This window comes from Arachis hypogaea, chromosome 15, assembly GCF_003086295.3.
Source record: "Arachis hypogaea cultivar Tifrunner chromosome 15, arahy.Tifrunner.gnm2.J5K5, whole genome shotgun sequence".
NCBI lineage: Eukaryota > Viridiplantae > Streptophyta > Magnoliopsida > Fabales > Fabaceae > Arachis > Arachis hypogaea.
In genome coordinates this window covers 63,470,139-63,542,227 of record NC_092050.1, presented here as the reverse complement: position 1 = coordinate 63,542,227, position 72,089 = coordinate 63,470,139, and the positions used below count along the sequence as shown (strand labels likewise).

The 72,089-nt window shown below is 38.7% G+C and overlaps 2 non-coding genes across 2 annotated transcripts; one reads left to right on the top strand and one right to left on the bottom strand.

Moving 5' to 3' along the window:
- The first annotated feature begins 25,818 nt into the window (after window positions 1-25,818).
- LOC112752489 (small nucleolar RNA R71) lies at window positions 25,819-25,926 on the top strand. Its single transcript, XR_003176924.1, has one exon. It is a non-coding gene; the product is annotated as a small nucleolar RNA R71 (small nucleolar RNA).
- A 37,940-nt stretch (window positions 25,927-63,866) lies between these two features.
- On the bottom strand, window positions 63,867-63,974 carry LOC112752347 (small nucleolar RNA R71). The gene has a single exon (XR_003176787.1). It is a non-coding gene; the product is annotated as a small nucleolar RNA R71 (small nucleolar RNA).
- Window positions 63,975-72,089: the final 8,115 nt, after the last annotated feature.

The window sequence follows — 72,089 nt, the reverse complement described above, 5'->3', positions numbered from 1 at the left end:
TTCATTTAAGAAAGGTGATGGATTCATAGGACATTCATAGCTTTAAGGCATAGACACTTAGACACTAGTGATCATGTAATAAGACACAAACATAAATAAAACATAAAGCATAATTTTCGAAAAACAGAAAAATAAGAATAAGAAAATTGAAGAACGGGTCCACCTTAGTGATGGCGGCTTGTTCTTCCTCTTGAAGATCTTATGGAGTGCTTGAGCTCCTCAATGTCTCTTCCTTGCCTTTGTTGCTCCTCCCTCACGACTCTTTGGTCTCCTCAAATTTTATGGAGGAGGATGGAATGCTCTTGGTGCTCCACCCTTAGTTGTCCCATGTTGGAACTTAATTCTTCTAGGGAGGTGTTAATTTGCTCCCAATAGTTTTGTGGAGGAAAGTGCATTCCTTGAGGTATCTCAGGGATTTCATGATGAGGAATTTCCTCATGCTCTTGTTGAGGTCCATGAGTGGGCTCTCTTGCTTGCTCCATCCTTTTCTTAGTGATGGGCTTCTCCTCATCAATGAGGATGTCTTTCTCTATGTCAATTCCAGCTGAATTGCAGAGGTGACAAATGAGATGAGGGAAGGCTAACCTTGCCAAAGTAGAGGACTTATCCGCCACCTTGTAGAGTTCTAGGGATATAACCTCATGAACTTCTACTTCCTCTCTATTCATGATGCTATGGATTATGATAGCCCGGTCTATAGTAACTTCAGACCAGTTGCTAGTAGGAATGATTGAGCGTTGGATGAACTCCAACCATCCCCTAGCCACGGGCTTGAGGTCAAGCCTTCTTAGTTGAACCGGCTTGCCTCTTGAGTCTCTCTTCCATTGAGTGCCTTCCATACAAATGTCTCTAAGGACTTGGTCCAACCTTTGATTAAAGTTGACCCTTCTAGTGTAGGGGCATGCATCTCCTTGCATCATTGGCAAGTTGAATGCTAACCTTACATTTTTTGGACTGAAATCTAAGTATTTCCCTCGGACCATTGTAAGCCACTTCTTTGGGTCCGGGTTCACACTTTGATCATGGTTTTTGGTGATCGATGCATTGGCATAGAGCTCTTGAACCATTAAGATCCCGACTTGTTGAATGGGATTGGTGAGAATTTCCCAACCTCTTCTTCGAATCTCATGTCGGATCTCCGGATATTCACTCTTTTTGAGCTTGAAAGGGACCTCAGGGATCACCTTCTTCTTGGCCACAACTTCATAAAAGTGGTCTTGATGGACCTTTGAGATGAATCTCTCCATCTCCCATGACTCGGAGGTGGAAGCTTTTGCCTTCCTTTCCTCTTTCTAGAGGTTTCTCCAGCCTTTGGTGCCATAAATGATTATGGAAAAACAAAAACCAACGCTTTTACCACACCAAACTTAGAAGGTTTGCTCATCCTCGAGAAAAAGAAGAAAAAAGAGAGTAGAAGAAGAAGAAATAGAGGAGATAGAAGGGGTTTAGTGGTTCGGCCAAGGGGGAGAAGTAGTGTTTGTGATATGTGAAAATGAAGGAGTGAATAGGGGTTTATATAGGAGTGGAAAGAGAGGGTAGGTTTCGTGTATTAGGGGTTAGGTTTGGGAGGGAAATGGTTTAAATTTGAATTGTAAGGTTGGTGGGGTTTTTAGGGAAGAGTGGGTGGAGCTGATTGGTGAAGAAGTGATAAGAAAGAGAAATAGAGGTAATTAGTGAGGGGTATCTGGGGAAGGGTGTTTATGGGAAGGTGTGAAGAAGAGAGAAAGAGTTGAGGTAGGTGGGGATCCTGTGGGGTCCATAGATCCTGAGGTGTCAAGGACTTCTCATCCCTGCACCATTTTGGCATGTAAACGCCCCCTTGAGTGCCAATCATGGCGTTAAACGTCAGGTTGCAGCCCGTTTCTGGCGTTTAACGCCAGTCTAATGCCCTTTTCTGGTGTTAAATGCCAGCTTTGTGCTCTTTTCTGGCATTAAACGCCAGTCTGGTGCCCTTTTCTGGCGTTAAATGCCCAGAATAGTGCCAGACTTGGCGTTTAACGCCCATTCTGCTACCCTTACTGGCGTTTAAACGCCAGTAAGATCGTCCTCCAGGGTGTGCTGTTTTTAATGCTGTTTTTCATTCTATTTTTGCTTTTTCAGTTTTTTTGTGACTTCACATGATCATCAACCTAAAGAAAACATGAAATAATAATAGAAAATTTAACATAGATAAGTAAAAATTGGGTTGCCTCCCAACAAGTGCTTCTTTAATGTCAATAGCTTGACAGTGGGCTCTCATGGAGCCTCACAGATACTCAGAGCATGATGATGGCCTCCCAACACCAAACTTAGAGTTTGAATGTGGGGGATCTGTTTGACTCTGCATTGAGAGAAGCTTTTCATGCTTCCTCTCCATGGTTACAGAGGGAGATCCTTGAGCCTTAGACACAAGGTAGTCCTCATTCACTTGAATGACTAACTCTCCTCTGTCAACATCAGTCACAGCTTTTGCTGTGGCTAGGGAGGGTCTGCCAAGGATGATAGATTCATCCATATTCTTCCCAATGTCCAGGATTATGAAGTCAGCAGGGATGTAAAGGCCTTCAACCTTTACCAAGACATCCTCTACAAGTCCATAAGCCTGTTTCCTTGAATTGTCTGCCATCTCTAGTGAGATTCTTACAGCTTGCACTTCAAGGATACCTAGTTTCTCCATTACAGAGAGGGGCATGAGGTTTATACTTGACTCTAGGTCACACAGAGCCTTCTCAAAGGTCATGGTTCCTATGGTACAAGGTATTAAGAATTTTCGGGGTCCGGTTTCTTCTGAGGTAATTTCTGCCTAACCAAGGTATTCAGTTCATTGATGAGCAATGGAGGTTCATCCTCCCAAGTCTCATTACAAATAACTTGGCATTCAGCTTCATGATTGCTCCAAGGTACTTAGCAACTTGCTCTTTAGCAATATCTTCATCCTCTTCAGAGGAAGAATACTCATCAGAGCTCATGAATGGCAGAAGGAAGTTTAGTGGAATCTCTATGGTCTCTATATGAGCCTCAGATTCCTCTGGTTCCTCATTAGGGAACTCCTTGGAGGCCAGTGGACATCCATTGTGGTCTTCCTCAGTGGCAATCACTGCCTTTCCCTCCTCCATGCATTCGGCCATGTGGGATGTGTTTATGGCCTTGCACTCTCTCTTGGGATTATCTTCTGTATTGCTTGGGAGAGTACTAGGAGGTAGTTCAATAACTTTCTTACTCAGATGACCCACTTGTGCCTCCAAATTTCTAATGGAGGACTTTGTTTCAGTCATGAAACTTAGTGTGGTTTTAGATAGAGCAGAGACTATGGTTGCTAAGCTAGAGAGACTCTGCTCAAAATTCTCTGTCTGTTGCTGAGAAGATGATGGAATAGGTTTGCTGTTGCTAAACCTATTTCTTCCACCATTATTGTTGTTGAAGCCTTGTTGAGGCTTCTGTTGGTCCTTCCATGAGAGATTTGGATGATTTCTCCATGAAGGATTATAGGTGTTTCCATAGGGTTCTCCTATGTAATTCACCTCTTCCATTGCAGGATTCTCAGGATCATAAGCTTCTTCTTCAGAAGAAGGTTCCTTAGTACTACCGGATGTAGCTTGCATTCTAGACAGACTCTGAGAAATCATATTGACTTGTTTGAGCCAATATTTTATTTTGAGCCAATATGGCATTCAGAGTATCAATCTCAAGAACTCCCTTCTTCTGAGGCGTCTCATTATTCATAGGATTCCTTTCAGCAGTGTACATGAATTGGTTATTTACAACCATTTCAATGAGTTCCTAAGCTTCTTTAGGAGTCTTCTTTAGATGAAGAGATCTACCAGAAGAGTTGTCCAATGACATCTTGGACAGTTTAAATAGACCATCATAGAATATGCATATGATGCTCCATTCTGAAAGCATGCCAGAAGGACACCTTCTGATCAATTGTTTGTATCTTTCCCAAGCTTCATAGAGGGATTCGCCTTCCTTCTGTCTGAAGGTATGGATTTCTACTCTAAGACAGTGTTGAAGTTCCTCCAGAAACATATTTTCAGCAGGTTTGGTCTGCCTAGAGTACTAATCAGTGATGTGGCACTCATTTCTGCAATAAACAGCTTTACTCTGCTATGGTCCGATATAGAATTAGCCACAAAGTGGTAACTCCATATCATCCATAGACAAATGGGCAGGCTAAAGTCTCAAATAGAGAACTAAAACGAATCTTGGACTGGACTGTAAGTACCCGTAGAAAGGATTGGGCAAGCAGTCTGGATGATGCTCTATGGGGATACAGAACTACATTCAAAACTCCTATAGGGACCTCTCCATACCAGCTTGTGTATGGAAAATCCTGTCACCGACCAGTGGAACTGGAACACAAGGCCTACTGGACAACCAGATTCCTAAACCTTGATGCCAAGTTAGCTGGAGAAAAAAGATTGCTTTAGTTGAATGAGCTAGAGGAATTCAGACTCAATGCTTTCGAAAATGCAAAAACCTACAAGGAGAAAGCAAAAAAGTGGCATAACAAGAAGCTGTCATCTAGAGTCTTTGAGCTAGGACAGAAGGTTCTATTGTTCAACTCTAGGCTCAGATTATTCCCCGGGAAATTGAAATCCCGGTGGAGGGGACCATATATGATTACAGGTGTGTCACCATATGGATATGTAGAGCTTCATGATATTTACTCTGACAAAAAGTTCATTGTTAATGGGCAGAGAGTCAAACACTACCTTGAAGGCAATGTTGAGCAAGAATGCTCGAGACTGATACTAGATTAAAGCTCAGTAAAGGTCCAGCTAAAGACAATAAAGAAGCGCTTGCTGGGAGGCAACCCAGCCATTAGCAAAGTTTATTTGTTATTTAAATAATAATTATAGGAGTTTGATATAAATTATCTTCAAGGTTAATTGTCAATTGCAGGAGTTCACAGAGTTATAGAAGGATTCAGAGCATAAAGCAGAGAAAAGGAGCTCATTGGCACGAAAACGCCAGTAAGGGATATTTTGGGCGTTAAACGCCAGAATGGGCACCATTCTGGGCGTTTAATGCCAGAGATGTAGCATCCTGGGTGTTTAGAAAAATGCCCAGTGATAAAAGATTTCTGGCATTTAACGCCAGCCAGGGTACCTGGCTAGGCGTTAAACGCCCACAATGGCCATCAAATGGGCGTTAAACGCCAGAATGGATACCATTCTGGGCGTTTAACGGCAGAAAAGACAGGGGGAGGAGATTTTGTTTCCACTTCAAATTTTTTCAAACTTTCATGTTTTAATTCATAATTTTCTCCATAAACATGTTAAAAATTCTCATCACTCACATTCAATTTTCAAAAATTCAATAATCTTCTAAATCCTTTTCAATTATCTTCTCAATTCCTTTCCAAATCTTTTTCAACTCATCATATCTTCTTCTAATTCTTAGATGCATCAACAAATTTTCAGATTTAACTTCTTTATATCTTTTTCATATCTTTTGAATTTTAAAATCTCATCTTTTTCATATCATGATTCATTTTTTTACCAATCATATCTTTCTATCATATCTTTTTCAAAATTTTTGAAACCCCACCCCTCCACTCTTAAATACACGTTCGGCCATCCCCATCTCTCCACCATTCGAACTTGACTCTCCTCCTATTCCTCTCCTTTCCTTTCTTTTGCTTGAGGACAAGTAAACCTCTGAGTTTGGTGTGTTTTTCTGTGACCACTGAGCTAAGACTCATTAAGATCATGGCTCCTAAGGGAAAACAAACCACTTCAAGAGGCAAGAAAGAGAATACTCCAAAGCCACTTTGGAATCAAAAGAGGTTCTTAACCAAAGAACATGCAGACCATTACCACAAAATAATGGGTCTGAGGTCAGTGATCCCGGAAGTTAAATTCGATCTGAAAGAAGACGAATATCCGGAGATCCAAAAGCATATTCGAAACAGAGGCTGGGAAATTCTAGCTAATCCTAAAATAAAGGTGGGAAGAAACATGATTCAGGAATTCTACTCAAATCTGTGGCTGACTGTAAGTAGAGAATGACTGGAACCACCTTCCATACCTTTCGAACTATGGTTAGAGGGAGGATTATTTACTTCCACCTTGACAAAATAAGAGAGGTCTTCAAGCTATCTCAACTACAAGATGATCCAGAATCCTTTAATAGGAGAATGGTGAGAGTAGATAAAGGGTTGGACCAAGTTCTAGAGGACATATGCCTCCCTGGAACTAAGTGGATAACCAACACAAAAGGTGTCCCAAACCAACTCAAGAGAGGAGATCTCAAACCAGTCGCTAGGGGCTGGTTGGACTTTATTGGGCATTCTATACTGCCCACTAGCAACCGCTCTGAGGTCACTGTCAAAAGAGAAGTGATGATTCATTGCATTATGCTAGGGAATGAAATGGAGATTCATCATCTGATTTCTTGTGAGATCTACACAATTGCAGATAAGAACTCCACTGAAGCCAAATTGGCTTACCCAAGCTTAATCTCTCTGCTATGTAAAGATGCTGGGGTGAAGATGGTAGTAGATGAGTACATCCCAGTTGAGCACCCAATCACCAAGAAGTCAATGGAAGGACAACAAGTGCAAGATAACCCCATTAAAAGGAGGGCGCAAGAGTTCCTCCCAGAAATTCCTCAGATTGACTACTAGACCCGCCAAGAAGCATCTGTCACCAAGCTGCAAGAAGCTATGTATCAACTTAAGGAAGAACAGCAAAATCAAAATAGCATGCTCTGCAAACTGCTTAAGGAGCAAGAAAAGCAGGGGCGTGAGCTACAAGAGCTGAAGCGCCAGAAGCTCTCCCCTGAAGAGCCAGGCACCTCACAACTTGAAGGAATACTTGCCTCCCCCAATGCAGGTTGTTGAGTCCTAACTCTGTGATAACTTTTGTTATTAGAGATCTATTTTAAGAGTCATCTATTTTTATGTTTTTTTATTTTCTGTCTTCTATTATTATTGGTCTGCTTTTATGTTTATTTTAAGTCTTAATTTTAATTCATGATTAATAAAATTTAGAGTCTATGCCTTAAAGCTATGAATGTCCTATGAATCCTTCACCTTTTTTAAATGAAAAAATGGTTTTAATTACAAAAGAACAAGAAGTACATGATTTCGAATTATATCTTGAAATTAGTTTAATTATTTTGATGTGGTGACAATACCTTTTGTTTTCTGAATGAATGCTTAAACAGTGCATATTTTTGAATTTATTGTTTATGAATGTTAAAAATTATTGTCTCTTAAAAGAATAATGAAAAAGGAGAAATGTGATTGATAATCTGAAAAATCATAAAATTGATTTTTGAAGCAAGAAAAGGCAGTGAAAAAAAAGAAAGAGAGAAGAAAAAGAAAAAGCAAGCAGAAAAAGCCAATATCCCTTAAAACCAAAAGGCAAGGGTAAAAAGGATCCAAGGCTTTGAGCATTAATGGATAGGAGGGCCCAAGGAAACAAAATCCAGGCCTAAGCGGCTAAATCAAGTTGTCACTAACCATGTGCTTGTGTCATGAAGGTCCAAGTAAAAAGCTTGAGACTGAGTGGTTAAAGTCATGATCCATAGCAAAAAGAGTGTGCTTAAGAACTCTGGACACCTCTAACTGGGGACTTTAGCAAAGCTAAGTCACAATCTGAAAAGGTTTATCCAGTTATGTGTCTGTGGCATTTATGTATCCGGTGGTAATACTTGAAAACAAAGTGCTTAGGGTCACAGCCAAGACTCATAAAGTAACTGTGTTCAAGAATCAACATACTAAACTAAGATGATCAATAACACTATCTGAATTCTGAGTCCCTATAGATGCCAATCATTCTGAGCTTCAAAGGATAAAGTGAGATGCCAAAACTGTTCAGAAGCAAAAAGCTACTAGTCCCGCTCATCTAATTGGAACTAAGTTTCATTGATATTTTGGAATTTATAGTATATTCTCTTCTTTTTATCCTATTTGATTTTTAGTTGCTTGGGGACAAGCAACAATTTAAGTTTGGTGTTGTGATGAGCGGATAATTTATACGCTTTTTGGCATCGTTTTTAGGTAATTTTAATACGATTTAGCCACTTTTTAGTATATTTTTATTAGTTTTTAAGAAAAATTCACATTTCTAGACTTTACTATGAGTTTGTGTGTTTTTCTGTGATTTTAGGTATTTTCTGGCTGAAATTGAGAGACATGAGCAAAAATCTAATTCAGAGGCTGAAAAAGGACGGCAGATGCTGTTGGATTCTGACCTCCCTGCACTCGAAATGGATTTTCTGGAGTTACAGAAGCCAAATTGGCGCGCTCTCAAATGCGTTGGAAAGTTGACATCCTGGGATTTCCAGAAATATATAATAGTCCAAACTTTGCTCAAGATTTGGTAGCGCAAACTGGCGTTTAAACGCCAGCTCCTTACCCTTTTCTGGCGTTAAACGCCAGAACTGGCATAAAAGTTGGAGTTAAACGCCCAAACTGGCACAAAAGGTAGAGTTCAATGCCAGGAATAGCCTATGCACATGGAAGCTTCAGTGCTCAGCCCAAACACACACCAAGTAGGCCCCAGAAGTGGATTTCTGCACCATCTATCTTAGCTTACTCATTTTTTGTAAACCTAGGTCACTTGTTCATTATAAAAACTGCTTTTTGAGATTCATTTTGTACCTCATGACATTTTTTACATCTGAATTTTGTATCTTTTATGGCATGAGTCTCTAAACTCCATGGCTGGGGGTGAGGAGCTCTGTTGTGTCTTGACGGATTAATGCAATTACTACTGTTTTCCATTAAATCACGCTTGTTTCTATTCTAAGATATTCACTCGCACTTCAACATGATAAATGTGATGATCCGTGACACTCATCACCATTCTCAACTTATGAACGCGTGCCTGACAACCACTTCCATTCTACCTTAGATTGAGTGTGTATCTCTTGGGTTCCTGGTTCATGAGTTCGATTGCATCTCCTGACAACAGAGCATGTGAATCCATTAGACTAGAGTCTTTGTGGTATAAGCTAGAATCAATTGGCAGCATTCTTGAGATCCGGAAAGTCTAAACCTTGTCTGTGGTATTCCGAGTAGGATCCGGGAAGGGATGACTGTGACGAGCTTCAAACTCACAAATGTTGGGCGTAGTGACAGACGCAAAAGGATCAATGGATCCTATTCTGACATAAGTGAGAACCGACAGATGATTAGCCATGCGGTGACAGCGCATTTGGACCATTTTTACTGAGAGGATGGATGGTAGCCATTGACAACAGTGATCCACCAACATACAGCTTGCCATGGAAGGAGCCTTGCGTGCGTGAAGAAGAAGACAGTAGGAAAGTAGAGACTCAGAAGACTGAGCATCTCCAAAACCTCAACCTATTCTCCATTACTGCATAACAAGTATTATTTAATCCATGTTCTTTTACTCATTCCAATTGAAACTGAGAATTATTATTAGCATCCTGACTAAGTTTTACAAAATAACCATAGCCTGTTTCAAACCGACAATCTCCGTGGGATCGACCCTTACTCACGTAAGGTATTACTTAGACGACCCAGTGCACTTGCTGGTTAGTTGTGCGGAATTGCATAAGTGTGATTGTGATTTCGTGCACCAAGTTTTTGGCGCCGTTTCCGGGGATTGTTCGATTTTGGACAACTGACGGTTTATTTTGTTGCTTAGATTAGGAAAAATTTTTCTTTTTGGTTTAGAGTCTTCCGTTTGAGTTTAGCTTTATATTTTAAGTTTGGTGTCAATTGCATAAGTTTATTTTTATTTCATTTTTTGAATTATTAGTATTCAAAGTATAAAAATTTTTAAGTTTGGTGTCCTCTGTGTTTTAGTTTTCTTAAAAATTTTTCAAAAGTTGCTTTTGGTGTTCATCTTAATATTCAAAGTTTTCCTGATTTTTTTCCTTGTTTTGATCTAAAAATTCTATGTTTGGTGTCATTTTATTGTTTTTCTCTTGCCTCATTAAATTCAAAAATATTTTTTCTCTTTATTTTAATTGATTTTCGAATTCTACCTTTAAAAATTCAGATTTTAATTTTAAAACTTCTTATTTTATCTTATCTTAGTTTTGGAATTTCAAAATTCAAATCTTTTTCAAAAATCATATCCAAGGTTTTTCAAATTTTCTTAATTAATCAATTATTCTAGTTGTCGAAATTTTTATTTTCCATTTATTTTATTTTATTTTATTCGGTTTCTTTTAATTAAATAAAATAAAAATATAAATATAATCTATTTTCAATTCATATCAATTCCCTTTTCTCCATCATGGACATAAGTGGAAATGAATAGTCCAGAAGGACTCTGGGGTCATATGCTAACCCCATTACCGCTGCATATGGGAGTAGTATCTGTATACCTCCCGTCAAAGCTAGCAGTTTTGAGCTAAATCCTCAGCTCATTGTCATGGTGCAGCAAAATTGCCAGTATTCCGGTCTTCCACAGGAAGAACCTACTGAGTTTCTGGCACAGTTCTTGTAAATTGCTGACACAGTACGTGACAAGAAAGTAGATCAGGATGTCTACAGATTATTACTGTTTCCATTTGCTGTAAAAGATCAAGCTAAGAGGTGGTTAAAAAACTAACCCACAGCAAGCATAAGAACATGGAAACAGTTATCAGACAAATTCCTGAAATAATATTTCCCTCCAAAAAAGGATGACACAGCTAAGGCTGGACATCCAAGGCTTTAAACAAGAGGATGATGAATCCCTTTATAATGCCTGGGAGAGGTACAGAGGGATGCTAAGGAAATGCCCCTCTGAAATATTTTCAGAGTGGGTGCAGTTAGACATCTTCTACTACGGGCTTATAGAAAAAGCTCAAATATCTCTAGATCACTCAGCTGGTAGATCTATACATATGAGAAAAACAATTGAAGAGACTCAAGAGCTCATTGATACAGTTGCTAGAAATCAGTATCGGTACTTAAGCAGTGAGTCCTCCCCGAAAGAAGAGGCTAAAACAGTATCCACTGAACTTAGTCCTCAAGAACAAGTTGCTGAACTCAATCAGCAATTGCTTTTTATAACAAAACAGTTCGCAAAATTCAAGGAGATGCTCCAAGATACTAAAAATGCTAACCACAATATGGAAGCACAATTGGATCAGGCAAGACAACATCTATCTAAATTGATAACAGAAGAATGCCAAGCTGTTCAATTAAGGAGTAGGAAGACATTGAATAATTCAACTCAAGGTAGCAGAAAGCCAAGAAAGGAACAACTAACAGAGGATGACCAAACCACTGCTCAAAATCCCTCTGAGGACAGTAAGAGCCCAGAGAGGAATACTTCTGGTGTTCAAACGCCAGAAAAGGGTGAAAAATTAGCGTCAAACGCCCAGTGGATACCCACTACTGGCGTTCAAATGCCAGAAAGGGGGTGAAAAACTGGCGTTAAACGCCTATTCCATGCCCAGTTTTGGCGTTCAAACACCAAAAAAGGGTGGAAATTTGCCTTTAAACGCCCATCCAACCCCTAATCCTGGTGTTCAAACGAAAATGAGGGATCAGACACCTGCAAGTGCTGATTGTAACCCTCCTAAGAAGGCTTCTCTAACCACCTCTGTAGGAAATAAACCTGCAACAACTAAGGGTGAGGAATACAAAGCCAATATGCCTTATCCTCAGAAACTCCGCCAAGCGGAATAGGATAAACAATTTGCCCGCTTTGTAGACTATCTCAGGACTCTTGAAATAAAGATCCCATTTGCAGAGGCACTTGAGCAAATACCCTCTTATGCTAAGTTCATGAAAGAGATCTTAAGTCATAAGAAGGATTGGAGAGAAACTGCAAAAGTTTTTCTCACTGAAGAATGCAGTGCAGTCATTCTAAAAAGCTTACCAGAGAAGGTTAAAGATCCCGAAAGCTTTATGATACCATGCACATTAGATGGTGCTTGTACTAAGACAGCTCTATGTGACCTTGGGGCAAGTATCAATCTAATACCTGCATCCACTATCAGAAAGCTTGGCTTGACTGAAGAAGTCAAACCAACCCGAATATGCCTCCAACTTGCTAATGGCTCAATTAAATATCCATCAGGCATAATTGAGGACATGATCTCAAACCAGTCGCTAGGGGCTGGTTGGACTTTATTGGGTATTCTATACTGCCCACTAGCAACCGCTCTGAGGTCACTGTCAAAAGAGAAGTGATGATTCATTGCATTATGCTAGGGAATGAAATGGAGATTCATCATCTGATTTCTTGTGAGATCTACACAATTGCAGATAAGAACTCCACTGAAGCCAAATTGGCTTACCCAAGCTTAATCTCTCTGCTATGTAAAGATGCTGGGGTGAAGATGGTAGTAGATGAGTACATCCCAGTTGAGCACCCAATCACCAAGAAGTCAATGGAAGGACAACAAGTGCAAGATAACCCCATTAAAAGGAGGGCACAAGAGTTCCTCCCAGAAACTCCTCAGATTGACTACTAGACCCGCCTAGAAGCATCTGTCACCAAGCTGCAAGAAGCTATGTATCAACTTAAGGAAGAACAGCAAAATCAAAATAGCATGCTCTGCAAACAGCTTAAGGAGCAAGAAAAGCAAGGGCGTGAGCTACAAGAGCTGAAGCGCCAGAAGCTCTCCCCTGAAGAGCCAGGCACCTCAGAACTTGAAGGAATACTTGCCTCCCCCAATGCAGGTTGTTGAGTCCTAACTCTGTGATAACTTTTGTTATTAGAGATCTATTTTAAGAGTCATCTATTTTTATGTTTTTTTATTTTCTGTCTTCTATTATTATTGGTCTGCTTTTATGTTTATTTTAAGTCTTAATTTTAATTCATGATTAATAAAATTTAGAGTCTATGCCTTAAAGCTATGAATGTCCTATGAATCCTTCACCTTTCTTAAATGAAAAAATGGTTTTAATTACAAAAGAACAAGAAGTACATGATTTCGAATTATATCTTGAAATTAGTTTAATTATTTTGATGTGGTGACAATACCTTTTGTTTTCTGAATGAATGCTTAAACAGTGCATATTTTTGAATTTATTGTTTATGAATGTTAAAAATTATTGTCTCTTAAAAGAATAATGAAAAAGGAGAAATGTTATTGATAATATGAAAAATCATAAAATTGATTTTTGAAGCAAGAAAAGGCAGTGAAAAAAAAGAGAGAGAGAAGAAAAAGAAAAAGCAAGCAGAAAAAGCCAATATCCCTTAAAACCAAAAGGCAAGGGTAAAAAGGATCCAAGGCTTTGAGCATTAATGGATAGGAGGGCCCAAGGAAACAAAATCCAGGCCTAAGCGGCTAAATCAAGTTGTCACTAACCATGTGCTTGTGTCATGAAGGTCCAAGTAAAAAGCTTGAGACTGAGTGGTTAAAGTCATGATCCATAGCAAAAAGAGTGTGCTTAAGAACTCTGGACACCTCTAACTGGGGACTTTAGCAAAGCTAAGTCACAAATTGAAAAGGTTTATCCAGTTATGTGTCTGTGGCATTTATGTATCCGGTGGTAATACTGGAAAACAAAGTGCTTAGGGTCACGGCTAAGACTCATAAAGTAACTGTGTTCAAGAATCAACATTCTAAACTAAGATAATCAATAACACTATCTGAATTCTGAGTCCCTATAGATGCCAATCATTCTGAGCTTCAAAGGATAAAGTGAGATGCCAAAACTGTTCAGAAGCAAAAAGCTACTAGTCCCGCTCATCTAATTGGAACTAAGTTTCATTGATATTTTGGAATTTATAGTATATTCTCTTCTTTTTATCCTATTTGATTTTTAGTTGCTTGGGGACAAGCAACAATTTAAGTTTGGTGTTGTGATGAGCGGATAATTTATACGCTTTTTGGCATCGTTTTTAGGTAGTTTTAATACGATTTAGCCACTTTTTAGTATATTTTTATTAGTTTTTAAGAAAAATTCACATTTCTGGACTTTACTATGAGTTTGTGTGTTTTTCTGTGATTTTAGGTATTTTCTGGATGAAATTGAGAGACATGAGCAAAAATCTAATTCAGAGGCTGAAAAAGGACGGCAGATGCTGTTGGATTCTGACCTCCCTGCACTCGAAATGGATTTTCTGGAGTTACAGAAGCCAAATTGGCGCGCTCTCAAATGCGTTGGAAAGTTGACATCCTGGGATTTCCAGCAATATATAATAGTCCAAACTTTGCTCAAGATTTGGTAGCGCAAACTGGCGTTTAAACGCCAGCTCCTTACCCTTTTCTGGCGTTAAACGCCAGAACTGGCATAAAAGTTGGAGTTAAACGCCCAAACTGGCACAAAAGGTAGAGTTCAATGCCAGGAATAGCCTATGCACATGGAAGCTTCAGTGCTCAGCCCAAACACACACCAAGTAGGCCCCAGAAGTGGATTTCTGCACCATCTATCTTAGCTTACTCATTTTTTGTAAACCTAGGTCACTTGTTCATTATAAAAACTGCTTTTTGAGATTCATTTTGTACCTCATGACATTTTTTACATCTGAATTTTGTATCTTTTATGGCATGAGTCTCTAAACTCCATGGTTGGGGGTGAGGAGCTCTGTTGTGTCTTGACGGATTAATGCAATTACTACTGTTTTCCATTAAATCACGCTTGTTTCTATTCTAAGATATTCACTCGCACTTCAACATGATAAATGTGATGATCCGTGACACTCATCACCATTCTCAACCTATGAACGCGTGCCTGACAACCACTTCCATTCTACCTTAGATTGAGTGTGTATCTCTTGGGTTCCTGGTTCATGAGTTCGATTGCATCTCCTGACAACAGAGCATGTGAATCCATTAGACTAGAGTCTTTGTGGTATAAGCTAGAATCAATTGGCAGCATTCTTGAGATCCGGAAAGTCTAAACCTTGTCTGTGGTATTCCGAGTAGGATCCGGGAAGGGATGACTGTGACGAGCTTCAAACTCACAAATGTTGGGCGTAGTGACAGACGGAAAAGGATCAATGGATCCTATTCTGACATAAGTGAGAACCGACAGATGATTAGCCATGCGGTGACAGCGCATTTGGACCATTTTCACTGAGAGGATGGATGGTAGCCATTGACAACAGTGATCCACCAACATACAGCTTGCCATGGAAGGAGCCTTGCGTGCGTGAAGAAGAAGACAGTAGGAAAGTAGAGACTCAGAAGACTGAGCATCTCCAAAACCTCAACCTATTCTCCATTACTGCATAACAAGTATTATTTAATCCATGTTCTTTTACTCATTCCAATTGAAACTGAGAATTATTATTAGCATCCTGACTAAGTTTTACAAAATAACCATAGCCTGTTTCAAACCGACAATCTCCGTGGGATCGACCCTTACTTACGTAAGGTATTACTTAGACGACCCAGTGCACTTGCTGGTTAGTTGTGCGGAATTGCATAAGTGTGATTGTGATTTCGTGCACCAAGTTTTTGGCGCCGTTGCCGGGGATTGTTCGAGTTTGGACAACTGACGGTTTATTTTGTTGCTTAGATTAGGAAAAATTTTTCTTTTTGGTTTAGAGTCTTCCGTTTGAGTTTAGCTTTATATTTTAAGTTTGGTGTCAATTGCATAAGTTTATTTTTATTTCATTTTTTTGAATTATTAGTGTTCAAAGTATAAAAATTTTTAAGTTTGGTGTCCTCTGTGTTTTAGTTTTCTTAAAAATTTTTCAAAAGTTGCTTTTGGTGTTCATCTTAATATTCAAAGTTTTCCTGATTGTTTTCTTTGTTTTGATCTAAAAATTCTATGTTTGGTGTCATTTTATTGTTTTTCTCTTGCCTCATTAAATTCAAAAATATTTTTTCTCTTTATTTTAATTGATTTTCGAATTCTACCTTTAAAAATTCAGATTTTAATTTTAAAACTTCTTATTTTATCTTATCTTAGTTTTGGAATTTCAAAATTCAAATCTTTTTCAAAAATCATATCCAAGGTTTTTCAAATTTTCTTAATTAATCAATTATTCTAGTTGTCGAAATTTTTATTTTCCATTTATTTTATTTTTTTTATTCGGTTTCTTTTAATTAAATAAAATAAAAATATAAATATAATATATTTTCAATTCATATCAATTCCCTTTTCTCCATCATGGACATAAGTGGAAATGAACAGTCCAGAAGGACTCTGGGGTCATATGCTAACCCCATTACCGCTGCATATGGGAGTAGTATCTGTATACCTCCCGTCAAAGCTAGCAGTTTTGAGCTAAATCCTCAGCTCATTGTCATGGTGCAGCAAAATTGCCAGTATTCCGGTCTTCCACAGGAAGAACCTACTGAGTTTCTGGCACAGTTCTTGTAAATTGCTGACACAGTACGTGACAAGAAAGTAGATCAGGATGTCTACAGATTATTACTGTTTCCATTTGCTGTAAAAGATCAAGCTAAGAGGTGGTTAAAAAACTAACCCACAGCAAGCATAAGAACATGGAAACAGTTATCAGACAAATTCCTGAAATAATATTTCCCTCCAAAAAAGGATGACACAGCTAAGGCTGGACATCCAAGGCTTTAAACAAGAGGATGATGAATCCCTTTATAACGCCTGGGAGAGGTACAGAGGGATGCTAAGGAAATGCCCCTCTGAAATATTTTCAGAGTGGGTGCAGTTAGACATCTTCTACTACGGGCTTATAGAAAAAGCTCAAATATCTCTAGATCACTCAGCTGGTAGATCTATACATATGAGAAAAACAATTAAAGAGACTCAAGAGCTCATTGATACAGTTGCTAGAAATCAGCATCGGTACTTAAGCAGTGAGTCCTCCCCGAAAGAAGAGGCTAAAACAGTATCCACTGAACTTAGTCCTCAAGAACAAGTTGCTGAACTCAATCAGCAATTGCTTATTATAACAAAACAGTTCGCAAAATTCAAGGAGATGCTCCAAGATACTAAAATGCTAACCACAATATGGAAGCACAATTGGATCAGGCAAGACAACAGCTATCTAAATTGATAACTGAAGAATGCCAAGCTGTTCAATTAAGGAGTAGGAAGACATTGAATAATTCAACTCAAGGTAGCAGAAAGCCAAGAAAGGAACAACTAACAGAGGATGACCAAACCACTGCTCAAAATCCCTCTGAGGACAGTAAGAGCCCAGAGAGGAATACTTCTGGTGTTCAAACGCTAGAAAAGGGTGAAAAATTAGCGTCAAACGCCCAGTGGATACTCACTACTGGCGTTCAAATGCCGAAAAGGGGGTGAAAAACTGGCGTTAAACGCCTATTCCATGCCCAGTTTTGGCGTTCAAACGCCAAAAATGGGTGGAAATTTGGCTTTAAACGCCCATCCAACCCCTAATCCTGGTGTTCAAACGAAAATGAGGGATCAGACACCTGCAAGTGCTGATTGTAACCCTCCTAAGAAGGCTTCTCTAACCACCTCTGTAGGAAATAAACCTGCAGCAACTAAGGGTGAGGAATACAAAGCCAATATGCCTTATCCTCAGAAACTCCGCCAAGCGAAATAGGATAAACAATTTGCCCGCTTTGTAGACTATCTCAGGACTCTTGAAATAAAGATCCCATTTGCAGAGGCACTTGAGCAAATACCCTCTTATGCTAAGTTCATGAAAGAGATCTTAAGTCATAAGAAGGATTGGAGAGAAACTGCAAAAGTTTTTCTCACTGAAGAATGCAGTGCAGTCATTCTGAAAAGCTTACCAGAGAAGGTTAAAGATCCCGAAAGCTTTATGATACCATGCACATTAGATGGTGCTTGTACTAAGACAGCTCTATGTGACCTTGGGGCAAGTATCAATCTAATACCTGCATCCACTATCAGAAAGCTTGGCTTGACTGAAGAAGTCAAACCAACCCGAATATGCCTCCAACTTACTAATGGCTCAATTAAATATCCATCAGGCATAATTGAGGACATGATTGTCAAGGTTGGGCCATTTGCCTTTTCCACTGACTTTGTAGTGCTAGAAATAGAGTCGCACAAGAGTGCAACTCTCATTCTAGGAAGACCCTTCCTAGCAACTGGACGAACTCTCATTGATGTACAAAAAGGAAAAGTGACCCTGAGAGTCAATGAGGATGAGTTCAAGTTAAATGCTGTCAAAGCTATGCAACATCCAGACACATCAAATGACTGCATGAGCATTGATATTATGGACTCCTTGGTGGAAGAGATCAATATGACTGAGAGTCTTGAATCAGAGCTAGAGGACATCTTTAAAGATGTTCAGCCTGATCTGGAGGAACCAGAGGAAACAGAAGAACCTCTGAAAATTCCTCAGGAAGAGGAGAGACCTCCTAAACCCGAGCTCAAACCACTACCACCATCCCTGAAATATGCATTTCTGGGAGAGGATGACACTTTTCCTGTGATCATAAGCTCTGCCTTAGAGCCACAGGAAGAGAAAGCACTACTTCAGGTGCTAAGGACACACAAGACAACTCTTGGGTGGTCTATAAGTGACCTTAAGGGCATTAGCCCAGCCAGATGCATGCACAAGATCCTATTGGAGGATGATGCCAAGCCAGTGGTTCAACCACAGAGGTAGTTAAATCCGGGCATGAAGGAAGTGGTGTAGAAAGAGGTTACTCAATTACTAGAGGCTGGGATTATCTATCCTATTTCTGATAGCCCCTGGGTGACCCCTGTCCAAGTCGTCCCAAAGAAGGGAGGAATGACAGTGATTCATAATGAAAAAAATGAACTGGTTCCTACAAGAATAGTTACAGGGTGGCGTATGTGTATTGACTACAAAAGGCTCAATACAGCTACCAGAAAGGATCATTTTCCTTTACCATTCATAGACCAGATGCTAGAGCGACTAGCAGGTCATGAATACTAATGCTTTTTGGATGGCTATTCAGGTTACAACCAAATTGCAGTAGATCCTCAAGACCAAGAGAAAACAGCATTCACGTGTCCATCTGGAGTATTTGCCTATAGAAGGATGCCATTTGGTCTGTGCAATGCACCTGCAACATTTCAGAGATGCATGCTCTCTATCTTCCCTGATATGGTGGAGAAATTTCTGAAAGTCTTCATGGATGACTTCTCAGTTTTTGGAGATTCATTCAGCTCCTGTCTTGATCATCTAGCACTTGTTCTGAAAAGGTGCCAAGAGACTAACCTAGTTTTAAACTAGGAAAAATGCCACTTTATGGTGACTGAAGGAATTGTCCTTGGGCATAAAATTTCAAACAAGGGAATAGAGGTGGATCAAGCTAAGGTCGAGGTAATTGAAAAATTACCACCACCTACCAATGTTAAGGCAATCAGAAGCTTTCTAGGACATGCAGGATTCTACAGGAGGTTTATAAAGGATTTTTAAAAAACCGCAAAACCTCTGAGTAATCTGCTAACTGCTAATGCACCATTTGTCTTTGACACAGAGTTTTTGCAGGCCTTCGAGACTCTGAAGGCTAAGCTGGTCACATCACCTGTTATTTCTGCACCAAACTGGACATTACCATTCGAGTTAATGTGTGATGCCAGTGATCATGCTATTGGTATAGTATTAGGACAAAGGCATAACAAGCTTCTACACGTCATATACTATGCCAGCCATGTTCTAAATGACGCGCAGAAGAATTACACAACCACAGAAGAAGAGCTGCTTGCAGTGGTCTATGCCATTGACAAGTTTAGATCCTATTTAGTAGGATCAAAAGTGATTGTGTACACTGACCACGCTGCTCTTAAATATCTACTCATGAGGCAGGATTCAAAACCCGGGCTCATAAGATGGGTGTTGCTTCTACAAGAGTTTGATATAGAAATAAGAGACAGAAAAGGGACAGAGAACCAGGTAGCTGATCACCTGTTCCGGATAGAACCAGTAGCAGGGGCATCCTTCCCTCCTACTGAGATCTCTGAGACCTTTCCGGATGAGCAACTCTTTGCCATTCAGGAAGTACCATGGTTTGCAGACATTGCAAACTATAAAGCTGTGAGATTCATACCCAAGGAGTACAGCAGGCAGCAAACGAAAAAATCAATTTCTGACGCAAAGTACTACTTGTGGGATGAGCCATATCTATTTAAAGATGTGCAGACGGAGTAATCTATAGATGTGTACCTAAAGAAGAGGCACAGAAGATCCTATGGCACTACCATGGATCATAATATGGAGGACATTTCGGAGGTAAGCGAACAGCCACTAAAGTCCTCCAATGTGGCTTCTACTGGCCTACTCTCTATAGAGATTCTCGAGAGTTTGTGCGTAACTGTGACAGTTGCCAGAGAGCTGATAACCTGCCTCATGGTTATGCCATGCCTCAACAAGAGATCTTAGAGATTGAGTTGTTTGATGTATGGGGTATTGACTTTATGGGGCCTTTCCCACCATCATACTCAAACACTTATATTCTGGTGGCAGTAGACTATGTATCTAAATGGGTAGAGGCAATTGTAACACCCACTAATGATACTAAGACAGTGCTGAAGTTCCTCCATAAGCATATCTTCAGTAGGTGGTGCAAGAAATTGTGATCTCCAGGCTCGAACAAATCCTGGTAATGGCTCCAAAGCTTGGTGCTCTGATCTTAATTCATAATTGTCACAACTTCGATACAACTAACCAGCAAGTGCACTGGGTCGTCCAAGTAATACCTTACGTGAGTAAGGGTCGAATCCCACGGAGATTGTTGGTATGAAGCAAGCTATGGTCACCTTGTAAATCTCAGTTAGGTAGATATAAATTGATAATGGAGTTTTTGAATAATAATTAATAAAATAGGGATAGAGGCACTTATGTAATTCATTGGTGAGAATTTCAGATAAGCGAATGGAGATGCTTTTCGTTCCTCTGAACCTCTGCTTTCCTGCTATCTTCATCCAGTCAGTCTTACTCCTTTCCATGGCTGGCTTTATGCAAGGGCATCACCGTTGTTAGTGGCTACATCCCCTCCTCTCAGTGAAAGATATGCTCACATGCTCTGTCACAGCACGGCCAATCATCTGTCGGTTCTCGATCATGCTGGAATAGGATTCACCCTCCTTTTGCGTCTGTCACTAACGCCCAGCACTCGCGAGTTTGAAGCTCGTCACAGTCATTCAATCATTGAATCCTACTCAGAATACCACAGACAAGGTTTAGACCTTCCGGATTCTCTTGAATGCCGCCATCATTCTAGCTTACGCCACGAAGATTCTGGTTAGGAGATCTAAGAGATATTCATTCTAGCTTTATTCATGTAGAACGGAAGTGTTTGTCAGGCACGCGTTCATAAGGGAGAAGGATGATGAGCGTCACACATAATCATCACCTTCATCACGTTCTTGGGTGCGAATGGATATCTTAGAAGAGAAATAAGAAGAATTGAATAGAAAACAGTAGTACTTTGCATTAATCTTTGAGGAACAGCAGAGCTCCACACCTTAATCTATGGAGTGTAGAAACTCTACCGTTGAAAATACATAAGTGAAAGGTCCAGGCATGGCCGAGATGGCCAGCCCCCTAAAACGTGATCAAAGGATCATAAGGTAATCCAAAGATGCCTAATACAATAGTAAGAGGTCCTATTTATAATAAACTAGCTACTAGGGTTTACATGAGTAAGTATTTGATGTATAAATCCACTTCCGGGGCCCACTTGGTGTGTGTTTGGGCTGAGCTTAAGTGTTGCACGTGCAGAGGCCATTTGTGGAGTTGAACGCCAGTTTTTGTGCCAGTTTGGGCGTTCAACTCTGGTTTTGGATCCTTTTCTGGCGCTGGACGCCAGATTTGGGTAGAAAGCTGGCGTTGAACGCCAGTTTACGTCGTCTATTCTTGGCCAAAGTATGGACTATTATATATTTCTGGAAAGCCCTAGATGTCTACTTTCCAACGCAATTGGAAGCGCGCCATTTCGAGTTCTGTAGCTCCAGAAAATCCACTTTGAGTGCAGGGAGGTCAGAATCCAACAGCATCAGCAGTCCTTTTTCAACCTCTGAATCTGATTTTTGCTCAAGTCCCTCAATTTCAGCCAGAAAATACCTGAAATCACAGAAAAACACACAAACTCATAGTAAAGTCCAGAAATGTGAATTTAACACAAAATCTATTAAAAACATCCCTAAAAGTAACTAGATCCTACTAAAAACATACTAAAAACAATGTCAAAAAGCGTATAAATTATCCGCTCATCACAACACCAAACTTAAATTGTTGCTTGTCCCCAAGCAACTGAAAATCAAAATAGGATAAAAAGAATAGAATATACTATAAATTCCAAACTATCAATGAAACAGAGCTTCAATCATATGAGCGGGACTTATAGCTTTTTGCCTCTTGAATAGTTTTGGCATCTCACTTTATCCATTGAGGTTCAGAATGATTGGCATCTATAGGAACTCAGAGTTCAGATAGTGTTATTGATTCTCCTAGTTCAGTATGATGATTCTTGAACACAGCTATTTTATGAGTCTTGGCCGTGGCCCTAAGCACTTTGTTTTCCAGTATTACCACCGGATACATAAATGCCACAGACACATAATTGGGTGAACCTTTTCAGATTGTGACTCAGCTTTGCTAAAGTCCCCAATTAGAGGTGTCCAAGGTTCTTAAGCACACTCTTTTTTTTGCTTTGGACCTTGACTTTAACCGCTCAGTCTCAAGTTTTCACTTGACACCTACACGCCACAAGCACATGGTTAGGGACAACTTGGTTTAGCCGCTTAGACCAGGATTTTATTCCTTTAGGCCCTCCTATCCACTGATGCTCAAAGCCTTGGGATCCTTTTTATTTGCCCTTGCCTTTTGGTTTTAAGGGTTATTGGCTTTTTGCTCTTGCCTCTTGGTTTTTAGAGCTTTTGGCTTTTTCTGCTTGCTTTTTCTTTCTATTTTTTTTTTCGCCTATTTTTTTTTTCTGCAAGCTTTGCTCTTTGCTGCTTTTTCTTGCTTCAAGAATCATTTTTATGATTTTTCAGATTATCAAATAACATGTCTCCTAGTCATCATTCTTTCAAGAGCCAACATATTTAACATTCTTAAACAACAACTTCAAAAGACATATGCACTGTTCAAGCATACATTCAGAAAACAAGAAGCATTATCACCACATCAATACAATTAAACTAAGTTCAAGGATAAATTCAAAACTCATGTACTTCTTGTTCTTTTGAATTAAAACAGTTTTTATTTTAAGAGAGGTGATGGATTCATAGGACATTCATAACTTTAAGACAGAGTTACTAACTACTAATGATCATGTAATGAAGACACAAACATAGATAAGCACATAACATAGAAAATGAAAAACAGAGAAAGTAAGAACAAGGAATGAGTCCACCTTAGTGATGTCCTTGAGCTCTTCTATGTCTCTTCCTTGCCTTGGCTGCTCCTCCTTCATTGCTTTTAGATCTTCTCTGATTTCATGAAGGATGATGGAGTGCTCTTGATGTTCCACCCTTAGTTGCTTCCAATAATTGTGTGGAAGAAAATGTATCCCCTGAGGTATCTCAGGGATCTCTTGATTTGCAGTCAAATGTTCTACCACTGAGCTATAGACCCTTGATGGAAGCTTTTGTCTTCCCTTTCCTCTTTCTAGAGGTTTCTCTGGCCTTAGGTGCCATCAATGGTTATGGAAAAAACAAAAGAGCTATGCTTTTACCACACCAAACTTAGAATGTTGCTCGCCCTCGAGCAAAAGAAGAAAGAATAGAAGAAGAAGAAGAGGATATGGAGGAGATGGATGGAGGTGTGTATTCGGCCATATGGGTGGGATTGGGTGGGAGAGAGATGTTGAATTTTGAAGGTAGTGGTTGTATGGATGTGAGTGGTAAATGGAAAAAAAGAAGGGATGATCATGAATGGAAAGAGAGATGATGAGGTAGGTGGGGATTCTGTGGGGTCCACAGATCTTGAGGTGTCAAGGCATTTACATCCCTGCACCAATTTAGGCATGCAAAATGCCCTTGCACACAACTCTGGGCGTTCAGCGCCAGGTTGGTGCCCATTTTGGGCGTTCAACGCCCCTTTGCTGCCATTTCTGGCGTTGAACGCCAGAACCATGCTTGTTCTGGGCGTTCAGCGCCAGGATGCTCCCATTTTGGGCGTTCAGCGCCAGAACTATGCTCTGTTCTGGCGTTTGAACGCCAGACAGATGCTCCTCCAGGGTGTGATTTTTCTTCTGCTGTTTTTGATTCCGTTTTCAATTTTTATATTTATTTTGTGACTCCACATGATCATGAACCTAAGAAAACATGAAAAACAATAAAAATAAGAATTAGATAAACATTGGGTTGCCTCCCAACAAGCGCTTCTTTAATGTCAATAGCTTGAAGTGAGCTCTCATGGAGCCTCACAGATGTGCAGAGCTTTGTTGAGACTCTCCAACACCAAACTTAGAGTTTGGATATGGGAGTTCAACACCAAACTTAGAGTTTGGTTGTGGCCTCCCAACACCAAACTTAGAGTTTGACTGTGGGGGCTCTAGTTGACTCTGCTTGGAGAGAAGCTTTTTCTGCTTCCTCCCCATGGTTGCAGAGGGAGATCCTTGAGTTTCAAACACAAGGGAGTTCTCATTCCATTGAAGGAATATTTCACCTCTGTCAACATCAATCACAGCTCTTGCTGTGGCCAGGAAAGGTCTTCCTAGGATGATGGATTCATCCTCTTCCTTTCCAGTATCCAGGACTATGAAATCAGCAGGGATGTAAAGGCCTTCAACCTTTACTAACACGTCCTCTACTTGTCCATAAGCCTGTTTTCTAGAGCTGTCTGCCATCTCTAATGAGATTTTAGCAGCTTGCACCCCATAGATTCCCAGTTTCTCTATTACAGAGAGGGGCATGAGGTTTATTCCTGAACCAAGGTCACACAGAGCCTTAAAGATCATGGTGCCTATGGTACAGGGTATTATGAACTTTCCAGGATCCTGTCTCTTCTGAGGCAATGTCAGTTGATCCAGATCACTTAGTTCATTGATGAACAAGGGAGGTTCAACTTCCCAAGTATCAATGCCAAATAATTTGGCATTTAGCTTCATGATTGCACCAAGAAACTTGGCAGTTTTCTCTTCAGTAACATCCTCATTCTCTTCAGAAGAGGAATACTCATCAGAGCTCATGAAGGGCATAAGGAGGTTCAATGGGATCTCTATGGTCTCTAGATGGGCCCCAGAGTCCTTTGGTTCCTCAGAAGGAAGCTCCTTATTGATCACTGGACGTCCCAGGAGGTCTTCCTCCTTGGGATTCACGTCCTCTCCTCTCCTCACAGGTTTGGCCATGGCGCTTATGTCAATGGCCTTGCACTCTCCTTTTGGGTTCTCTTCTGTATTGCTTGGGAGAGTACTAGGAGGGATTTCAGTGATCCTTTTACTCAACTGGCCCACTTGTGCTTCCAGATTTCTAATGGAAGATCTTGTTTCATTCATGAAACTTACAGTGGCCTTAGATAGATCAGAGACTAGATTTGCTAAATTAGAAGCATTTTGTTCAGAGTTCTCTGTCTGTTGCTGAGTGGATGATGGAAAAGGCTTGCTATTGCTAAACCTGTTTCTTCCACCATTATTAAAGCCTTGTTGGGGCTTTTGATCCTTCCATGAGAAATTTGGATGATTTCTCCATGTTGAGTTATAGGTGTTTCCATAAGGTTCACCTAAGTAATTTAACTCTGCTATTGCAGGGTTCTCAGGATCATAGGCTTCTTCTTCAGAAGATGCCTCTTGAGTACTGTTGGATGCAGCTTGCATTCCATGCAGACTCTGAGAAATCATATTGACTTGCTGAGTCAATATTTTGTTCTGAGCCAATATGGCATTCAGAGTATCAACTTCAAGAACTCCCTTCTTCATAGGCGTCCCATTGTTCACAGGATTCTTTTCAGAAGTATACATGAACTGGTTATTTGCAACCATGTCAATGAGTTCTTGAGCTTCTGCAGGCGTTTTCTTTAGGTGAATGGATCCACCTGCAGAAGTGTCCAATGACATCTTTGATAGCTCAGATAAACCATCATAGAATATATCCAGGATGGTCCATTCTGAAAGCATGTCAGAAGGACACTTTTTGGTCAACTGTTTGTATCTTTCCCAAGCTTCATAGAGGGATTCACCTTCTTTCTGTCTGAAGGTTTGAACATCAGCTCTAAGCTTGCTCAGCTTTTGAGGAGGAAAGTACTTGGCTAAGAAAGCTGTGACCAGCTTATCCCAAGAGTTCAGGCTGTCTTTGGGTTGAGAATCCAACCATAATCTAGCTCTGTCTCTTACAGCAAAAGGGAAAAGCATGAGCCTGTAGACTTCAGGATCTACTCCATTAGTCTTAACAGTATCACATATCTGCAAGAATTCAGTTAAGAACTGAAAAGGATCTTCAGATGGAAGTCCATGAAACTTGCAGTTCTGCTGCATCAGAGAAACTAACTGAGGTTTCAGCTCAAATTGTTTGCTCCAATGGCAGGAATGGAGATGCTTCTTCCATGTAAATTGGAATTAGGTGCAGTAAAGTCACCAAGCATCTTCCTTACATTATTATTATTTTCGGCTGCCATCTCCTTTTCCTGTTTGAAAATTTCTGAAAGGTTATCTCTGGATTGTTGTATTTTGGCTTCTCTTAATTTTCTCTTCAGAGTCCTTTCAGGTTTTGGATCTGCTTCCACAAGAATGTTCTTATCCTTGCTCCTGCTCATATGACAAAGAAGAAGGCACAGAAAAGTAATAATAATAATGGAGATCCTTTATACCACAGTATAGGGATTCCTGTGTGAGTGGAAGAAGAGGGGGAGACAAAGAATGTAATATAATGGAAGAAACACAACTGTGAGGATGGAGGAGAGGTGAGATGAGATGTTAGGATATGAATGAATAAATAGAATTAGATGGGGGAGGGATAATTTTCGAAAATTATTTTGAAAAAGAGTTAGTGATTTTCGAAAATGATTTTTGAAAAATGTTAGTAATTTTTCGAAAATTTTTGAAATCAAAAATGAAAAATAGAAATAATTAGTTAATTAAAAAGAAATTTTTGAAAAAGAGGGAAGATATTTTCGAAAATGAGAGAGAGAGAGTTAGTTAGGTGGTTTTGAAAAAGTTAAGAAACAAACAAAAAGTTAGTTAGTTAGTTGAAACAAATTTTGAAAAGATAAGAAGTTAGGAAGTTAGAAAAGATATTTGAAAAGATATTTTTGAAAAAGATAAGATAAGAAGATATTTTTGAAAAGATATGATTGAAATTAGTTTTTGAAAAAAGAGTTGATTTTTAAAATCACAATTAATGACTTGATTCACAAGAAATCACAAGATATGATTCTAGAACTCAAAGTTTGAATCTTTCTTAACAAGCAAGTAACAAACTTCAAATTTTTGAATCAAAACATTAATTGATTATGTTATTTTCGAAAATTTGATTTAAAAATAAGAAAAAGATTTTTGAAAAATATTTTTAGAATTTTCGAAAATAACTAAGAAATTTGAAAAAGATTTGATTTTTGAAAAAGATTTTCAAAAAGATAAGATTTTCAAATTGAAAATTTGATTTGACTCATGAGAAACAACTTGATTTTAAAAATTTTTTAAAAAGTCAACTCAAATTTTCGAATTTGATGAGAGAAAAAGGGAAAGATATTTCTTTGATTTTTTGAATTTTTATGAAAACATGAAAAATATGCAATGCATGAAATTTTTAGATCAAAACAATGAATGCATGCAAGAATGCTATGAATGTCAAGATGAACACCAAGAACACTTTGAATGTCATGATGAACATCAAGAACATATTTTTGAAAAATTTTTAATGCAAAGAAAACATGCAAGACACCAAACTTAGAATTCTTTAATGCTTAGACACTAAGAATTCAAGAATGCATATGATAAACATGAAAAGACACAAAACAAAAATTCATCAAGATCAAACGAGAAGACTTACCAAGAACAACTTGAAGATCATGAAGAACACTATGAATGCATGATATTTTCGAAAAAATGCAAGATGCATATGCAAGTGACACCAAACTTATGATATGACTCAAGACTCAAACAAGAAACAGAAAATATTTTTGATTTTTATGATTTTCTAAATTTTTTGTATTTTTATTTATTATTTTTTTTTTCGAAAATTATTGTGAAAAATAAAAATAAGGATTTCAAAATTTTTAATATGAGTTCCAGGAATCTTGCCATGTTAGTTTTAAAGCTCCAATCAAAGGGTCAGGCATGGCTTAATAGCCAGCCAAGCTTTAGCATATAATTACATGGACTGGAGTGATTAGTTGGATGCCAATCCCAAAGTAGTTTGGGTATGGCTTTACAGCCAGATAGGCTTCAACATGCTTCATGAAACACTAGAATTCATTCTTAAAAATTCTGAAGAAAAATAATATTTTTGAAAACATTTTTTTTTTTTAAAAACAAGTGAGAAAATTTTGAAATATTTTTGAAAAATTTTTGAAAAGAAAACAAAAAGAAAATTACCTAATCTGAGCAACAAGATGAACCGTCAGTTGTCCAAACTCAAACAATCCCCGGCAACGGCGCCAAAAACTTGGTGCACGAAATTGTGATCTCCAGGCTCGAACAAATCCTGGTAATGGCTCCAAAGCTTGGTGCTCTGATCTTAATTCATAATTGTCACAACTTCGATACAACTAACCAGCAAGTGCACTGGGTCGTCCAAGTAATACCTTACGTGAGTAAGGGTCGAATCCCACGGAGATTGTTGGTATGAAGCAAGTTATGGTCACCTTGTAAATCTCAGTTAGGCAGATATAAATTGATAATGGAGTTTTTGAATAATAATTAATAAAATAGGGATAGAGGCACTTATGTAATTCATTGGTGAGAATTTTAGATAAGCGAATGGAGATGCTTTTCGTTCCTCTGAACCTCTGCTTTCCTGCTATCTTCATCCAGTCAGTCTTACTCCTTTCCATGGCTGGCTTTATGCAAGGGCATCACCGTTGTCAGTGGCTACATCCCCTCCTCTCAGTGAAAGATATGCTCACATGCTCTGTCACAGCACGGCCAATCATCTGTCGGTTCTCGATCATGCTGGAATAGGATTCACCCTCCTTTTGCGTCTGTCACTAACGCCCAGCACTCGCGAGTTTGAAGCTCGTCACAGTCATTCAATCATTGAATCCTACTCAGAATACCACAGACAAGGTTTAGACCTTCCGGATTCTCTTGAATGCCGCCATCATTCTAGCTTACGCCACGAAGATTCTGGTTAGGAGATCTAAGAGATATTCATTCTAGCTTTATTCATGTAGAACGGAAGTGTTTGTCAGGCACGCGTTCATAAGGGAGAAGGATGATGAGCGTCACACATAATCATCACCTTCATCACGTTCTTGGGTGCGAATGGATATCTTAGAAGAGAAATAAGAAGAATTGAATAGAAAACAGTAGTACTTTGCATTAATCTTTGAGGAACAGCAGAGCTCCACACCTTAATCTATGGAGTGTAGAAACTCTACCGTTGAAAATACATAAGTGAAAGGTCCAGGCATGGCCGAGATGGCCAGCCCCCTAAAACGTGATCAAAGGATCATAAGGTAATCCAAAGATGCCTAATACAATAGTAAGATGTCCTATTTATAATAAACTAGCTACTAGGGTTTACATGAGTAAGTATTTGATGTATAAATCCACTTCCGGGGCCCACTTGGTGTGTGTTTGGGCTGAGCTTAAGTGTTGCACGTGCAGAGGCCATTTGTGGAGTTGAACGCCAGTTTTTGTGCCAGTTTGGGCGTTCAACTCTGGTTTTGGATCCTTTTCTGGCGCTGGACGCCAGATTTGGGTAGAAAGCTGGCGTTGAACGCCAGTTTACGTCGTCTATTCTTGGCCAAAGTATGGACTATTATATATTGCTGGAAAGCCCTGGATGTCTACTTTCCAACGCAATTGGAAGCGCGCCATTTCGAGTTCTGTAGCTCCAGAAAATCCACTTTGAGTGCAGGAAGGTCAGAATCCAACAGCATCAGCAGTCCTTTTTCAACCTCTGAATCTGATTTTTGCTCAAGTCCCTCAATTTCAGCCAGAAAATACCTGAAATCACAGAAAAACACACAAACTCATAGTAAAGTCCAGAAATGTGAATTTAACACAAAATCTATTAAAAACATCCCTAAAAATAACTAGATCCTACTAAAAACATACTAAAAACAATGTCAAAAAGCGTATAAATTATCCGCTCATCAGTAGGTTTGGTGTGCCTAGAGTACTAATTAGTGATGGGGGCACTCATTTCTGCAATAAACAGCTTTACTCTGCTTTGGTCCGATATGGAATTAGCCACAAAGTGGCAACTCCATATCATCCACAAACAAATGGACAGGCTGAAGTCTCAAATAGAGAACTAAAATGAATCCTGGAACGGACTGTAAGTACCCATAGAAAGGATTGGGCAAGGAGTCTGGATGATGCTCTATGGGCATACAGAACTGCATTCATAATTCCTATAGAGACCTCTCCATACTAGCTTGTGTATGGAAAAGCATGTCACCTGCCAGTGGAACTGGAACACAAGGCCTACTGGGCAACCAGATTCCTAAACCTTGATACCAAGTTAGCTGGAGAAGAAAGATTGCTCTAGTTGAATGAGCTAGAGGAAAAGACTATGGGAGACGACCTAGGATTTATACTCCCAGTATTTTATTCTTAAATCTATGATAACTCTTCTAAATTGATAAGCGGATTTTTGCTGGTTAAGAACTGTACTTGCAACGTATTTCTTATATTAATTTCTTAATCGGCCAATTTTTGCCACGTCAGCTGTGTTCTTCTATGAAGATGATTCACCTCCCTTTGGTGCTATTGATAATACTATACACCTAGAGCTTGCTCTACATCCCCAAACCTAAAAAGTTTGCTTGTCCCCAAGCAAAGAAAACTTGGTCCCCTCTTGGCGTTGAACGCCAGAACTGCTTCCCTTACGGCGTTGAACGCCCAAGCTTTCTTCTCCCTTTTGGCGTTGAACGCCAGTAAGGGGCATCCTCCAGGGTGTTTTGTTTCTCTCCTATGTGTTCCTATTTCTGTTCTAATGGCTACATATGATCACAAACGTTAGAAAAACTAAGAGAATTATGAAAAATAAGAGAAAATAAAATAATATGAAATCAAACTAAAATAACTGAAAGAAAGAAGAAAAGACTATGGGATACTTATGGTTGGGTTGCCTCCCAAAAAGTGTTTCTTTAATGTCATTAGCTTGACACTTGATTGTTGAATTTCTTCCTCTTCTTCCAGTTGGTTAAAAGACATGACTCTATGGGAGAAGAGGAGAAGATTAATCCCTTCAGATTTGAATTCCTCCTAACAAGGTTTCTGGTATTGTTATCAGCTTGATTCTCTTTGTGTGTTAGGGTAGGGGTTGTATTGTTTCTCCATCTCCTATGCAACTTTCTCTTGGGACCTTCCTCCTTGGTGGGTAGTGATTTCCCAATACCAAACGTAGGGTTGATGTCTGGGGAAACTGTATGAGTTTCCACCAAGGGAGGAGGATTCAGTATTGTACTCTGCATGCAAGTACCTCCTTTGTCAGGGGGTCTTGGAGATTTAAAGACCTTGAAAACCATGTGATCCTTATGTAACCTCAGCACCAATTCGCCTCTCTCAGCATCAATGAGATTTCGTCTAATAGAGAGAGACGTTTGCTCCAAAACCTCAGTAAAAGGAACACTGATTTGTAGCTTTTGAAAGACTTCCAAGATATGTGAACAGTGCTCGTCCTTGGTCTCCTTTTAGGGCTTCTGAGGGTGTGGTGCTTCAAGCTCTTGAATAGGTGTCATAGAGAAGGCATGTGACAGTGTAACCTCGGGCTTTTCTGGAGCTTTTCTCTCTTCTGACACTTTAGTAGCTTGTACTTCCTCTATTATGATGGCCTTGCATTCTATGCTTGGGGTAGGCACTGTGTCACTAGGAAGAGTGAGAGGTCTCTTAAGTTTCTTGGGAAGGTTCCTCTGAATAACTACACTGCACTCCTTAGTAAGCACCACTGTATCTACTTCTTTCCAATCCCTCTTGTTATTCAGTATTTCCTTCATGAACATAGCATATGAAGGCATTATTCAGAGCCTCTACAAAGGAGATTTTGATCTCCAGCTTCTTGAAAACTTCTAAGAACTTGGCGAATTAATTAGCTTTTTCTGCTTTTTGGAGTCTTTGAGGGCGTGGTAACTTGGCCTTGTACTCAAGGGCCATGAGTGGTGCAGGGTAAGCACCCCTAGGGACTGAGGAAGGGTGGTCAAACTATCTAGGGGAGGTGTCTCCCGAATTGATGTGTCTGTTGTCCCCCCTTTCTGGGCGTTGAACGCCCTTAGTGATTCCTTATTGGCATTCAACGCCAGGGTTTCTCCCTTCTGGGCGTTGGACACCCTTGTTATCCCTATATGGTGTTCAGGGCCCTTAATGGTGCTTTGAGTTGTAGCTTGTTCATCTTCTGCCATTTCCTCTTCCCCCTGCTTCCCACTGTTCTGGGGCTGGTTGTTCAGGTTCCTTCCACTCCTCAATTGGATGGCTTAGCACTCTTCTCTTATCTATTCAAACAAATGCTATTTAGTCTGGTTTAATCGTGCTTCTATATTCTTGTTGGAGGTTTGGGTCTCCTGCAACACTTCTTGCAAACTTAGTAACTATTGTGTGAGGGAATGTTGCTGTTGGGTTAATGATTCACTTTGTTCCGGAGGGTTAGATTCATTAGACACTGTCTTGACCTCTCCTTTCATTGAAGTCTCACCAGATGAGTATAGATGCTGGTTGTTAGCGACTGTCTCAATGAGTTCTTGAGCTTCTTCAATTGTCTTCTTCATGTGTTTTGAACCACCAGCAAAGTTATCCAGGGACATCTTGGCATGTCTGTGAGTCCATAATAGAAAATATCCAACTTAACCCAATCTAAAAACATTTCCGTCGGGCATTTTCTAAGCATCAGCTTGTACCTCTCCTAAGCATCATAGAGGGACTCGCTTTCTCCTTGCTTAAAGGTCTGGATATCTATCCCAAGTGTTCAAACTCCCCTTGGACTGGTTGCAAAGCCAATTCTTTGCTTGGTCCCTTACAGCAAATGGGAAAAGCATCAGCCAGTAGACTTCAAGATTTACTCCATTGGTCTTTACAGTATCACAGATCTACAGGAAGTTAGAGACGAATTTATTGGGGTCTTCCTGTGGGAGTCCATGAAACTGACAATTTTGTTGCACTAGGAAGATCAGCTCTGGGTTGAGCTCAAAAGGATATACTCCAATAGGAGGTATACTAATGCTGCTTCCATAGAGATCAGGGTTGAGAGTTGAGAAAAATCCTAGGGTTCTTCTGAGTTGCGCACCTCCATCTAGATACATAGTGATTCTAGTGTTCCTGCACAGTCAAGAAACAAAGAAAGGTGGGGAGTCTCTATGTCAAAATCTAGAGAACTCCCAGTGAGATACCCAAAAGATAATTTTTTTTAAAAGAAATTCTGAATATAAATAAATAAGAAAAAATAGAAAAATAATAATTAGAAATTTCGAAAATTAAAAAGAAAAAGTCAATTAAAGATTTTGAATTTCAAAATTAAAGAAGGAAAAACTAACAAAATGCTAAACTTTTAAAATTTGAATTTTAAAATAAAGATAGGATATAAAAATTTAAGAATCAAGGGAAAAAGATAAGATAAAGATCAAAGATTAAGATAAGATATGATTTAAAAAAATTTTAGAAAGAAAATTAATTAAAAAGAAAAAGAGAAAATTTGAAACTTTTATAATTTAAAAAGAAGAACGAAATATTAAAAGACATTAGACTTTTAAAATTGAAATAAGATAAAGTAAGATTTGATTTTGAAAATTTTTGAAAATTAAAAAGAAAGAGTCAATCAAAGATTTTAAAATTTAAATTCGGAAAGAAAAAGTCAAACAAGATAAGATTAGATTTTAAAAATTTAAGACAGAATATTTGATTTGAAAAATTTTGAAATTAATAAGAGAAAGTCAAAGAAAGATTTTGAAATTCAAATTTTAAAGAAAGAAAAATTGTAACACCCTACCATAGAGAGTCTTATACTTAAGTCATAATTCAGAGACGATAAGGTATTACGACCTCTAAAAATTAAAATTTAGTACATATAGTAGTGTGAATAAAGATTATAACTAGGAGACTTTGAAGAGAAGAGGTAAAACAAAATCGCAACTCGAAAGCGCAACACTCCGATCGAAAACGTGATGAACAAGGATAAACCAACGCAAGATTATATATACAAAGGAGTGCCAAAAATAGGAATATCAAAACTCAAAATCTGGTTGCAAAGTTAACCAGTCCGAGCATAGCAATATATACAAGTAAATAAAATAGGAAACCCCAAAGGAAACCCAAAGGGACATAAATACAAGAAAACCTATCCTCCAAAATTCCCTCTAAGAGGAGTCATCACAGTTTGTATTATTTAATGAAGATAAAAGTATCCAAGCAAAACATATAAACCAAAATAGAGTCCGAAGAACAAAGGATCTTTGCTAATCCAGAAGTCTCCAGTATGCCTCAGTGAGAAACCTCACGTCCTACATCTGAAAACCACAAAATCCGCTTGGGTGAGAACCAGAGGTTCTTAGCATGGTAACAGTTCCCACATATTTAACATGTAATATCAGAGGAAAGCCGAAGGCAATCCTAGAACTTCCATCAGATAAATCAGAGCTTATAAACAAACTAAACCAAAAATGGCAACTGACTAAAGATTCTTCAATCTAACTAATACTTCCCGTTCCAAATCCTTCAAACCTCCCAACCACCAACAGGAGTATAATATGGCAAACACAGTTATATCAGACAAGAGATATACAAATAGGAACAGATAAGGCATTTAGACAATTCGCAGGTAATATACAGTCAAATAGGCAATCTCAAACAATTCACATAATATCCATATGATGAATGTCTGTCCCTAATGGCTGATGATATCATCTGTCGGTTATATAGCCAACCCGACAAGTCCTGGTAGCTAACCATTGGACTGTCCCTCTATCGCGCATCCCCAACTCGAGTTATACTTGATCATCATCGTGATCATAAACATAATCCATATCCAACACCCTCACTGGTGTATATTCACGGGGGAGAGCTCATCCGGAACTTTCACAGTGTCCGGCCACCCTTACGACATAGGGTCAATAGAGTATCGAGTCTCCACCTGGAGCACATGGTGGCTAGCCACTACTTTCTTCCAGAAAAACTCGTGTCTCAAATAGTGGAATTGCAACATTCACATTTCATTCAATAGCATATATGCATTTCATACTCAGCCATAATTCAATAATGGCACCGCCATAACACGGCAATAACTCAGCCATCCGGCTCATGGTTAAATCCATAACCAGCCAATTCATAACAATTACAGCCCTTAGGCTCATGGCACATACAACACTTCTACTGCCATCCTCCGCATCTCATATAGTCATCTTTAATCCTCATTAATCATTCATTTTTCCTTTGCTTCACTCGTAAGTTATCACATTCCATACCTCCTTTTCTTATTGCTAGGCATATCATAATGATTTAAGACATAAGTGGTGAGATCGGAGGCTTAGAAGTATGAAATTTGGCTTTGCAAACTCAAAAATAAACTTTGGGATGAAAACAGGGCCACGCGTACGCGTCCTCCACGCCCACGTGTGGGTGGCCAAAAAGTTCATCGACGCGTATGTGTCCCCCACGCGTACACGTGCATGGGAAAACAGTCACGGGATGCCTACGCATCAGCCACGCATACGCGTGGGTGCATTTGTGCCCCACGCACAAATATGGCGCACTGTTCACGCAACTCTCGGGAATTTTGGCTGGGCAATCATTTTAGCACATCGATGTGTACGCGTGAGCCACGTGCACGCGTAGATGGCGTTTTTCTGAAAAATGACACATACGCGTCAAGCACGCCTACGCGTAGGGGGTCATTCTACCAAAAATTTTTCAAAGTTAAAAGCTGCAGAATTCACACATTAAACCCCCAATCTTCCAAGGTACATAACTCCTCCATTTTAAATCATTTTTCGCCCGTTCTTTGAACGGTATAACCACCCCGAATCCAATTTTAGTTTTAAATAGATTTGGCACAAAACGGATATTCAGAGTTCAAGTTACATCCCATCAAAGTATGCCCAAAAACCACATTTGTATTCGAAACCACAGTGCCATTTTCAAAACATCCCAATTCCAACCCTTTTCAAAATCAAGGAAAGTATGCCAAAAATCAACTCAAGCCTCTTCAACTCATACATTAGCATATTTGACACATTACAAGCCAACCTCTCACCATTTCATTCCATCTCAAATAATTAGCCTAATATTAAATACATTAACATGACATATACCCTTCCTCATCACAATTTCTAATCACATCATTACCAATTAACCAACATTACACATAATCACTACCATGCTCACTCTCACATGGTTCCATCCATAATTCAACCTCAATCATTCATCAAGCATATATCATAACATGCATTTTTCTCATATATCACACCATCAAGGCATCAATATTCATAATCACATATATGACTACATCATATATCTCAAGCATTCAACAACATCAACAATTCAATGCCTATCTTAGGGCCTCTAGCCTAAGTTTTTCCTACCACATTACATTTTAGATACGAGAAACCGAGACAATACCTTAGCCGATTTCCCAAGCTCAACCGGAGCACTTCCAAATCACTTGTCTACAAGCTCTCAAGGTCTCAACACCTCCAAGAACAAATTTTTACACACCAAGCCCTTTCTTAAGCTTTCCAAAAATCTCAATGAAGCTCCAATATTCACAAACACACTACCTAAGCCACGATATCACACCAAAATACAATAGCTCAATACCCACAACCACAAATTCAATATTTTCACTAGAGTTTGGAATTTCTTACCTTATCCAAGGACCAAGGGAGCTAGAACAAGCCTTCCCCTCAATCTAATGTGATCCTATAACACAAAGGAGCTCAAAACCTCAACATTTTTGCCCATGAAACTCGAAAATAGGGGCTGAGATTCGAAGGAGAAAACTTGACTTACCTCAAGATTGATTGTATGAGTTTTGTAGAGCTCTCTGCGATGAACGCGTGGCCGCAAACAGTGCGGCAATCGGCTCTAGATCAAAAGTTATGGTGGTTTGAAGATCAACCAAGGGAGAGAACTTGAGAGAGTGTTCTTCCCCCCTCTACCACCATTTTCAGCGTGAGAGTGTTGTGAGGAGAGAGAGTGCTGAAAATTAGGATTTTGGTTTAGTTAGGCTGGGCCAAGGGCCCACTATGATTTTGGTTGGCCCGGTTTGGCCCGTTCGGTCTAATCTTGGTCCGATTTCTGCAAAATTGGTACCGAAATTCTCGTCTTAATCTCCTCTATCATGTTTAGCCATAAAAATCACATTTTTGGCTTTCTAGAATAAATTCTCATTTACGGGTTCATTAGCTGTTAATTAACCGGGTTTTCATTCTACCCACCTAATTAGGAATTTTGCCCACAAAATTCAAATTCAATTACCTGAGAATAAGTGCGGATAATCCATTTGCATCTCTGACTCAAGCTCCCAAGTGTGTTCCTCAACACCACCTCGACTCCATGCCACTTTGACTAATGAAACCTCTTTTCCACGCAACCGTTTGATACTAGTGTCATCAATTCTGACTGGAGTCACTGGAAGCGTCAAATCTTCTCTTAACTGAACCAATCCAGGTTCTAACACATGGCAAGTATCAGGAGTGTACTTTCGAAGCTGCGACACGTGAAACACGTCGTGCATGTTCGAAAGATGAGGTGGTAGAGTCACCCGATACGCCACCGGTCCAACACTCTTCAGGATCTGAAATGGGCCAATGTATCGAGGATTCAACTTCTTTGCTTTAATCACCCTACCTACTCCCTTGGTTGGAGTAACTTTAAGGAAAACATGGTCTCCTTCCTCAAATTCCAAGGGCTTTCGCCTCTGATCGGCGTAACTCTTTCGGCGACTCTGCTCCGTAAGCATCCTATCTTGGAGTTTCTTGACTTGTTCAGTAGTCTCAGCTATCATCTTCGGTCCCAACAAGCCTTTCTCTCCCGCTTCATACCAGCACAGCGGAGATTGACATTTCCTCCCATATAAAGCCTCATACGGAGCCATTCCGATGCTCGCATGGTAGCTATTATTGAATGCAAATTCCACTAACGGCATATACCGATCCCAACTTGCCGGTTGGTCCAAAACACAAGCCCTCAACATATTCTCCAGTATTTGGATCGTCCTCTCAGATTGACCATCTGTCTGAGGATGGTAAGCCGTACTCAAGCTTAGTCGGGTTCCGAAAGCTTTCTGAAATGCACCCCAAAACCTCGAAGTGAAGCGAGGATCTCTATCAGAGATTATAGTAGCCGGTACACCATGAAGTCTCACAATCTCTTTTTATGTACAACCGTGCGAGCTCCTCAAGGGTGTAAGTCATCCGAATGGGTAAAAAGTGAGCTGACTTCGTTAGTCGGTCCACAATTACCCAGACAGCATCAAAACCGGCCCTAGTCCTTGGCAATCCCGACATAAAGTCCATCGCAATGCTTTCCCATTTCCATTGTGGAACCTCTAAAGGTTGCAACGTCCCGGAAGGTCTTTGATGTTCAATCTTTACCTTTTGACAAGTTAAGCACTTCGAGACATACTCCGCCACGTCATTCTTCATACCCGGCCACCAAAACATTACCTTTAAATCATGGTACATCTTAGTACTTCCCGGGTGAAAAGAAAATCCGCTCTTGTGTGCTTCTTTTAGGATATCTTGCCTCAAAGTGCCAACATCCGGTACAATGATCCTATCCTTGAATCTCCATAGTCCATCCTTATCCTTCGACACTCTCCACCGTTTCCCTTGCTCAATAGCTGGTAACACCTTCCATAACGCATCATCATCTTCATGAGCCTTTAGGAGTTCGGATTTAAAGTCACTTGAGATCTCTAATCGACTCAAACATAGGGTTCCAGATACTTCCTGAGCACCAATTTTTAGGCTCGAGAATCCCTTGAGTAACTTCTCTTCTTGAAGCATCATCCAAGCCGCATACAACGACTTCCGACTTAACGCATCCGCCACTACATTCGCTTTTCCCGGATGGTAATTCAACTCAAATTCGTAGTCCTTCAATAATTCCATCCACCTTCTCTGTCGCATATTGAGCTCTTTCTGATCAAAGAGGTATTTCAAGCTCTTGTGATCAGAGAAAACTTGGAACTTAACCCCATAGAGATAATGCCTCCACACCTTCAAGGCAAATACAACCGCAGCAAGTTCCAAATCGTGCGTAGGGTAGTTAACTTCGTGTGGTCTCAACTGCCGTGAGGCATATGCCACTACATTATGATGCTGCATTAGCATGCACCCCAGACCCTTTAGTGAGGCATCACAGTACACCTCAAATGGTTCGTTCGTCTCAGGTAACACCAACACAGATGCGGTGGTCAACTTTTTCTTCAACGCCTGAAAGCTTTCCTCACACTCAGGAGTCCAAACAAATTGCGCATCCTTGCGGGTTAACTTTGTCAATGGCAAAGCTATTTGCGAAAAGCCCTTGATAAATCTCTGGTAGTAGCCAGCTAAGCCTAGAAAACTCCTCATCTCAGTTACCGTGGTTGGTTGCTTCTATTCCATCACTGCCTCCACCTTGGATGGATCAACTATTATCCCCTGTTTACTCACTACATGCCCCAAAAACTTCACCTCACTCTTCCAGAATTCATATTTAGACAGTTTCGCATAAAGTTTCTTTTCTTCAATATCTACAACACGGTCCTCAAGTGTTCCGCATGCTCCTCTTTGGTCTTGGAATAAATTGGTATGTCATCAATGAAGACAACAACGAATTTATCCAGAAATGGACGGAAGACTCTATTCATATAATCCATAAACACCGCAGGAGTGTTTGTCAACCCAAAAGACATTACAGTGTACTCGTAATGACCATAACGTGTCCTAAAAGAGGTCTTAGGGATATCCTCTCCCCTCACCCTTATCTGGTGATAACCGGATCGTAAATCGATCTTGGAAAAAACCCCAGCTCCTTGTAACTGATCCATGAGATCATCAATTCTCGGCAACGGGTACTTATTCTTTATTATGACCTTATTCAGCTGCTTGTAATCCACACAGAGTTGCATACTCCCCTCATTCTTCTTTACCAGTAGCATTGGTGCACCCCACGGAGAAACACTTGGTCGGATAAAGTTATTACATAGCAGATCCTCCAACTGAGACTTTAGCCCGGCCATTTCCAGTGGTGACATCCTATAAGGAGCACTCGAGATTGGTCCAGCCCCAGGCACCAACTCGATAGCAAACTCAACCTCTCGGTTAGGTGGAAATTCATCAATATCATCGGGAAACACTTCTGGAAACTCACACACCACTGGAATTTGTTCCAATCTTTTATCATCACCCGAAACACCCGCGGTCAACAACAGAATACCCTAACATTCGGTCCCAGAGCAATTCACCATCATAGAATTCAAGTAGTAACTATTCGCCACAACCGGCCCTTCCGTATCTTCTGGCACGAAACACACTATTTTTGTAGAACAGTCGAGCAGGACATGGTTCTTAGATAACCAGTCCAATCCTAAGATGAGATCAAGACTGATCATCGGCAAGCAGATTAAATTATGGACAAAATCACGCTGCTTGAACCGAAAGAAAACTTGCGGGCATCCTAGCCTAGTTATCATGGCTTCATGAGTGGCATTGTACACTTTTAGGTCATAACCTAAGACTATAATCTTCAATCCTAACTCATAAGCTTTTTCAAATGCAATGAATGAGTGCGATGGTCCCAAATCAAATAAAGCATTTAAAGTTTGACCAGCCATTTTACAGTTACCTCGAATAAGTGCCTCAGATCCCTCAGCACCTATAGCTGAAGTGGTGAACACCCAACCAGTCTGCTGTGCTTTTCCTGCACCTTGCTTTTGCTTCTCTAGGCAGTTTGGGGCCTTATGTCCTGCCTTGCCACAAGAATAGCACAAACCCCACCCGGCCTTTCACGGGGCTCCCAGAGGGTGACTTCTGCACTTAGCACATGCTTGCTCACTCTGAGGCTGCTTCCCAAATCTCTTTCCTTGGGAGTTGTTGTTGTTGGACTTCGTGAATGAGCCTCCCCGCTTGAAAAGCGGACCTCTAGGTGCAAGGTTCTTCCTTCGGTTCTGTGGGAATGATCCCTTGTGACTTCCTCTCTCAGCAGCCGCCTTCTTAACACACTCTTCATCAACCCTACACTTGTTCACCAACTCGGAGAAAGTTCGGATCTCCACTGGTCCCCGAACTCCATTTCCGTTGTTGCCATGGTTGTTCATCTGTTGCCCAAGAGCTTGGGCAGTGGCCTGCATAGCAGCAGCTATATTCTCCAATGCCGCCATAAAGTTCACCGGGTTATTAGGGTTAACCTTCGGCACACGAGCATTAGTACGACCACTCCCACGGCCTCTACCGCGTCCACGAGGTGCCATCTGGTTCCTATACACACCAAACAATCGATATTAAGTTGATCAATCTCAATATCGGAAGTCTAGTGCTTCAAAGTCCCAAATGCATGCTCATGAATGTTTATGCCAGTTATATCAAGCAGATATACTAATAGCACATAACACACATACAGAAAATGCACAGAAGCATAGTCAGTCAATCCCTCAGACTCTATAGGAACGAACTGCTCTGATACCATAATGTAACAACCTACCATACAGAGTCTTATGCTTAAGTCATAATTCAGAGATGACAAGGTATTACGACCTCTAAAAATTAAAATTTAGTACATATAGTAGTGTGAATAAAGATTATAACTAGGAGCCTTTGAAGAAAAGGCGTAAAACAAAATCGCAACTCGAAAGCGCAACACTCCGATCGAAAACGTGACGAACAAGGATAAAGCAACGCGAGATTATATATACAAAGGAGTGCCAAAAACAGGAATATCAAAACTCAAAATCTGGTTGCAAAGTTAACCAGTCCAAGCATAGGAATATATACAAGTAAATAAAATAGAAAACCCTAAAGGAAACCCAAAGGGACATAAATACAAGAAAACCTATCCTCCAAAATCCCCTCTAAGAGGAGTAATCATAGTTTGTATTATTTAATGGAGATAAAAGTATCTAAGCAAAACATATAAACCAAAATAGAGTCCCAAGAACAAAGGATCTTCGCTAATCCAGAAGTCTCCAGCATGCCTCAGCGAGAAACCTCACGTCCTGTATCTAAAAACCACAAAATCCGCATGGGTGAGAACCAGAGGTTCCCAGCATGGTAACAGTTCCCACATATTTAACATGTAATATAAGAGGAAAGCCGAAGGCAATCCTAGAACTTCCACCAGATAAATCAAAGCTTATAAACAAACTAAACCAAAAATGGCAACTGACTAAAGATTCTTCAGTCTAACTAATACGTCCCGTTCCGAATCCTTCAAACCTCCCAACCACCAACAGGAGTATAATATGGCGAACACAGTTATATCAGACAAGAGATATACAAATAGGAACAGATAAGGCATCTAGACAATTAGCAGGTAATATGCAGTCAAATAGGCAATCTCAAACAATTCACATAATATGCATATGATGAATGCCTGTCCCTAATGGCTGATGATATCATCTGTCGGTTATATAGCCAACCCGACAAGTCCTGGTAGCTAACCATTGGAATGTCCCTCTGTCGCGCATCCCCAACTCGAGTTATACTTGATCATCATCGTGACCATAAACATAATCCATATCCAACACCCTCACTGGTGTAAATTCATGGGGGCGAGCTCATCCGGAACTTTCACAGTGTCCGGCTACCCTTATTATATAGGGTCAACAGAGTCTCGAGTCTCCACCTGGAGCACGTGGTGGCTAGCCACTGCTTTCTTCCAGGAAAACTCGTGTCTCAGATAGTGGAAGTACAACATTCACATTTCATTCAATAGCATATATGCATTTCATACTCAGCCATAATTCAATAATGGCACCACCGTAACACGGCAATAACTCTGCCATCCGGCTCATGGTTAAATCCATAACCAGTCAATTCATAACAATTACAGCCCTTAGGCTCATGGCACATAGCACTTCCACCGCCATCCTCCGCATCTCATATAGTCATCTCTGATCCTCATTGATCATTCATTTTTCCCTTGCTTCACTCGCAAGTTACCACATCCCCTAGCTCCTTTTCTCATTGCTAGGCATATCATAATGATTTAAGACATAAGTGGTGATATCGGAGGCTTAGAAGTATGAAATTTGGCTTTTAAAACTCAAAAATCAACTTTGGGATGAAAACAAGGCCACAGGTACGCGTCCTCCACGCGCACGCGTGGGTGGCCAAAAAGTTCATCGACGCGTATGCGTCGCCCACGTGCACGCGTGCATGGGAAAGTAGTCAAGGGACGCCTACGCGTCAGCCATGCGTACGCGTGGGTGCATTGGTGCCCCACTGATAAACCACTAATTTATGGTTTATCTTGTGTTTAATTGAATGGTTTTATTAAGTCTTTGCCCACTTATTCAAACTAATTGCATGGTTTTACATTTTCCTTCCTAATCTTGTTTTATAATTGGAAACTTGCTTCTCAAGCCTCTAAATTACCAAATATTAATCCTCTCTTATTACCATTCGATGCCTTGATATGTGTGTTAAGTGTTTTCAGAGATTACAGGGCAGGAATGGCTTAGAGGATGGAAAGAAAGCATGCAAAAGTGGAAGGAATACAAGAAATTGAAGGAACTGCTAAGCTGTCCAGCCTGACCTCTTCACACTCAAACGGTCATAACTTGAGCTACAGAGGTCCAAATGAGGTGGTTCTAGTTGCATTGGAAAGCTAACATCTGGGGCTTCGAAATGATATATAACTCGTTATAGTTTCCGTACATAAAAATGACACGCACGCGTGAATCACGTGGATGCATCGTTCTGCAGAAAATTCAGCGTGGCAGATTTCGTCCCCATCGATTTCTGGGCTGTTTTTAACCCAGTTCTCAGCCTAGAAAACACAGATTAGAGGCTATAAAGTGGGGGAATACATTCATTCATTCATACAACATTCATAATTCATAATTTTAGGTTTTAGATGTAGTTTTAGAGAGAGAGAGAGGCTCTCTCCTCTCTCTTAGGATTTAGGATTTAGGATTTCTCTTAATTTTAGGATTGCTTCTTCTCAATTCCAGGTTCAATGTTCCTTTAATTTAGAATTCTTATATTTTCATTTATTCCATAGTACTTTTTCATTTAAATCTATTATTTGTTTAATTGTTTCCAATTGAATTTTAATTACCATGTTCCCTTTTATTGTCTTCAAGGCATTTTTATTCTAGTAGATTTTCCCCTTTTGGCTTTAGTTGAGTAATTGGTGACACTTGAGTTGTCAAACTCAGCTGTTGATTGATTATTAGAAATTACTGATTGATTTGGATCCCTCTAAAGCTAGTCTTTCCATAGGAGTTGACAAGGACTTGAGGAATCAGATTGATTAGTCCACTTGACTTTCCTTTATTTAGTAAGGGTTAACTAAGTGGGAGCAATAACAATTCTCATTACACCTGATAAGGATAACTGGGATAGGATTTCCAGTTCTCATACCTTGCCAAGAGTTTTTATAATTATTTTGTTTCCATTTCCATTTACTATTGTTGCTTTTTATCTTATACATTAAAAACCCCAAAAATATACCTTTCCATAACCAATAATAAATACACCTCCCTATAATTCCTTGAGAGACGACCTGAGGTTTAAATACTTCAGTTATAAATTTTATTGGGTTTGCTTAAGTGACAAACAAAATTTTTGTACGAAAGGATTCTCTGTTGGTTTAGAAACTATACTTACAACGCGATTATATTTGTGAATTTCTTTACTGGTAGAAATCCGATCGTCACCCACGCACAAAACTGGAACAATGCTCACGTAACTCTCAGGAATTTTGGTTGGGCAACCATTTTAGCACATCGACACGTACGAGTGAGCCACGCGCACGCGTGGATGGCATTTTTCTGAAAAACGACGCATACGCGTCAAGCACACCTACGTGTGGGGGGTTATTCTACCAAAAATTTTTCTAAGTTAAAAGCTACAGAATTCACACATTAAACCCCCAATCTTCTAAGGGATATAACTCCTCCATTTTAAATCATTTTTAACCCGTTCTTCGAACGGTATAACCACCCTGGATCCAATTTCAGTTTTAAACAGATTTTGCACAAAACGGAGATCCGGAGTTCAAGTTACGTCCCATCAAAGTATGCCCAAAAATCACATTTTCATTCAAAATCACAAAGTGCCATTTTCAAAACATCCCAATTCCAACCCTTTTCAAAATCAAGGAAAGTATGTCAAAAATCAACTCAAGCCTCTTCAACTCATACATTAGCATATTTGACACATTACAAGCCAATCTCTCACCATTTCATTCCATCTCAAACAATTAGCCTAATATTAAATACATTAACATGGCATATACCCTTCCTCATCACAATTTCCAATCACATCATTACCAATTAACCAACATTACACATAATCACTACCATGCTCACTTTCACATGGTTCCATCCACAATTCAACCTCAATCATTCATCAAGCATATATCATAACATGCATTTTTCTCATATATCACACCATCAAGGCATCAATATTCATAATCACATATATGACCACATCATTTATCTCAACCATTCAACAACATCAACAATTCAATGTCTATCTTAAGGCCTCTAGCCTAAGTATTTCCTACCACATTACATTTTAGATACGAGAAACCGAGACAATACCTTAGCCGATTTTCTAAGCTCAACCGGAGCACTTCCAAATCACTTATCCACAAGCTCTAAAGGTCTCAACACCTTCCTGAACAGATTTTTACACACCAAGCTATTTCTCAAGCTTTCCAAAAATCTCAATCAAGCTCCAATATTCACAAACAGACTACCTAAGCCACAATATCACACCAAAATACAATAGCTCAATACCCACAACCACAAATTCAACATTTTCACTAGGGTTTGGGATATCTTACCTTATCCAAGGACCAAGATAGCTAGAACAAGCCTTCCCCTCAAGCTAATATGATCCTATAACACAAAGGAGCTCAAAACCTCAATATTTTTGCCCATGAAACTCGAAAATAGGGGCTGAGATTCGAAGGAGAAAATGTAGCTTACCTCAAGATTGATTGTATGGGTTTTGTAGAGCTCTCTACGGTGAATGCGTAGCTACAAACGGTGCGGCAATCGGAACTCTAGATCAAAAGTTATGGTTGTTTGAAGATCAACCAAGGGAGAGAACTTGAGAGATTGTTCTTCCCCCCTCTACCACCATTTTTAGCGTGAATTAGGGTGTTGTGAGGAGAGAGAGTACTGAAAATTAGGGTTTTGGTTTAGTTAGGTTGGGCCAAGGGCCCACTATGGGTCCGGTTGGCCCAGTTTGGCCCGTTCGATCCAATCTTGGTCCGATTTCTACAAAATTGGTACCGAAATTCTCATCTCAATCTCCTCTATCATGTTTAGCCATAAAAATCACATTTTTTACTTTATAGAATAAATTCTCATTTATGGGTTAATTAGCCGTTAATTAACCGGGTTTTACAAAAACTAACCAAATACTAAATTTTTAAAATTTGAATTTAATAAGAAAGATAAGATAACAAAATTTTAAAAATCAAATAAAAAAGATAAGATAAAGATTTTAAAGATATAAAAGTTAAACAAGAAAAACAAGATTACTAATTAAGACACCAAACTTAAAATTTTTGAATCAAGAAAGAAAAAGATTACAAGATTTTCGAATATTTAAAGAAAAAGGGTTTTAAAAAAATTTTTGAAGTTCAAAAAGATAGAAAAAGATAACACCAAACTTAAAATTTGAAATTAAATCTTAAAGATTTTCGAATATATATATATATATATATAATTTTTTGAAATTAAAAAGAAAAGAAAAATACTAAACAGACACTAAACTTAAAGATTTTGATATCAAACAACATAAATTTCGAAAAAAATAGAGAGAGAAACACTAAAAGACACCAAACTTAAAAGTTTTGAAATCAAACAAGGGAAAGCAACCAAAAAGTTCGAACACACAGAGAAAGAAATAAGAGGTAAAACAAGATGGAAATAAAAAATTCAAGAAAGCAAATATGAAATTTTCGAAAATTAATATAAAGAAAAATAATTGACCAAGACTACCAAGGAACACCAAACTTAAAAATTACAAATAAGAGAAAATTAATAATGAAATTTTTTGAAAAAATAGAGAAATAAGTAGGACTCGAAATAAGAAAATCAAAAGGAAATAAATGGTCAAAAGCTAATAAAAGTACCTAAACCGGTAGCTTGTCAATCTTGAACAATCCCCGGCAACGGCACCAAAAACTTGGTGCGCGAATTTTTGAGTCGCACAACTGAACCGGCAAGTGCACCGGGTCGTCCAAGTAATATCTCAGGTGAGTGAGGGTCGAATCCCACAAGGATTGCTGAATTGAGCAAGCTGTTGTTGTCCTGCAGATCTTAGTCAGGCTAATAGAAAATATGGTTGTTATTGAATGCGCATAAAATAAATAAAGAAAGCAATAAAGAAATAACAAAGAAATAATGATGAGAAACCAGTTAAGGCTTCAGAGATGCTTTATCTTTCTTGATTAACTTTTCTTACTGTTTACTTCAATAATGAATGATTCGTTCAATGGCAAAGCTGTAAGTGATTAACTCATGTCCTCTCATCAAGTTAATCTCCCCTAAACCATAGCTTGACACCGTATTTGAGTAACTCATGTCCTCTCATCAAGTTAGCTCGTAGTGCTTCACTATAGCCGAAGATAAAGCCTGTGCAATCTACTCTCCTTTTGTTGATCGTACTCAAAATGCCACATACAAGGTTGGATCTTCCGGATCGGAGAATGATGCTTTATGGTTCTAGCCTTAGCGCCACAGAGACCTCATTTACCCATGACTAATGGGATTATATGTCACGTATCCCAATTAGCCTAGATACTCTCTTGGAACCTGTGATGCACTCTCAAATTGTAGCTCAATACTATCCAGGTCAGGACTCACATGAGGTCTTGTAGAATAAGGGGCCATACTTCTGTTTCACCCTAGATTCATAAGGATGAAGGACGAAAATGCATCATAGAATATAATTAAATGTATATTGAAATAAAACAGTAATATCATTAATCCATAGGAATCAGCAGAGCTCCTAACCTTAACCTAGGAGGTTTAGTTGCTCATGCTTTACAAAGAAAGTGCAAGGTAATATGTCTGTGCTTCTCCCCTCCTGGGAGGCATAATCCTCATGAGGAAGGAAGTCCTTTATTTATAATAAAAACTCTAAGACTAAACCTAAAAGATATTATTTTTAATTAAAAATTACAAAAAGAGAAATAAAATAAGCTAAGAAGAGCTAAAATCCACTTTGGGGCCCACTTGATGAGTGTTTGAGCTGATGCCTAGCACTCAAATCAAGTTCTGGGCGTTTTCTGCTCCTTGGCTGGCGTTGAACGCCAGTTTGGGCGTTCAACTTGGGAGGTTGGTCCTGTTTGGGCGTTGAACGCCAGAAAGGGAGTAAGTTGGGCGTTCAACGCCCATTTTGGACAGTCCTTTCCAAAGAGAAGTATAGACGATTATATATTGCTCGAAAGATCTAGAAGTTAGCTTTTCAACGCCATTGAGAGAGCATCAATTAGACCTCTATAGCACCAGATATGCTCATTGAATTGCACGGAGGTCAGGATCTGACAACATCTGTTATCCTTTCTTCGCCTCTGAATCAGACTTTGCCAAAATTTGCCAAATTCACAAAAAAATCACCTAAATCATAGGAAAACCACAAAAACTCAAAGTAGCATCCAAAAAGTGATTTTTGCACTAAAATCTACTAACACATAATAAAACTTAACAAAATATACTAAAAACACTAAGAAAATACTACCAAAAAGTGTATAAAATATCCGCTCATCAATACTCCTTAGCATGGACATCTGGATTCTGAGAACCCTCCGCACCCTCTACATCCTCCTTACTAATTGTACTATCTAAACTACCTATATGACAACAATAACAACAACGACAAGAATAAATCTACTATGAACAAGTAGCTACAACTATTATAAATTTGAACTAGTTCAGCAACACCAATAACAACAATAATAAATCCACTATTAGGAGTGGCAAATAAGCTGAACTCGCTGGGCTCTCCTGCCTAACTCGCCAAAAAAGATGGGTTGAGTTGGAAATTTGAAACCGTCAAACATAAAAAGCCTGCCTAAGCCGCCTATCCTAATCTGTGGGCTTTGGCGTGACGGGGCAGACTTTTTCGGCGGGCTAGGCATTTTTATGGTCAGGGCTATTTTTTTAAAAAATTTCTATGATGTTATTGATCAACAAGAGGATGAAGATGATAATTGAAGATGTTCTAAGTTATATTTTGAATTATGTTTTATGTTTGATTGATTATAAACTTGAAGATGTTGAATTATATGTTTTGGACAATGTTTGTTTTGTTTTGGACAATGTTAGTTTTATTATTTTGTTTCAGAAAACTTAGTTTATGATTATGTTTATTACATATTTATAATTGTAAAGACTTTAATGTTTGTGAGTTTAGAAATTAAAATTTTTTTATGTCTTTAGAAATTATTAATTTATTTAAATAGTTGTGAAATTATATATATTGTTTAACATTAAATTATTTATAAAAAAATGGTGGGCTTGGCCTGCAAACATGCCAGATGGCGGACTTTTGGCGGGTGGGGCGGGGCAGGCTTCCCCGTTTTCCATCCCTATCCAATATAAACAAGTATCTAAAACAGTAAATTGACATAAATAGATTACTTGCAGTGGGGGCAATGTCATCATCATTGCTCTCATGATTATCATTCCCTTGAGTTATTGACGCTTAAAATTAAGGGGAACCAACAACATCATGTTAACCAATCCCTCTACCATGATCACTTCGGATAAAATCACTTTGTCTTGAATCAAAAAACACTATTTTCCTAGAGTGCTTAGAAGTGCTACGATGTGGTTATCTCTATCCATAGACAACAGGCCTGAAACAACTTGAGGTGGTTATTGACTAGTTTATAGCATGTGCTTCGTAGCTTCAAGTCATTGTTGTTAGGCTTGTTGATGCAGATTTTACAAACCACAAAACACTGGCAAGTACACCGGGTCGTACCAAGTAATAAACTCACAGTGAGTGAGTGTCGATCCTACGAGGATTAATGGATTAAGCAAGCAATAGTCAACCGATTAATCTAGTTATACAATCAAATTAGGGTTTCAGAGCTTTAAACATAAACAACAATTAAACAAAAGCAAACAGTGAATGTTGAAAGGTAATATGATTAAAAGAATTAAGGTTTTAGATATGTTAAATCTTCCGAATCAATACTTTTTGCTTTCCACCTTGATCACACAAAGACACTCCTATGGAAAATCATTAGAAATTAAACCCCAATCCCTTGGTGATTCAATTTCTCTTTAACCTAATTAATCACTAATTTCTTAGTCAATTACTTAAGAAAAGAGTTGAAGAACGTTCACTGATTTATAAAGCCACACAATTCATAAGAATCTCCCCTAATTGATTTTATGTCACTGATCAAGTCTAATTTCAAAACTTAAGAGTTATGAGAATCGGTTTTCAAGCTTAATTCAATTAATCAACTTTTCCAAGAAGTTAAGGGAATTCAAGTAAGAGAATAATTGTTTCCCAATAGATTCAAACACCTTAAGATGAAGAATGAAAACCTTTTCTTGAGAAGAAATCTGTGCATAAATCAAAGGTAGCAAAGCTAATGTATTAATCCATAGAATTAACAGAGCTCTTAACCTTAACCAGGGAGAATTAGTTGCTCATGTTCTTCAGAGAAATCCTTATAAAACCAAAACTGCCGAAGGAGAAGAGAGGTTAGTGCCCTCTTCCCCTATATATTAACCCTAAACAAACATAGAATTCAAAAATCAAGCAGAATCTAAATTCAAAATAAAATCAAATCATCTTCATAACTGGTTTTTTTCTCTGCTAAGATATCTTCCTTATCTGCTTGCAATCCTCAAATAATTCCATCGTTGTTGGGCTTTTTGATTAACCCACAAATGTTGAAGAATTGGATATGGGATGGCTTTGTTTGAAGCTCTGGAAGGTGAACTTGATTCTACGTCCCACGTGAAGAGTGCTGCGTGCCATGTGAAGTCCAACCTTGAGTTGATTTGCTCTTTGTGAAGCCCACACACCACGTGAAGGAGCCCATGTTGTACGTGGCTTAAACTTGTTCAATTGTTTCCTTTCACGTTGTATGTGGTGAGATCTACGTCCCACGTGATCTAAGGGTCTTGCGTACGCATCCACCATGCATACATACGATAGGCCAAATGTCCACTTATTGTGCGTACGAATGCTACATGCGTACGCACGGGTCCTTTTTATTCCTAATGTGATACGTGGTGAACCCCACGTTGCACTTCCATTGCTTTATGTTTCTAGAGAGATTTCTGTTTATCATAGAGAGTATTCTGTATGGTACAAAGGCATTCTTCTTGATGATTTTTATCCTCTTTTCTTCTCTATTTCTTGCTGCTTTCCCTCTAAAGTTTTCTGTAATCAATGTAATTCAACTAATCAAAGTAATGTTTCTTTTAACCTTAGAAAATCAATTCAAATTGAGGAAGAAAAATACGAAAAATGCAGATGCATCACTTGTTGCATTTACGTATGATGGTCTAGGGTGAAAAACAAATCATTCACCTACTGCGATGTGTAGGCACCCACTGATACAACTGGCAATTTGAGGATTGCTCAGTTTGTCCCTCTATTGTGACTTAGAAGGTTGGTAATATGGTTGGTACTGTAGTATGTATAGTGAGTGTGAGTCAAGGAATAACTATGTAAAGAATGATTGACCTAGCTTAGTATATGCTTGTGTGTGCATGGGTGTGATTATGGTTATGGGTGCTAGAAGGGTTCTGATTGTGAGTATGATTTTGGAAAGGGATGTGGCAGTTGGTATAGGTGCAAGAAAGGCTACGACTGTAGGTATGGATCCAAGAAGGACTATAATTATGGATATAGGTCCAGGATGGACTATGCCAGTGGTTGCAATTATGCTGTGGATGTGGCTATGACTGTAGCTGTGGAACATGACCAGTCAACCAGTAGGTCAACACCATATGTATCACTGTATCATTGCATTTATGTACATATCACAATTTGTCCACATCATAATATATATAGAATACTTAGCTCTCTAATCTTTATTCTTTGGTCTAGTTAAGACCATGTTGTGAGAACCTTTAAGACGAGTAAATTGTCCATGACTTCCTACTATAGACTAAATTATCTCTTTACCCTATCAGATGCATGCCACTCAATACACTTAAAAGATATGAGTGGCATGGTTGCACTCCATGTTGTGTGACGCTGTAGGATTCATGTGAAATTACAATGGGCCTAAAATGATCATGACTGTCTAGGTTCCACATAAGCTACGCAAACATAACAAAACAAAAATGTACAAATATAATTTAAAAATAGTGCATAGTAATATAAACCTGGTTAATATAAAATAATCCTACCCCGTCCATAGGAATATCATCCAATAATTCCCTAGCATTAGAGATGCTCCACTTTTTGTATCCAATAATTCTTTGTCACAAAATAAATTTATCCCAAATAGCAACAATATGTGAAGCATCACATACATCTGTTAGATGAAAGTGGTATCCAATGACATGCATCACTTTAGGGTGAAAAGTCATGTAGGCTTGATATTGCTTTCTTTATGATCACCTATCGTAGGTACAGTGTCAAACCATAACATACATTCATTTTTTAGGCTGGCAGTGCTGCTGTCTATTTTTTCAAACACTGATAGACCATATGTTGTGAGTCCAAAAATCATTGCAACATCCTCTAAGGTGATGATACATTCACCGTGTGAAATATGGAATGTGGAATCCCTGACACGCTATAATTATAATAGAGTCTAGATAATAAATTATTATTATTATCAAACCCGATATTTGCCTATATAAGTAATTATTGGTATTTCCTGATGAACTTAGAGTTGCTAATATTTCATCAAATATCTTTCATCCTTAAGTTACTAATGTCATTTAAATTAATAGCTCATATATATTAAACCATATATATATATATATATATATATATATATATATATATATATATATATATATATATATGGCCTTCACAACCCTCTCCCTTCTGTCCTTATGTTGTAGTAAGGTAGGGTGGTTTGCTTGAGTAGCTTTGGTTGCCGCTAAAATCGGATGTGATTTTTGTAGTGGTGAATTCCAGAACCACGAGTTTTGAAAGGAGAGGACCTTTGGAAGCAAGTTGGGAGAGGGTTGTGAAGGTGGCCTCGTTATCCACACCTCCGGTCAGATGAATGGAGGCCCTTAGAAAAATGGTTGGTGCCACCAAGTCTCTTGCTCCTATTAAGCTCAGTGCTAAGTGGTAACACGATGTATAGAGTCTGACACCTGCCCGGAGCAACCTGTTCTTCTTCGATCACGAGTGAACCATAGCCTTTTCTCCTTCTTGGCTAAAAGAGATTCCTATTACTCCGGTTGGGTTCTAGTGGCGGGCTCTTGGGTTTTCCGGACCCATATCAGTCTTCCGCACTGCTCAAGTAAGTGTGCATGTGTGGTAAGCTTGAAAACAAACTAGACTATCCAGCCGAGCCAGCCCCGCCGGAAACGTTTGTTCAGTTCATTCAGCTCATCCCGGGAATACCCGTCAGAGAGCAGAGCTTTCTCAATCAGCCTGAGTTCAATTAGTCCCAGCGTTATATATATTACTTGTGTTTTAATATATTCAATTTTCATAATTATTCGTTTAGAGATATTTATAACTTGAACTGCTGACTCAGTAGCTCCAGAACTTGACACCTAGCCACAAAATTACCAATAATCTTTATTATTACCATTAGTTCCATTCACTATCATTACCATTAATCATATTTATTGCTTAGTTATTTTCCCATTGGGCCGAAGCCATTAAGGGAACAAAGAAAGAAATGAAACATGGCTTGAGGAAGATCATGAGCGGATAATTTATATTTTACCATTAGTTACTTTTTATTATATTTTTATTAGTTTTTATGCAAAAATCATATTTCTCGACTTTACTATGAGTTTGTGTATTTTTCTGTGATTTCAGGTATTTTCTGACCGAAATTGAGGGACCTGAGCAAAAATCTGATTCAGAGGCTGAAAAAGGACTACAGATGTTGTTAGATTCTGAACCTCCTGCACTCGAAGTAGATTTTCTGGAGCTACAGAAGCCCAATTGGTGCGCTCTCAATTGCGTTGGAAAGTAGAAATCTTGGGCTTTCCAGAAATATATAATAGTTCATACTTTTCCTGAGATTTGATGGCCCAAACTGGCGTTCAAACGCCCACTAGAGACCCTTTTCTGGAGTAAAACGCCAGAACTGGCTCCAGAACTGGAGTTAAACGCCCAAACTGGCACCCAAGCTGGCATTTAACTCCAAGAATGGCCTATGCACGTCTAAATCTCAATGTTCAGCCCAAGCACACACCAAGTGGGCCCCCAGAAGTGGATTTCTACACTATCTGCACTTAGTTACTCATTTTTTATAAACCTAAGTTATTAGTTAAGTATAAATAGTACTTTTTACTATTCTATTTGCATACTATCATACTTGGAATGTCTTTGGGAGGCTGGCCATTCGGCCATGCCTAGACCTATTTCACTTATGTATTTTCTACGGTGAAGTTTCTGCACCCCATAGATTAAGGTGTGGAGCTCTGCTGTTCTTCATGAATTAATGCAAGTACTATTGTTTTTCTTTCAATTCACGCCTACTTCTTCTCCAAGATATACTCTTGTACTTAATTCAGTTAAGTCAGAATGAAGGGGTGACCCGTGACAATCACCCACTATCTTCGTTACTCGCTTAGCCAAGATCCGCGTGCCTGACAACCACAAGCAGTCTACATGATGTTCAACGTAGTCATTGGATGACAGCCGGAGTATAATCTCTTGGGTCTCTAATCCATGATTTGCATCGCCTCTCCTGACAATAAAGCATCCTAATCCGTAAGATTAGAACCTTCGTGGTATAGGCTAGAACCAATTGATAGCATTCTTGAGATCCGGAAAGTCTAAACCTTGTATGTGGTATTCCGAGTAAGATCTGGGAAGGGATGACTGTGACGAGCTTCAAACTTGCGAATGTTGGGCGCGGTGACAGTGTGCAAAAGGATAGAGAGATCCTATTACGACGCTAGTAAGAACCGACAGATGATTAGCCGTGCGGTAGCTATACCTGGTATTTTTCATCCGAGACGAGAAATCTGACAGTTGATTAGCCGTGCAGAGATCGTACCTGGTATTTTTCATCCGAAAGGATCATACAGCTTGCCATGGAAGGGAGCACGCATGATTGGAAGAAGACAATAGGAAAGTAGAGGTTCAGAAGCAACAAAGCATCTCCAAACGCTTATCTGAAATTCCCACCAATGAATTACATAAGTATCTTTATCTTATTTTATGTTTTATTTATCTTTTAATTATCAAAACCTCATAACCATTTGAATCCGCCTGACTAAGATTTATAGGATGACCATAGCTTGCTTCAAGCCGACAATCTCCGTGGGATCGACCCTTACTCACGTAAGGTATTACTTGGACATCCCAGTGCACTTACTGGTTAGTTGTGTGGAGTTGTGAATAGTGTGAATCACAATTTCGTGCACCAAGTTTTTGGCACCGTTGCCGGGGATTGTTTGAGTTTGGACAACTGACGGTTCATCTTGTTGCTTAGATTGCGTAATTTTATTTTATGTTTAAGCTTTTTATTTTTATTTTCGAAAAAAAAAATACAAAAAAATTTAATAAAATAAAAAAAACCAAAAAAATTTTGTGTTTCTTGTTTGAGTCTAGTGTCAAATTTTAAGTTTGGTGTCAATTGCATGTTTTAATTTTTCTTAAATTTTCAAAAATATATGCATTTTGTTCTTCTTGATCTTCAAGTTGTTCTTGATGATTTTCTTTGTTTGATCTCTAATTTTTCTTGTTTTGTTTCTTTTCTTGTTTTTCATATGCATTTTCGAATTCATAGTGTCTAAACATTAAAAATGTCTAAGTTTGGTGTCTTGCATGTATTTCTTTTCTTAAAAATTTTCAAAAATATGTTCTTGATGTTCATCATGATCTTCAAAGTATTCTTGGTGTTCATCTTGACATTCAAAGTGTTTTTGCATATTTTTCTTGTTTTGATCTTAAATTTATATGTCTTGTGTCATTTTGTTGTTTTTCTCTTTCTTCATTAATTCAAAAAATCAAAAATAATATATTTTCCTTATTTTACTCATAAATTTTGAAATTTTGGGTTGACTTAGTAAAAAATTTTTAAAATTTAGTTGTTTCTTATTAGTCAAGTCAAAATTTCAATTTAAAAATTCTATCTTTTCAAATCTTTTTCAAAATCAAATCTTTTTAATTTTTCTTTCATGTTTTTCGAAAATTCTTCAAAATAAATTTTCAAAATCTTTTTCATTTTTTTTAATGTTTTCGAAAATCTTTAAATAAATTTCAAAATCTTTTTCTTAATTTTATTTCATATTTTCGAAATTATTGCTAACATTTAATGTTTTGATTCAAAAATTCAAGTTTGTGACTTTCTTGTTAAGAAAGGTTCAATCTTTAAATTCTAGAATCATATCTTTTAGTATCTTGTTAGTCAAGTTATCAACTTTAATTTTAAAAATCAAATCTTTTTAATTTCCTTTTCAAATCTTTTTCAAAATAAATTTCAATCATATCTTTTTAAAAATTTTAATTTCAAAATCTTTTTCTAACTTCTTATCTTTTCAAAGTTTATTTTTAAATCGTTGTCAATTAACTACTTGACTTGTTTGTTTTAATTTTAAAAATTTACTATTTCTTATCTTTTTCAAAACCACCTAACTACTTTTATCTCTCTAATTTTCGAAAACAACTAACAACTTTTTCAAAAATCTTTTTAATTAACTAATTATTTTAAATTTTAATTTTCTTCTATTTTTTTAATAAATTCGAATACTAACCAATAATTAAAATAAAAACAAAAATATTTTTTTTCTTTTAAATTAATATTCGAATACTCCATCTCTCATCTCTTTCTATTTATTTATTTATTTACTAACACTTCTATTCTACTCATAATTCGAACCCTCTCCCTCTCTCTGTGTTCAAATTCTTCTTATTCTCTCTCTACCTCATTCTTCTATTCTTCTATTCTTCTACTCACATAAAAGAATCTCAATACTGTGACATAGATGATTCCTCTTCTTTTCTGTTCTCTTCTTTTTCATATGAGCAGGAACAGGGATAAAGACATCCTTGTTGAAGCTGATCCTGAACCTGAAAGGACTCTGAAGAGGAAGCTAAGAGAAGCTAAAGCACAACACTCTATAGAGGACCTTACAGAAATTTTCAAAAAAGAAGCAGACATGGCAGCCGAACCCAACAACAATGCTAGAGATGCAAGAAAGATTCTTGGTGACTTTACTGCACCAACTTCCAACTTCTATGGAAGAGGTGAATTACATGGGAGAATTCTATGGAAACACCTATAATCCTTCATGGAGAAATCATCCAAATTTCTCGTGGAAGGATCAACAAAAGCCTCAACAAGGCTTCAAAAATAATAATAGTGGGAGAAATAGGTTTGGCAATAGCAAACCTTTTCCATCATCTTCTAAGCAACAGATAGAGAATTCTAGGTAGAGCCTCTCTGAACCATAGTCTCTGATCTAACTAAGATCACTCACAGTTTCATGACTGAAACAAGGTCCTCCATTAGAAATCAGGAGGTACAAGTGGGTCAGCTGAGTAAAAGAGTTACTGAAACTCCTCCTAGTACTCTCCCAAGCAATACAGAAGAGAATCTCAAAAAGGAGTGCAAGGCCATAACTATATCCAAAGTGGCCGAACTTGGAGAGAGTAAAAAGGCAGTGATTTCCAGTGAGAAAGACCTTTCTGGACGTCCACTGACCAATAAGGAGTTCCATATTGAGGAACCAAAGGAATCTGAGGCTCATATAGAGACCATAGAGATTCCATGGAACTTAATGCTGCAGTTCATGAGTTCTGATGAAGATTCTTCCTCTAAAGAGGATGAAGATATTGTTGAAGAGTAAGTTGCTCGGTATCATAGAGCAATCATGAAGTTGAATGCCAAGTTATTTGGTAATGAGAATTAGGAGGATGAACCTCCATTGCTCATCAATGAACTGAATTCCTTGGTTTAGCAGGAATTACCTCAAAAGAAACCGAATCCTAGAAAATTCTTAATGCATTGTACCATAGGCACCATGACCTTTTAGAAGGCTCTGTGTGACCTGGGGTCAGGTATAAACCTCATGCCACTCTTTGTAATGGAGAAACTGGGGATCTTTGAGATACAAGCTGTAAGAATCTCACTATAGATGGCAGGAAAATCAATAAAACAGGCTTATGGACTTGTAGAGGATGTCTTAGTGAAGGTTTAAGGCCTCTACAGCCCTGCTGACTTTATAATCCTAGATACTGGGAAGGATGAGGATGAATGCATCATCCTTGGAAGGCCCTTCCTAGCCACAACAAGATTTGTGATTGAGGACTACCTTGTGTTTAAGGCTCAAGGATCTTCTTCTGTAACCATGGAGAGGAAGCATGAAAAGCTTCTCTCAATACAGAGTCAAACAGAGCCCCCACACTTAACTTCTAAGTTTGGTGTTGGGAGGCCACCATTAAGCTCTGAGTCTCTGTGAAGCTCTCTAAGAGCTCACTCTCAAGCTATTGACATTAAAGAAGCGCTTATTGGGAGGCAACCCAATGTTATTTAATTATTTTTTTATATAGACATTTGTTTTCCATTGCCATGTTATGTTTTCTTTAGGATGATGATCATGTGGAATCATAAAAACAGCTGCAGAATTAAAGCAAAATCAAAAACAGCATCAAAAATAGCACACCCTGGAGGACAGGAGCAGAATGGGCGTTAAACGCCCATGCACGCAGCATTCTGGGTGTTAAACGCTAGAATGGGCAGCATTCTGGGCGTTCAGGAAAACGCACAGTAAAGAAGGATTCCTGGTGTTTAATGCCAGCTAGGGTATCGGGCTAGGCGTTAAACGCCCAAAGAGCCAGTCAAGTGGGCGTTAAACACCAGAATGGATAGCATTCTGGGCGTTTAACGCCAGGATGACACAAGGGAGGTAATTTTGTTTCCAAATCCAATTTTTTTTCAATTTTTCATGTTTTAATTCATAATTTTTTGCATCAAACATATTTTAAACGTTCATCTTTCAATTTCTATTTTCAAATATTAATAATCTTTCCAATCCTTTTTAATTCTTTTTTTTTATTTCTTTTCAATTCCTTCCAAAACGTTTTCAAAACTTACATATCTTTTCAAATTCTTTTCAACTCTTTTTAATTTCTCTTGTATACATTAATAAGTTTTCAAAATTAATTGCATCATTCTTCTTCTACTCCTTTCTATCTTATTTTGCTCGAGGACGAGAAAACCTTTTAAGTTTGGTGTAGAAAAAGCTCTGCTTTTTGTTTTTTCATAACCATTAATGGCACCTAAAGCCGGAGAAACCTCTAGGAATAGGAAAGGAAAGGCAGTTGCTTCCAACTCCGAGTCATGGGAGATGGAGAGATTCATCTCAAAAGCCCGTCACTAGAAAGAGGATGGAGCAAACAAGAGAGCCCACTCATAGACCTCAACGAGAGCACTCCATTATCCTCCATGAAATCAGAGAGGACCAAAAGGCCATGAGAGAGGAGCAACAAAGGCAAGGAAGAGACATAGAGGAGCTCAAGAACTCCATTGGTTCTTCAAGAGGAAGAAGAAGCCACCATCACTAAGGTGGACCCGTTCCTTAATCTCCTTGTTATTTGTTTTTCTGTTTTTGGTTTCTATGCTTTCTATTTTGTCTATGTTTTTGTCTTTATTACATGATCATTAGTGTTTAGTGTCTATGTCTTAAAGCAATGAATGTTCCATGAATCTTTCACCTTTCTTAAATGAAAAATATTTTCTGAAAAAGAAAAAGAAGTACATGAATTTCGAATTTTATCTTGAAAATAGTTTAATTATTTTGATGTGGTGGCAATACTTTTTTGTTTTCTGAATGAATGCTTGAACAGTGTGATGAGCGGATAATTTATACGCTTTTTGGCATTGTTTTTAGTATGTTTTTAGTATATTTTAGTTAGTTTTTATTATATTTTTGTTAGTTTTTAAATAAAATTCACTTTTCTGGACTTTACTATGAGTTTGTGTGTTTTTCTATGTTTCAGGTATTTTCTGGCTGAAATTGAGGGACCTGAGCAAAAATCTGATTCAAAGGTTGAAAAAGAACTGCAGATGCTGTTGGATTCTGACCTTCCTGCACTCAAAGTGGATTTTCTGGAGCTACAGAAGCCCAATTGGCGCGCTCCCAATTGCGTTTGAACGTAGACATTCTGGGATTTCCAGCAATATATAATAGTCTATACTTTGCCCGAGATTTGATGGCCCAAACTAGCGTTCCAAGTCAGCTCAAGAATTCTGGCGTTTAACTCCAGAACTGGCACAAAAGCTGGAGTTAAACGCCCAAACTGGCACAAAAGCTGGCGTTTAACTCCAAGAAAAGTCTCTACACATGAAAGCTTCAATGCTCAGCCCAAGCACACACCAAGTGGGCCCGGAAGAAGATTTCTGCATTAATTACTTATTTCTATAAACCCTAGGCTACTAGTTCTCTATAAATAGGACATTTTACTATTGTATTTTCATCTTGGTTCTTCTGGTTCCCTCTCTGGGGCCGAAGCCAATGACCTCGATTATCACTTTTGTATTTTTAATGGTGGAGTTTCTACACACCATATATTAAGGTGTGGAGCTCTACTGTTCTTCATGAATTAATACAAGTACTATTATTTTTCTATTCAACTCAAGTCTATTTCTTCTCCAAGATATTCATTCGCACCCAAGAACATGATGAATGTGATGATTATGTGACACTCATCACCATTCTCACCTATGACCACGTGACTGACAACCACTTCCGTTCTACATGCAAACAAGCTTGAATGTGTATCTCTGGGGTTTCTAATCTAAGATTGGAACCTTCGTGGTATAGGCTAGAATTATTGGCGGCCATTCCTGAGATCCGGAATGTCTAAACCTTGTCTGTGGTATTCTGAGTAGGATCTAGGAAGGGATGACTGTGACGAGCTTCAAACTCGCGAGTGTTGGGCGTGTGACAGACGCAAAAGGATCAATGGATCCTATCCCAACATGATCGAGAACCGACAGATGATTAGCCGTGCAGTGACAGCGCATTTGGAACGTTTTCACTGAGAGGACAGGAAGTAGCCATTGACAACGGTGATGCCCAACATAAAGCTTGCCATGGAAAGGAGTATGAATGATTGGAAGAAGGCAATAGGAAAGCAGAGGTTCAGGAGGAACAAAGCATCTTCATACGCTTATCTGAAATTCCAACCAAAGAATTACATAAGTATCTCTATCTTTATTTTATGTTTTATTTATCTTTTAATTATCAATCCTCCATAACCATTTGAATCCACCTGACTGAGATTTACAAGATGACCATAGCTTGCTTCAAGCCGACAGTCTCCGTGGGATCGACCCTTACTCACGTAAGGTATTACTTGGACGACCCAGTGCACTTGCTGGTTAGTTGTGCGGAATTGTGACAAAGTGTGATTCACGTTTGAGAGCTCCAAGTCTTTGGCGCCATTATTGATGATCACAATTTCGTGCACCAAGTTTTTGGCGCCGTTGCCGGGGATTGTTCGAGTTTGGACAACTGATGGTTCATCTTGTTGCTTAGATTAGGTAATTTTACTTTTTATTTTTTATTTTCGAAATTTTTTTTTAAAAAATACAAAAATTTTCTATTTTGTTCTTCAGAGTTTTTAAGAATAAATTCTAGAGTTTCATGATGATTTGTTGAAGTCTGGCTGGCTGTGAAGCCATGTCTAATCTTATTGGACCAAGGTTTCAACTTATCATCACAAGAGCTTGTTGATTTCTATCAATTCTGCTGTTGTTAGCAATGATCTGCTAAAGCTTGGCTGGCCATTGGCCATGTCTAGTGTTTTAGACCGGAGCTTTCATTGAAAGCTTGGCTAGCTAGTAAACCATGTCTAATTCCTGGACCGGAGTCTTAGACTAGCATTGCAATGATTCCTGGAACTCTTATTAAAAATTTTGAACCCCTTTATTTTCTTCTCCACTCAATTTTCGAAAAATCACAAAAAAATTTATAAAATTATAAAAATAAAAAATATTTTATGTTTCTTGTTTAAGTCTAGTATCTAATTTTAAGTTTGGTGTAAATTGCATACCTATAATTTTCGAAAATTATATGCATTATGTTCTTCATTAATCTTCAAGTTGTTCTTGATGATTTCATTGCTCTGATCTTTAAATTCTCTTGTTTTGTGTGTTTTGTTGTTTCTCATATGCATTCTCAATTTGTTAGTGTCCCTTATATGAAAATTTTTAAGTTTGGTGTCCTGCATGCATTGTTTGTTTGATTTGAGTTTCCTAAGATTAGTTGTATTTTGATTGTTTCTCATCATTGAAAATTTCAAAAAAAATTTCAAAACTATGTCTTTTTAAGTCAATAATACAGAGAATTAAAGATTCAGAACATTCAGCAGAGGAATCAAACAGAAAAAGCTGGGCGTTCAAAACGCCAACTGAAGAAGGAAAACTGGCGTTTAAACGCCCAGCCAGGTAACGCCCAAAAAGGTAGCACTTTGGGCGTTAAATGCCAGAATGGATACCATTCTGGGCGTTTAACGCCAGGATGACACTAGAGGGAAGATTTTGTTTTTAATTCAAATCTTTTTCAAATTTTCATAATTTTTCAAAATCAAATCTTTTTCAAATCATATATTTTCAATCATATCTCTTCAAAATCAATTTCTTTCCATTTTTTATTATTTTCAAAAATCCTTGCTACTATTAATAATTTACTTCAAAATTTTTAAGTTGTTACTTGCCTATTAAGAAAGGATCAAATTTTAAATTTTAAGAATCATATCTTTTAATTTCTTGTTAGTCAAGTAATCAACTTTAATTTTAAAAACTTTCCTTTTAAAATTGATTTTCAATCATATCTTCTCAATCATATCTTTTCAATCACATCTTTTTCAAAATTAACTCTCAATCATATCTTTTTGATTTCTAATTTCAAAATCTTTTTCAAAAATCACTTAATTTCTTTTCTAATCTTAATTTTCGAAAATCTCAATCAAATTTTCAAATTTCTTTTTATTATTTCAAAATCTTTTTAATTAATTTTCGAAAATTCTTCCGCTCTTCTCACATCCTTCTATTTAAGGGACTAACACTCCTCCTCAAGGTGCAATTCGAACTCTATCTCCCTTGATAAGTTCGAATTCTCTCTTCTCTACCTCCTCCTTCTATTCTTCTTTTCCTCTGACACCTCAAGGAATCTCTATACTGAGACATAGAGGATTCCATATTTTCTTTTCCTCTCTTTTCATATGAGCATGAGAAAGGACAAAGGCATACTTGTTCAAGCTGATCCTGAACCTGAAAGGACCTTGAAGAGAAAGCTAAGAGAAGCTAAAGCACAATTCTCTCTAGAGGGCCTAACAGAGCTTTTCAAGGAAGAAGAAGCCATGGCAGCCGAAAACAATAATGCCAACAATGCAAGGAAGGTGCTTGGTGACTTTACTGCACCTACTCCCGACTTCTATGGGAGAAGCATCTCAATCCCTGCCATTGGAGCAAACAACTTTGAGCTTAAGCCTCAATTAGTTTCTCTAATGCAACAGAATTGCAAGTTTCATGGACTTCCATTGGAAGATCCTCATCAGTTTTTAGCTGAATTCTTGCAAATCTATGACACTGTCAAGACCAATGGGATTGATCCTGAGGCCTACAAGCTTATGCTTTTTCCCTTTGCTGTAAGAGACAGAGCTAGGACATGGTTGAACTCACAACCTAAAGAAAGCCTGAACTCTTGGGAAAAGCTAGTCAATGCCTTCTTGACAAAGTTCTTTCCACCTCAAAAACTGAGTAAGCTTAGAGTGGAAGTCCAAACCTTCAGACAGAAGGAAGGTGAATCCCTCTATGAAGCTTGGGAAAGATACAAGCAATTGATCAGAAGGTGCCCTTCTAACATGCTTTCAGAATGGAGCATCATAGGTATATTCTATGATGGTCTGTCTGAACTATCCAAGATGTCATTGGATAACTCTGCTGGAGGATCTCTTCATCTGAAGAAGACGCCTGCAGAAGCTCAGGAACTCATTGAAATGGTTGCAAATAACCAATTCATGTACACTTTTGAAAGGAATCCTGTGAATAATGGGACAACTCAGAAGAAGGGAGTTCTTGATATTGATACTCTGAATGCCATATTAGCTCAGAATAAAATATTGACCCAACAAGTCAATATGATTTCTCAGAGTCTGTCTGGAATGCAAGCAGCAGCAACAGGCAGTACTAAGGAAGCTTCCTCTGAAGAAGAAGCTTATGATCCTGAGAACCCAGAAATAGAAGAGGTGAATTACATGGGAGAACCCTATGGAACACCTACAATTCTTCATGGAAAAATCATTCAAATCTCTCATGGAAGGATCAACAGAGACCTCAACAAGGTTTCAATAACAATAATGGTGGAAGAAACAGGTTTAGCAATAGCAAGCCTTTTCCATCATCTTCTCAGTAACAGATAGAGAATTATAAGCAAAGCCACTCTGACTTAGCAACCATTATCTCTGATCTAATCAAAACCACTCAAAGTTTCATGACTGAAACAAGGTCCTCTATTAGAAATTTGGAGGCACAAGTGGGTCAGCTGAGTAAGAAAATTACTGAACTCCTTCCTAGTACTCTCCCAAGCAATACAGAAGAGAATCCAAAGAGAGAGTGCAAGGCCATAAACACGTCTCACATGGCCGAACTTGGAGAGGAGGAAGAGGCAGTGATCTCCACTGAGGAAGACCTCAATGGATGTCCACTGGCCTCCATGGAGTTCCTTGATGAGGAACCATGGGAATCTGAGGCTCACACAAAGGCCATAGAGATTCCATTGAATTTACTTCTACCATTCATGAGCTCTGATGAGTATTCTTCCTCTGAAGAGGATGAAGATGTTACTGAAGAGCAAGTTGCTAAGTACCTTGGAGCAATCATGAAGCTAAATGCCAAGTTGTTTGGTAATGAGACTTGGGAGGATGAACCTCCATTTCTCATCAAAGAACTGGATGACTTGACTAGGAAGAAATTACCTCTGAAGAGACAAGACCCTGGAAAATTCTTAATCCCTTGTATCATAGGCACCATGCCCTTTGAGAAGGCTCTGTGTGACCTAGGGTCAAGTATAAACATTATGCCTCTCTCTGTAATGGAGAAGCTAGGGATTATTGAGGTACAAGCTGCTAGAATCTTACTAGAGATGGCAGACAATTCAAAGAAACAGGCTTATGGACTTGTAGAGGATGTCTTGGTAAAGGTTGAAGACCATTACATCCCTACTGATTTCATAATCCTAGAGACTGGGAAGTGTATGGATGAATTCATCATCCTTGGCAGACCCTTCCTAGCCACAGTAAAAGCTGTGATTGATGTTGACAGAGGAGAATTGATCATTCAAGTGAATAAAACTCCCTTGTGTTTAAAGCTCAAGGATATCCCTCTGTAACTATGGAGAGGAAGCATGAAGAGCTTCTCTCAATACGGAGTCAAACAGAGCCGCCACAGTCAAACTCTAAGTTTGGTGTTGGGAGGCCACAACCAAACCTTAAGTTTTGTGTTGAACCCCCACATTCAAACTCTAAGTTTGGTGTTGGGAGGTTCCGACATTGCTCTGAACATCTGTGAGGCTCCATGAGAGCCCACTGTCAAGCTATTGACATTAAAGAAGCGCTTGTTGGAAGGCAACCCAATCTTTACTGTTCTATGTTAAATTTATATTTTCTTTTGTTATTTCATGTTTTCTTAGGTTGATGATCATGTGAAGTCACAAAAATAATTGAAAAAGCAAAAACAGAAGGAAAAATAGTATTAAAAATAGAACACCCTGGAGGAGAAACTTACTGGCGTTTAAACGCTAGTAAGGGTAGCAGAATAGGCGTTAAACGCCCAGTTTGGAACCATTCTGGGCGTTTAACGCTAGAAATAGGCAACAGACTGGCATTTAACGCCAGGAATAGGCAAGAAGCTGGTGTTAAACACCAGAAATGGGCAGCAGCCTGGCGTTTAACACCAGGATTGGCAGAAAGGGGCATTTTTGCACGCCACTTGGTGCAGGGATGAAATATCCTTGACATCTCAGGATCTGTGGACCCACAGGATCCCCACCTACCCCACCTCTCTCTCTCTTCTTCACCCATTCACCAATCACCTCAATACCTCTTCCCCAAAAACCGCTCACCTATCAAATCCCACCATTCTCTTCACCACTCACATCCATCCTTCAATAAACCCCACCTACCTCACCATTCAAATTCAAACCACTTTCCCACCCAAACCCACCCCTACATGGCCGAACCATACCCCCCTCTCCACTCCTATATAAACCCATATTCACTCCTTCATTTTCTCACAACCTAAACACTACTTCTCCCCCTTGGCCGAAACACAAAGCCCCCTCCATCTCCTCTATTTCTTCTTCTTCTACTCTCTTCTTTCTTCTTTTGCTCGAGGACGAGCAAACCTTCTAAGTTTGGTGTGGTAAAAGCTAAAGATTTTTGTTTTTCCATAACCATTTATGGCACCAAAGGCCGGAGAAACCTCTAGAAAGAGGAAAGGGAAAGCAAAAGCTTCCACCTCTGTGTCGTGGGAGATGGAGAGATTCCTCTCAAGGGTGCATTAAGACCACTTCTATGAAGTTGTGGCCAAGAAGAAGGTGATTCCCGAGGTCACTTTTAAGCTAAAAAAGGGCGAATATCCGGAGATCCGACATGAGATCCGAAGAAGAGGTTGGAAAGTTTTCACCAATCCCATTCAACAAGTCGGAATCTTAATGGTTCAAGAGTTCTATGCAAATGCATGGATCACCAAGAACCATGATCAAAGTGTGAACATGGACCCTAAGAATTGGCTTACAATGGTCCGAGGAAAATACTTGGATTTTAGTTCGGAAAATGTAAGGTTGGCATTCAACTTGCCCATGATGCAAGGAGATGCACACCCCTACACTAGAAGGGTCAACTTTGATCAAAGGTTGGACCAAGTCCTCATAGACATCTGTGAAGAGGGCACTCAATGGAAGAAAGATTCAAGAGGGAAGCCGGTTCAACTAAGAAGGCATGACCTCAAGCCCATGGCTAGGGGATGGTTGGAGTTTATCCAACGCTCAATCATTCCCACTAGCAACCGGTCTGAATTTACTATAGACCGAGCCATCATTATTCATAGCATCATGATTAGAGAGGAAGTAGAAGTTTATGAGGTTATATCCCAAGAACTCTACAAAGTGGCGGACAAGTCCTCTACTGTGGCAAGGTTAGCCTTCCCTCACCTCATTTGTCACCTCTCCAATTCAGTTGGAATTGACATAGAGGGAGACATTCTCATTGATGAGGACAAGCCCATCACTATGAAAAGGATGGAGCAAATAAGAGAACCTCACCAAGAGCATGAGGAATTTCCTCATTATAAAATCCCTGAGATGCCTCAAGGGATGCATTTTCCTCCACAAAACTATTGGGAGCAAATCAATACCTCCCTAGGAGAATTAAACTCCAACATGGGACAACTAAGGGTGGAGCACCAAGAGCATTCCATCCTCCTAACATTCCAACATTCCAACAACTTTTGAATTTGTTGTTTAAAGAATGTTAAAATTGTTGGCTCTTGAAAGAATAATGAAAAAGGAGAAATGTTGTTGATGATCTGAAAAATCATAAAAATGATTCTTGAAGCAAGAAAAAGCAGTGAATAGCAAAGCTTGCAGAAAAAAAAGAGTAAAAAAAATGCGAAAAAAAAGAGAGAGAAAGAAAAAGCAAGCAGAAAAAGCCAATAGCCCTTAAAACCAAAAGGCAAGGGTAAAATAAAAAAGGGATCCAAGGCTTTGAGCATCAGTGGATAGGAGGTCCCACATGAATAAAATCCTGGCCTAAGCGGCTAAACCAAGTTGTCCCTAACCATGTGCTTGTGGCGTGAAGGTGTCAAGTGAAAACTTGAGACTGAGCGGTTAAAGTCGTGGTCCAAAAGCAAAAAGAGTGTGCTTAAGAGCTCTGGACACCTGTAATTGGGGACTCTAGCAAAGCTGAGTCACAATCTGAAAAGGTTCACCCAGTTATGTGTCTGTGGCATTTATGTATCCGGTGGTAATACTGGAAAACAAAATGCTTTGGGTCACGGCCAAGACTCATAAAGTAGCTGTGTTCAAGAATCAACATACTTAACTAGGAGAATCAATAACACTATCTGGATTCTAAGTTTCTATAGATGCCAATCATTATGAACTTCAAAGGATAAAGTGAGATGCCAAAACTGTTTAGAAGCAAAAAGCTAAAAGCCCCGCTCATCTAATTAATATTGATCTTCATAGATGTTTTTGGAATTCATTGTATATTCTATTCTTTTTATCTTATATGATTTTCAGTTGCTTAGGGACAAGCAACAATTTAAGTTTGGTGTTGTGATGAGCGGATAATTTATACACTTTTTGGCATTATTTTTAGTATGTTTTTAGTATATTTTAGTTAGTTTTTATTATATTTTTATTAGTTTTTAAATAAAATTCACTTTTCTGGACTTTACTATGAGTTTGTGTATTTTTCTGTGATTTCAGGTATTTTCTGGCTAAAATTGAGGGACCTGAGCAAAAATCTGGCTGAAAAAGGACTGCAGATGCTGTTGGATTCTGACCTCCCTGCACTCGAAGTGGATTTTCTTGAGCTAGAGAAGCCCAATTCACGCGCTCCTAATTTCGCTGGAAAGTAGACATCCTGGGCTTTCCCGCAATATATAATAGTTCATACTTTGCCCGCGATTTGATGGCCCAAACCGGCGTTGCAAGTCAGCTCAAGAATTCTGGCGTTTAACTCCAAAACTGGCACAAAAGCTGGAGTTAAACGCCCAAACTAGCACAAAAGCTGGTGTTTAACTCCAAGAAAAGTCTTTACACATGAAAGCTTCAATGCTCAGCCCAAGCACACACCAAGTGGGCCCGGAAGAAGATTTCTGCATTAATTACTTATTTCTGTAAACCCTAGGCTACTAGTTCTCTATAAATAGGACCTTTTACTATTGTATTTTCATCTTGGTTCTTCTGGTTCCTTCTCTGGGGCCGAAGCCAATGACCTCGATTATCACTTTTGTATTTTCGATGGTGGAGTTTCTACACAACATAGATTAAGGTGTGGAGCTCTGCTGTTCTTCATGAATTAATACAAGTACTATTGTTTTTCTATTCAACTCAAGTCTATTTCTTCTCCAAGATATTCATTCACACCCAAGAATATGATGAATGTGATGATTATGTGACACTCATCACCATTCTCACCTATGAACGCGTGACTGACAACCACTTTCATTCTACATGCAAACAAGCTTGAATGTGTATCTCTTGGGTTTCTAATCTAAGATTGGAACCTTCGTGGTATAGGCTACAATTATTGGCGGCCATTCCTGAGATCCGGAATGTCTAAACCTTGTCAGTGGTATTCTGAGTAGGATCTAGGAAGGGATGACTGTGACGAGCTTCAAACTCGCGAGTGTTGGGCGTGTGACAGACGCAAAAGGATCAATGGATCCTATTCCAACATGATCAAGAACCGACAGATGATTAGTCGTGCGGTGACAGCGCATTTGGAACATTTTCACTGAGAGGACGGGAAGTAGCCATTGACAACGGTGATGCCCAACATAAAGCTTGCCACGGAAAGGAGTATGAATGATTGGAAGAAGGCAATAGGAAAGTGGAGGTTCAGGAGGAATAAAGCATCTTCATACGCTTATCTGAAATTCCAACCAAAGAATTACATAAGTATCTCTATCTTTATTTTATGTTTTATTTATCTTTTAATTATCAATCCTCCATAACCATTTGAATCCACCTGACTGAGATTTACAAGATGACCATAGCTTGCTTCAAGCCGACAGTCTCCGTGGGATCGACCCTTACTCACGTAAGGTATTACTTGGACGACCCAATGCACTTGCTGGTTAGTTGTGTGGAATTGTGACAAAGTGTGATTCACGTTTGAGAGCTCCAAGTCTTTGGCGCCATTATTGATGATCACAATTTCGTGCACTACAGTGCATATTTTTTATAGTGAAGTTTATGAATATTAAAATTGTTGGCTCTTGAAAGAATAATGAAAAAAGAGAAATGTTATTGATAATCTGAAAAATTATAATTGATTCTTGAAGCAAGAAAAAGCAATAAAAAAAACAAAAGCTTGCGAAAGATAAAGAAAAAAAAAGAAGGAGAAAGAAAAAAGCAAGCAGAAAAAGCCTATAGCTCTTTAAACCAAAAGGCAAGAGCAAAAAGCCAGTAAACCTTTAAACTAAAAGACAAGGATAAAAAGGATCCAAAGCTTTGAGCATTAATGAATAGGATGGCCCAAAGGAATAAAATCCTGGGCTAAGCGGCTAAATCAAGCTGTCCCTAACCATGTGCTTGTGGCGTGAAGGTGTCAACTGAAAAGCTTGAGACTGAGCGGTTAAAGTCATGGTCCAAAGTAAAAAAAGTGTGCTTAAGAACTCTGGGCACCTCTAACTGGGGACTCTAGCAAAGTTGAGTCACAATCTGAAAAGGTTCACCCAGTTATGTGTCTGTGGCATTTATGTATCTGGTGGTAATACTGGAAAACAAAATGCTTAGGGTCATGGCCAAGACTCATAAAGTAGCTATGTTCAAGAATCAACATACTGAACTAGGAGAATCAATAACACTATCTGAATTCTGAGTTCCTATGGATGCCAATCATTCTGAACTTCAAAGGATAAAGTGAGATGCCAAAACTATTCAGAAGTAAAAAGCTACTAGTCCCGCTCATCTAATTGGAACTAAGCTTCATTGATATTTTGAAATTTATTGTATATTCTCTTCTTTTTATCCTATTTTGTTTTTAGTTGCTTGGGGACAAGCAACAATTTAAGTTTGGTGTTGTGATGAGCGGATAATTTATACCCTTTTTGGCATTGTTTTTACATAATTTTTAGTATATTTTAGTTACTTTTTATTATATTTTTATTAGTTTTTATGCAAAAATCACATTTCTGGACTTTACTATGAGTTTATGTGTTTTTCTGTGATTTCAGGTATTTTCTTGCTGAAATTGAGGGACCTGAGCAAAAATCTGATTTGGAGGCTGAAAAAAGACTGCAGATGCTGTTGGATTCTAACCCTCCTGCACTCAAAGTGCATTTTCTATAGCTACAGAAGCCCAATTGGCACGCTCTTAATTATGTTGGAAAGTAGACATCTTGGGCTTTCCAGAAATATATAATAGTTCATACTTTTCCCAAGATTTTATGGCCCAAACTGGCGTTCAAACACCCACTAGAGACCCTTTTCTGGAGTAAAACGCCAGAACTGGCACCAGAACTGGCGTTAAACGCCCAAACTGGCACCCAAGCTGGCGTTTAACTCCAAGAATGGCCTATGTACGTCTAAAGCTCAATGCTCAGCCCAAGCACACACCAAGTGGGCCCCGGAAGTGGATTTCTACACTATCTGCACTTAGTTACTCATTTTCTGTAAACCTAAGTTATTAGTTTAGTATAAATAGCATTTTTTACTATTCTATTCGCATACTATCATACTTGGAATGTCTTTGGGAGGCTGGCCATTTGGCCATGCCTAGACCTATTTCACTTATGTATTTTCTTCGGTGGAGTTTCTGCACCCCATAGATTAAGGTGTGGAGCTCTGCTGTTCTTCATGAATTAATGCAAGTACTATTGTTTTTCTTTCAATTCACGCCTACTTCTTCTCCAATATATACTCTTATACTTAATTCAGTTAAGTCAGAATGAAGGGGTAATGCTGCCAGGGCATTTTGGCCAGTTTCACTGACCTTTTCTTTGCTGTTTTTAGGTTAGTTTCATGCATTTCTTTAGGAAATAAGTTAGTTTTGGGTAAATATTCACTTATGCCTTCACTCAAGCATACATTGTGCATGTTACATGATTTCATGAGGATTTTGCATAAGTTTAGTGACAAATATTATGTTGCATTACTCATGACTTGGACTAGAGCTTTGATGCACTTTGTTGCTTGATTTCAGGACCAAAAAGGAGCAAGAAAAGGGGAGGTAACTTGCAAAGATTAATGAGAA